A 72,089-nucleotide genomic window follows, 5' to 3' on the forward strand; every position below is an offset into this window, starting at 1 on the left:
TCAAACAACGGCTTCTCCTTTCAGAAAAACACTTGTGCGTTTCTAAAAAAATGCATTTCATGAAATCCATCCACTTTCAAAGAAGATGATTCTCGTGCAAAGTAAAGCGTCTGCAGTGAATAGCAAAACTTCTCATTTTAGAAACACGTGTGTATATCACAAAAGCATTTCATGAAATTCATACACTTTCAAAAGAACGTGATTATCTTTCACAATAAACCTTCTACAGTGAAACGGAACACTGTACTCACTTCAAACACTACTTTGACATATTGCAAACAACGTCTTCTCTTTTCAGAGGGCGTGTTCTGCGTGAGTGGGCGTGGTCTGCGTGAGGGGGCGTGGTCTGCTTGAGGGCGCATGGTGTGCATGAGGGGGCCTGGTCTGCGTGAAGGGAGGGGCCTGCGTGAGTGGACAGGGCCTGCGTGAATGGGTGGGGCCTGCGTGTGTGGGCATGGTTTCCTTGTGGGGCAGGGTCTGCGTGTGGGGCCGGGCCTGCTAGAGGGGGCGGGGCCTGCGTGTGGGGGCGTGGTCTGCGTGAGGGGGCGTGGTCTGCGTGAGGTGGCGTGGTCTGCATGAGGGGCGGGACCTGCGTGAGTGGGCGTGGTCTGCATGAGGGGCGGGAACTGCGTGAGGGGGCGTGGTCTGCATGAGGGGAGGGGCCTGCTGAGGGGGCGGGGCCTGCCTGAGTGGGCAGTGTCTTTGCGAGGGGGCGTGGTCTGCGTGTGGAGTCGTGGCCTGCGTGAAGGTGCGTGGTCTGCGTGAGGGGGAGTGGCCTGCGTGAGGGGGCGGGGACATATATCCCTGAAGTTTCGGCCTATCGGCCGGCTGCTCCACACAAATACTACATCTCCCATGATTCCCCGGGGCGGGGCCAGCGTGAGAGGGCGTTTTCTGCGTCAGGGGCGGGGCCTGCGTGAGGGGGCGTGGTCTGCGTGAGGGGCGGGGCCTGCGTGAGGTGGCGTGGTCTGCGTGAGGGGAGGTGCCTGCGTGAGGAATCGGGGCCTGCGTGAGTGGGCGTGGTCTGCGTGAGGGCACGTGGTCTGCTTGAGGGCGCATGGTCTGTCTGAGGGGGAGTGGTGTCCGTGAAGGGAGGGGCCTGCGTGACGGGGCGTGGACTGCATGAGTGGGCAGGGCCTGCACGAGGGGGCGTGGTCTGCATGAGGGTGAGTAGTCTGCGTGAGGGGGCGTGGTCTGTATGAGGGGCTTGGTCTGCGTGTGGGGGCGTGGTCTGCGTGAGGGGCGGGGCCTGCGTGAGGGGGCGTGGTCTGCGTGAGGGGAGGGGCCTGCGTGAGTAGAGTGGCCTGCGTTAGGGGGCAGGGCCTGCAGGAGGGGGCATGGTCTGCGTGTGGGGGCATGGCCTGCGTGATGGGGCGTGTTCTCCGTGAGGGGGAGTGGTGTGCGTGAGGGGGCGAGGTCTGCGTGGTATGCGTGAGGGGGCGTGGTCTACGTGAGGGGACGTGGTCTGCGTGAGGGCAGGGGCCTGCGTGAGGGGGCAGGGTCTGCGCGAGGGGGCGTGGTCTGCGTGAGGGGGCGTGGTCTGCGTGAAGGGAGGGGCCTGCGTGAGGGGGCGGGGCCTGCGTGAGGGGCGGGGCCTGTGTGAGTGGGCATGGTCTGCGTGTGGGGGCGTGGCCTGCGTGAGGGGGCGTGGTCTGCATGTGGGGGCGGGGCCTGGGTTAGTGGCCAGGGCCTGCGCGAGGGGTTGTGGTCTGCCTGTGGGGGCGTGGCCTGCGTGAGGGGGCATGGTCTGCGTGAGGGGTGGGGCCAGCATGAGGGGGCATGGTCTGCGTGAGGGGGAGGGGCCTGCGTGAGGGGGCAGGGCCAAATATTCCAGAAGTTTCGGCCTGCCGGCCGGCCGCTCCATACAAGTACTACATCTCCCAAGTTTCCCCCGCGGCGGGGCCTGCGTGAGTGGTCAGGGCCTGCACGAGATCCCGTGGTCTGTGTGTAGGGGCGTGGCCTGCCGTGAGGGGGCGTGGTCTGCGTGAGGGGGAGTGGCCTGCGTGAGGGGGCGGGGCCGTATATTCCCGAAGTTTCGGCCTGCTGCTCCACACAAGTACTACATCTCCCATGATTCCCCCGGGGCGGGGCATGCGCGAGGGGCGTGGTCTGCGTGTGGGGGCGTGGCCTGCGTGGGGGGCGTGGTCTGCGTGAGGGGGAGTGGCCTGCGTGACTGGGCGGGGCCATATATCCCCGAAGTTTCGGCCTGCTGGCTGGCTGCTCCACAAATCTACTACATCTCCCATGATTCCCTGGGGCGGGGACTGCGTGAGGGGGCATGGTCTGCGTGAGGGGCGGGGCCTGCGTGAGGGTGTGTGGTCTGCGTGAGGGGGAGGGGCCTGCGTGAGGGGGCGGGACCATATATTCCCGATGTTTCGGCCTGTCGGCCGGCGGCTCCACACAAATACTACATCTCCCATGATTCCCCCGGGGCGGTGCCTGCGTGAGGGGGCGTGGTCTGCGTGAGCGGGTGTGGTCTGCGTGAGGGGGCGTGGTTTGCGTGAGTGGCGGGGCCCGTGTGAGTGGGCGTGGTCTGCGTGAGGGGCGGGTCCTGCGCGAGGTGGCGTGGTCTGCGTGTGGGGGCGTGGCCTGCGTGAGGGGGCGTGGTCTGCGTGAGGTGGAGTGGCCTGCGTGACGGGGCGGCGCCATATATCCCCGAAGTTTCGGCCTGCCGGCCAGCCGCTCCACACAAGTACTACATCTCCTATGATTCCCCCGGGGCGGGGCCTGCGTGAGTGGGCAGGGCCTGCACGAGATCCCGTGGTCTGTGTGTGGGGGCGTGGCCTGCCGTGAGGGGGCGTGGTCTGCGTGAGGGGAGGGGCCTGCGTGAGGGGGCATGGTCTGCGTGAGGGGCGGGGCCATATATCCCCGAAGTTTCTGCCTGCTGGCCGGCTGCTCCACACATCTACTACATCTCCCATGATTCCCCGGGGCGGGGCCTGCGTGAGGGGGCGTGGTCCGCGTGAGGGGGCGTGGTCTGCTGAGGGTAGGGGCCTGCGTGAGGGTGCTGGGCCTGCGTGAGTCTGCAGGGCCTGTGCGAGTGGGCGTGGTCTGCGTGTGGAATATAAAGGATAATAATATTAGTCCTCACATCAGTGCACTTACTTGTACTAGGAGAAATTCATTGGCCTGCTAAGTATGATGTCAGGAATTCTGTGGCAGTGTTGATAAAGAATGGGAGCACGAGGAAAGCAAGTCAGTATTACGAGAAAATAAAGAAGGATTCATGCCAAAAATGCATTTTAATAGTTGGCTGTAGGCTTAGTCAGGTCTTTATGGAGGGTAGTAAATTAAGTATGTTTGGGGAGAGTCCTGTCACCACTGTGAGGGACTGACTGAAAAGGAGGGAGAAGAGCAAGTGATTTGCTACAGACAGCACAGTCCTTCAGAGAGGAAATGACTGTGACAGTGAATCCAGTGCAGCAGAAAACTCAAGAGCTCATGGCCTGGAATTATACAAGTCAGAGGACTCAGATTTGAGAGACTTTTGAAAGAGACAAACCTTCATATTTATATGTGGGGATAAGTAATAGAGAAGCCAAGAGGGTGTTGTGCTTAATCTAGAGGGACGGTTCTATGGTTGATCTAAATTAGTAAATGTGGGAAAGGTGGGTTTAGAAGGAAAAGTAATTAATTGAGTTTTACACATGTTGTATTTAAGGAGTTAAAAAATAAGGGGTAGCAAGGTAGCACCAAGCCTAATAGCATGAGTTTGAGCCCCAGGACCTACGCAGTAGGAGTGAACCAACTCACACATGTTATTCTCTCACTTCCACATGTGCACTGTGGCACACAACTCCACCTCCCCAATACAAAATAAGTAAATAAAGTTTAAAAATTCTGTGAGTGTGTGTGTGTGTGTGTGTGCGTGTGTGTGTATAGTTTCTGAGATTTCTGTTAAGAAAGAAGGAAAGGAAGGAGAGGAGGAAAAAGAAAGAAGTCTTAAGATGGAAATTCAGGCTTTTGCTCAGGATCTCTCAAGAAGTCTAGAAATGGAGGTCTCTGTGTGTGTGTGTGTGTGTGTGTGTGTGTGTGTGTGTGTGTGCAGATATGAAGAAAAATACAGTGCACTGGTTTCTTTCCCTTTGAATTAGACATAATTTTCTGCTTACATTCAACCATGGCTCCTGGAAGACTGCTAGATCCTTTGCTCAGCTACAGAACATCATCAAAGAAGTATTAAATCCCCAAGAAAGTGTCACCACTAACATCCCAGAGTGGCCTGTTAATCTCTATGCACTTGACATGGTTTTTAACTTTCTCTATATGTGGCTATGTATATGAGTAGCAGGTAATACAAATACAAGAATAATATACAGTCTGATTTATACATATTAAATGTTAACATCTAAATGGTCTTAATTTTTTCTTTAGCTGTTACATGCATATATTAACAGAGCATCTAAAGAACAAAGGGACAAGTTCCTGAAGAACCGCGGCTTTTCCTTACTAGCCAACCAGTTATATCTTCATCGGGGAACTCAAGAATTGTTGGAGTGCTTCACTGAAATGTTCTTTGGTCGACACATTGGCCTGGATGAAGAGTGAGTTCTCTGCCATAACTAAGAGATCTTTTGTCTTATATATAAAATTAGGTGATCCTTTGGGATCATCAGAAAAAATTCTATAAATCATTTTCCAGGGAATTAATTTATTATTTTATATATGACAATCTTTTTACGTCTGTCTTAGTGTTTTATTCACTAGTTAGAAACTGGAAACAACTGCAGTAGAAAGTGAAAGTGACAGAAGATTTGACATATCATGAGAAAGCTACCCTGAAAGGTGGCCCCTTTAATCTCAATTAGATGATATTTGTGACCCATACAGGACATTCTCAGTCCCCTCAGAATCCTTCCTTGGGATTTCTGGATGTGCTGATTGTTCAGATTTGACTTTGGTGTAATGTTTGAGGATTAACAATACAAGCAAAGATAAAGAAAAAAATTCGCTGAAACTAAAAGTTTGGCACAATTTTTTTTCTGTTTGATAGAGAAAAAATATGTATTTCTTTAGTGTGGTAGACAAATTCAGACCTTGGGGAACTTAGATTATTTACTGTGATCATTTTATTCATATGTGTGTATTGCTGGAGATCAAATCAAGGACCTTATGCATGCCAGGCAAGTGCTGTACTGCTGAGCTAAATCCCAGCCATGGTAATTTTAGTAGTATTTTCATTTGAGTGAATTTTTTGTTTTGTTTTGTTTTGTTTTAGAGCAATTCTGCATTATCTTATTTTAGTCTCACAACACTCTTGTAACGAAATTTGGGCAGACACTATCATACTGATTTGTCGATAAGGAAAATATACAAAATATTTAGAATTCTGCTGCACCACAGAAGCAAGTGATATTAAGTCATGGATGAAAGATTTGTTCATGTGTACTGAGCTATTCTTAGTAGTTCACTGTCACTAAAATAGTTTGTAAATTTTTTCCTTTACACTGTATAGTTCCACATGGCAGATGTTCTTTGAATACAAGATTGTCAGTGGATGAATTCAGATGAATCAATTGAAGTTATGAAATTGTGTGTGTATTTCACCTTAGTATTTATGCATTTTTCTTAGGTTTTGCCTTACTAGATACTATCATCTTTTTTTAAAAAAAATTACAAATCCTTATTCCCAACACTTTTTTGATAACTTTAAAATCAGGTTAAAAACAGCTTTGTGGTGTCAAACATATTTTTCCAGTTTGTGTCTGACTGCTCCTAACATGCTCTCCCCTGTATCTTATTTATTACAGATTTGATCTGGAGGAGGTGAAACACATGGAACTTTTCCAAAAATGGTCTATCATTCCAGTACTGGGACTAATAGAGACCTCTCTCTATGACAATATACTCTTGCATAATGCTCTCTTACTTCTTCTTCAAGTCTTAAACTCTTGTTCTAAGGTAGCAGACATGTTGTTGGATAATGGTCTACTCTATGTGTTGTGTAATACAGTAGCAGCCCTGAATGGATTAGAAAAGAAGTAAGTTTATTAAATTGCATCTGATAATTTAAATTACATATAATTAAAATTACATCTGATAAGATCATTAGACTGTTACCTTAAAGAATTGATTTGTTTTAGCCAGGTAATGGTGGTGCACGCCTTTAATTCCGGCACTTGGGAAGCAAAGACAGGAAGATCTCAGTGAGTTCGAGGCTAGTCTTGTCTACAAGAGTTAGTTCCAGGAGAGGTACCAAAGCTACACAGAGAAAGCCTGTCTCAAAAAAACAAAAGAAAAAAAAAGAGTTGATTTGTTTTGTAAAACTTTCAAAGAATTTCTTTCCCACAAAATTAAGTTAACTTGGAGATGGCATGTTTTCATCTCAAAGATGAAATGTTTGATTAAGAATAGTTTGCTTATATGACTTGGTTTTGAGCATTTAGAATTGAAGATGGTAAGTTTACTCTCAGGTATGTTTATCAAGCTTCCACTATAGTCTCTGTAGTTCAACTCCCTCTCCCCTCAGTTAGGAATAGATCAGATAGAGCTACAGAACTCACTGATCCACTTGCAGCTCAGGAACAGCAGAGAACGTGTCTCATCTCTTTTAACTCACTTGCTGCTGTATCACTGATACTATGGTCAGTTTATGATAGTATGTTCTCACTGCTAGTACAAGCTAACTTCTAATAGTCAAAAGGACACTTACAAAGGGCTGCCTGCCAGTTGAGTAAGAGCTTTGAAAAGTAAATTCTTAATTAGATTCTGTGCTTTTGATGTCTCCACATCTGATATAGTTACCATTTTATTAGCATAATTTTAAAATAGGAATCTGTAGATGCACCATCTTATTGTACACCAAAGCACTAAATGTTGTCCATATTTTCACAGAGTATAGAACATATCTGTATCCAGTGATTGTCTGGGGCAAAGATAGACTCCTTATACTCACTAAGTTCAGCTTTCACTGGGCACTTATTATATATAGGGTTCATGTGCTTGTGCATATGAAAAGTAAAAACACAAAGTATTGTATTTCCTCAGCACATTTAGTATTGATTGCAGTGCAAAAAATTGGTAAAGATTGGAAGATGCCTATAGGTTTGTTCTGAAAATAGTTTTTCCTAAAAATAAATCATACTGATAGTCCCTGTGTGATACTGTATTAATTGACCCTAAGAAACTTATATTTCTAACCCTTACTTAATTTGAAAAAAACTAAATATAGAAAGTATTTGAGCCTGTGTCATATACCTGAGTAGATCATCAAGGTTAAACTTGTGGGCATAGTAGCTGATTCATATTTATTGTGTGTTTATAAGTAATTAATACACGTTCAAGCTTATTATCCTTCATTCAAGTTCAGGATAACTTTAAACTTATAATCCCTAAAATGAATTTATACAGCTGAAATGCAGAGAGATTAATTAATCAGTTCAAATTGACTAACCCTTAGTTTTGTTACTACACCTTATTCTTCACCCTTCATGTAGGCTAGGAACCTGTGTGAGTATTCCCTTAGTATCTTGTGTTAATCTCTATCTGCTGTATCTGATGCACTCCTAACTTATCTAATTCTCTGCAAGACTGTAGTTTTGACAGGACTCAAAATGTCTTTTTCCATTCCTAGTGTACAGGGTGTATTTCTCACCATAGGGTAAGCAAAAATAAGTATTGCATGAATGCATACTGATAGCATAGAATTTAACCAGCTCTTTGTCTTAAATTGTTGGCTATTTTACTTATAAATGTCTTGGGGTTTTTGTTTGTTTGTTTTGTTTTTGGCTCATTTTAGCATTCCTACAAATACAAATACAAATTGCTTGCCTGTGATATACAGCAACTTCTCATAGCAGTTACAATTCATGCTTGCAGTTCCTCGGGCTCACAGTATTTTAGAGTTATTGAAGACCTTATTGTACTTCTTGGCTATCTTCAGAATAGCAAAAACAAGAGGACACAAAGTAAGAATCAATTTTTAAGAAATTTTTCTCATAATTCTTTTACTGAAAGTTTAAACTTAATTTTGTGTTGGTATTGTTATTAAAAAGCAGCCTTTGGATGGTTGAAAATAGAGTGATTGATGACGTGATATAATTAGTTTCTGGCAATATATTACTGGCAGAAACTAATAACATTTTTTTAACCGAGTAGAATGCAAAGGCTTATGTGGAAGAGGAATGATCTTTAATTTTCTTTAATTGGAGCTAATAAAGTCACTGAAACCTGAAAGCATGCGGATTATTGAAGCTTTTACTTTATACAAAATTACTGATTTTGAAAGTTATTTAAATGAAATACATTTATGTTTGTTATTTTTTAATTCAAATTTCTATAGTAAGGCTGAGTATGATGATACATATTCAAAGTGTAGAGACAGGAGGATCAGGAGTTCAAGTTCATCTTCAGCTACATAGCAAGTTAACAATCAGCCTGGGATACAGGAGACATTGTTTGTCTCAAATAAAATAACAAAAAATTTATAGTGCCCGTAGAGGAATTTTCTTTAACATTATTTTTAACTTATGTCTAAGTTCTTTTCGTTTTGATATTGAATATTGTGGTTTGTTTAGATATTGAATATTACATACCTTATATAGTAGATGATATATTAATTTAGTCAAAATATTCAAACAATGATAGCTTGAAAACATTCTCGTCTCTTCTGGGTTTAGATATGGCTTTGGCCCTGCAGCTTAGAGTTCTCCAGGCTGCTTTGGAATTTATAAGGAGCACAGCCAATCATGACTCTGAAAATCCAATAGATACAGTCCAGTTGCCTTCTGCTCACCACCATGTAGTGTCTCAGAAGCGGAGAAGCATTGCTGGTGAGTATTAAAATGGCATTTTAATAATTACACATTGAAGGCAGCTATACTCTCCTGTATTCTGATGTCATTTGCATTAAAAGTATTTTTCTTGCTTGGCATGGAGGCACATGCCTTTAATCCCAGCAATATGGAAACAGAGGCAGGTATGTGTCTGGGAGTTTGAGGCTAGCCCTATCTAACATACCAAGTCTCATCTCCAAGGAATTAAACTGTATTTCTTGGTTTAAAAAAAATTAAAATTATAGCTGGGCAGTGGTGGTACACGCCTTTAATCCCAGCACACGGGAGGCAGAGGCAGAGGCAGGTAGATCTCTGAGTTTGAGACCAGCATGGTCTACAAGAGCTAGTTCCAGGACAGGCTCCAAAGCTACAGAGAAACCATGTCTTAACCCCCCCCCCCCAAAGAATCTAATTATAAAATCTGAGAGAGTTTTCCTTTCAGCAGAACCATTGTACCAGAAGACGCTGTACAAATCTTGTCCAGGTTTTATCCTAATGGAAGTCATCAGGTTTTTAGGAGGTGCATGATATAATCAGATAGATGTTCATTGTATAGAGAGAACTTTGACTTCTGTGAGGAGTATGGACTAGAAGAAGCAAAGTGCAGAATCCAGGCAGGTAGGAGTATCTTGCAAATGAATAGAAAGCACATGGTGTCAGAGCTTTCTGTGAATTTGTGTGAATCATCAAATGATAAATGCTGGTACATTTTCCACAAAAACTGCTGCTTCTTTTATAGAAACATAAACTAGAAAGATAACCTAGGATCTATGTTCATATACACATAAACATACATATGTGTCTATTATCTATATACAGTGGATATACATAATTATGTGATAGAATGTAATAGTAGTTTAGCTGCTGCTTAGAACATAGTATCTGCAGTAGCTGTTTTATACACACACTTGGATACATATGAACAAAGTGCTTGGTATATTTCTTGGAGTTACTCTCACAGTTTTAAAGGCTTTTAAGTTCAGACCTTTCTCCCCTTGTACTAATTTTCATCTTTGGGTTCAATGCTATGCAAAATTTTAAAGCCATGTGATGAAAAGCCCACACATAGAAAATACGTCTAAATATGTTTGTAGTAATATGTTTAAATTATAAGTCAAACTTACAAAATATTCATGTAACTAAACTTGCTGCCCCTATGTAGTCTTCCTTGTTGAATGTCTGGACAGAGTCTCTCTTCTTGAACCACTCCCCCCATTTTATATGTCTTCTGTCCCAGGTAAAAATTGTGTCCTTTTCCATTTCTAACTGTAGTGGTCACTTCCTATATTCCATGGCATGGAATCTTGTTTCTCTAGCAGTATCACATGTAGGTTTTATATTCTTAAATTCACAGAGGAGGTAGACATTGTTATGTTCCAGATCAGTCTTCGTTCAGCCTCACATGTGGATCATTCTGTAGGGCAGTCCTGAGTTCCTGTCAGCCCAGTGAATGGGGCCAGATTCAGACTTTTCACACATGCGCACACACACAGAGAGAGAGAGAAGGTGGCGGTGGTGGGGAAGAGATGGGAGGATATTTTTGCCTAAATGGTATCATTCTCTACCAACTGTTTATAAAATAACTTCTATTTCTGATCAGTATAGACATCCTTTCACATTAAAGAGCACAAATGTCCTTTAATGGATGTTTGGTAGTTCCTGTATTGTGTGTTGTGATCTTCCCTAGCTTTTTTACTTTGAGCTTTTGCCATTATAAACAAGATCATAATATACAGTTTTTTCAACTAAAAAACTTTAAATATTATCTTCAATACTTAAAAATAGAGGAAGTAGTAGAGTATTATTCGAGATGATATATATCCATGTAAAGTATCATTCATACAGATAGATAATAGATTAGTATAATTAGCACACAAATGAATTTCCTTTGTATTTTAACCAATAAAAATAATATCAACATGAAATATGCTTTATTCTTTTGAGGGATGAGATAAATATTGCATTTATATCCATTATTTAATTAATGTTCTTGATAAAAATGCTCTTCATTCATTCAACCATTAAATAATTAATGTGCACCAGCCACGTACATAGAACTGGAGGGAATGATGGATGAGCATATAAGCAAATGTATGACTATAGTGTCAGATAGTGATAAATATCTTCCTGTGACATAGCTCTGCTTTATTTTTTTTTAATATATATCTTCTAACAAGGAAACTGGGGCTTAGAGAAAGGAGTGCTAAAGACTTCCCCTGGCCATGTGGCTCTAAAGCATGAGTGCTGAAGTACACGTCTGCACTCACAAATAAAGACCGTGTGAGACTCTTACTCAGTGTCTTACTGCCTTGTCTTGCCCGGGGTATGTTTGTCATTGGATTCTACATAAAGAATCTGTGGATAATGTGAGGATGAATTGACCTTGAAGATTAGAAATATTGTCCAACAATAATATTTTTAATATCTCCAAGGATAATTTTCTTTTTTCTTTTTTTTTTGCCTGAAAGGTGACTCTACCCACCAAAATTATTAACTGATTAAAAATACTTACTAGCAGACAATCTAAAAAAACTATTAAAAATTTAAATATCATGTAGGGTGAGTCATTAAAACCTGTAATAGTTTAGTTAGATGCAAGTAATTTGTAAAAACAAGTTGTTGATGGAAATTGATATTTGTTTTCATAATTTAAAACAAAGGTTCAATTCCAGTGAAGGGTTCTGTTACTCCTCATATACCAAGACGTCATTTTGGTTCCTATGGCCAGCTTCCGATGCCCTTCTTCAGTCCATTAAATCAAGAATCCTCCCCGCTCTCTCCTGGATGCACCATGTGTGCAGCGCTTCCCAGAGCAAGTGCAGTAAGCGCAGGAACAAACAGCACTTTGCCTTGTTCAGTCTGGGGAGGTGTTTCTTCTCAGGAAATGCTTCCCAAATGATGCGTTTACCCCAATCATTGTACTGACAAATTGCTGGGCTTGTATCTACTTTGTGATTTCTTCACTCATGCTGACTGATTTCTTATTTGTCATTATGTGTAATTTTCCAAACTATAAGATTCAACAGGGATTACCAGGGCATAGTAACATTATTACTAAATTATTATGGTCATGATCATCTCCTCATCCTCTTTCTCCTCCTTTTCTTCTTCTCTCTTCTCCTTCTTCTTCTTCTTTTTTAACCTAAATGTCTTATTCTTTAAAACTGTTGATGATTTTGGAATACAAGGAAGTGAAACAGTGCAAATAGTCGATCAGGTGTCAAAGCCACACAAGCCCATCTGATACTCTGAGTTTTTCAGAAGACTCAGACTTGGACAAATGATTAGCATCCTCCTGTGTCACTGGCTTCAATGCTGTTATTTTGGACTTTAAATCAGTAGTACTGTTGCACTTCTTTGGAGAAGGAAAAGTGCTAACTTCTCTTACTCTTTTTCCTTAATATAAATTAATTTTGTAATAAAAAGTTTTTCGTTTCATGACAAGTAATCAAAAAATTATAGTTAAAAATAAGTTCATTGGCCATCATTTACTGTGGCATTGGATAATTTATGTACTTGAAGGTCCTCGAAAATTCCCCCTGGCTCAGACAGAGTCTCTCCTAATGAAGATGCGCTCGGTGGCCAGTGATGAGCTACACACTATGATGCAGAGGAGGATGAGCCAGGAGCACCCCAGCCAGGCCTCGGAGGCAGAGCTCGCCCAGAGACTGCAGAGACTCATCATCTTGGCTGTGAACAGGATCATTTACCAAGGTCAGAACTCAGTTTTCTCCCTTTCAATGCAGATTTACAGGTTTAAATATGTCAGATGGAGGTGATTAGGTTTGCTTTTTTTAAGACGTTATTTTTTCTCTTCTGGAGCCTTATGTCAGAGACTAATACCCTACTTCTTAATGTGTTAAGTACTAGTCTGTGTTAGCCATTGATTTCAAAACAATATTTTTTTCAGCTTTTCTTTTGACAAAGTAATATATTCATGGGCTATTATTAGAAATAATAAAGAGATCCTACAGTTTTTCCCCATGGAATCTTGCAAAATTAAAATACAGTGGCACTCTCAGTAAGGAGACATGGATATAGTCAAGGAGGACATTTTCATCCCCAGAAAGAATTGCCATGTTGCCTTTTTATGGTCAAACTCACTTTCTTCCTCCTCAGCCCCTATCTACCTCCAATTTACCTTGCATTTCTGTATTTTTACAATGTTTTTAGGAGACAGCCAGACACAGTGATTTGTGCCTGTGGCGATCCCAGCACTGAGGTGGGAGAACTGTTTGAACCTAAGATGTAGTAGCAACAAAAGTATTATAGCTGTGTTCAATGGTGCATACTTGTGAAGACTGAGGCTGTAAGATCACAAGTTTGAGGCCACACACACACAATTATATCAGGACTGATGAGTATTCCCTAACATTATCATTCGATAAGTTACCATTTGGCATATATACCAAACCATCAAGTTGCATACTTTATATATAAAATATAATTTCTTTCAGTAAAATTGAAAAATTAAAGCACCATCAGTGAGTCAGAATAGAACTCTAAAAACCATTCAAGGAGTCTGGAGAGATGGCTCAGAGTTAAGAGCACTTGTTGCTCTTGCAGAGGACCCAGGTTCTGTTCTAGCACCCATATGGTGGCTCACAACCATTTGTAACTTTAGTTCCAGGGAATCTGATGCCTTCTTCTGACCTCTGAGAGCACCAGGCATGTATGTGGTGCACAGATATACATGTAGGCCTAACATTCATGAAGATAAAAATAAAATTTTCTTAAATTTTATTGAAGAGAAATAACCTGAAGAGAAAGCCAGACTCTGCCTAGAAAACAGGGATAAGAGGGGATGAGCACAGGGCACATCTAGAAGGGCACAGGCCTACACTGGAATGCATAATGAAGGTACATGTTCCTGTAAGGCAGGAAATTAGGCTGAAAGGCTGCGCATGTAAGACTTTCAGGGAAAATACATTTTATCTTTATAGGAAGCAGAAGGATACTGGACACAATTTCTAAATTTTAAATGTGAAAATCTCTAAAAGTCTACTAGCAAGATCATAAATGTATGTAAATATAAATTAAGTCTTTTTTAGGATCCAATTATATTTACCATCTGGATAAAACAAGAAAAACCAAGGACACACACATTTTGAAATTATAATGTAAAAAGAGATCACAAAATATTGATTAGGAGTTAAATGAAAGTTTTACTTTTGAAATATTAATGGAAAATCTATTCAACTAGATAGGAGAAAAGCAGTGTGAGCATGGCAAGTCAAGGATACACACTAAGGTAGGTAAGACTAGCAAGATTTAAAAAACCAAACAAACTCTAACAACAACAAATGCTGATATATGGTACTGCAAAATTTAGATCAAGTGGCTCTATTAAAGGAATCAAGCTAGATATGCACATGCTGAGAAAATCTGATGATGTTTTAGAAGTTACACTTAGGGATAAAATGACATTCTAAAGATAAAGGAAGATCAAAGTTGCTTTAATTAAACAGGAACGCAAATGTGAGGAAGTAGAAATTATGTTATAAAAATGAGGTTATTTGTGCCCACATTGTGCTTTCCAGCAATTCTAAAGATAGAAAGAGTGAAATTATGAACTGTTCATTATCAGGAAAAATATTCTTCCTGCCTATAAGGAGCTAAAGAGAAAAGATAAATAAATGGTTTATTCTAAAATGGAATCAAAGTTTTTCTCTTTCTCTCTTTCATCTTGAAAAAGAAGAAAGCATGTTTTGGGGCTGCAAAGATGCCTCAACAGTTCAAAGACCTTCCTGCTTTTCCAGAGGACCTGAGTTTGGTTCCTAGCACCCATATCAGGTGACTCACGACTGCATGTACCTACAGCTCCTGGGACTCCAATGCTCTTCTCTGGCCTCTATCAGCATCTACACATATGTGTGAATACACATAGTGAAAAATCATTTTTACAAAAAAAACCTTTCACATTATTAGAATAGCATATATGTTTTTTTCAAAGACAATTTTAAATCACATATATTTAACATTTACTTGTTCCAACTATAATTGTAGATAATAAAAAACTTCTAAAATATTTATGAATTAATTAATCATTACTCATTCTTGGCAGAAAGCATGCTATCATCAGTAACGTGATTAATTTTTTGTCTTAAAGTTTTACATAGTAGAGTACAGCTGTTTTGATATTTTACAAGAAGCCCTTCAATTTATCAATAAAAGAGAGGGGCTTCTTTCTGAGAAAGCTATAATTAAGATTCTTACCCTAGCAAAGAGAAAAACAAATACACCAGCCCCACCAATCTCATGCAGAATGCCCTGGATGGTTTTACATTCCGTAGGCTGCAGGCTTTTGAGTTGAGAAGGTTCTAGCAAGATGCTCTGGGCTTCCTTTGAGCTGAAGGGTCTCTGGGAGAGCTGAGTTTTCACTTGACCCTTGAGTCGGATCACGGGCTCATAGATGGTGTACTGAGCAGGACAGTAAGCTGTATAAACAACTGAAAGACTTTCCTAAAACACAAACATTTTCCTTTAGTGACAAAACAAATTTTAAAATGTAAGCTATCAACTAGTAAATAAGTATTTCAACATAAAAAGATGCTTAACTAATTTTAATTGTTAAAAAGAGAGTCACCATTCTAAACAAAGATGGGCAGGGAAGCTTAGCTTCTTCCTACAACAGAAATGACAAGCTAATCAAGCTGTGACCAATAACATGAAGTATAGTTAAGGATTTTAGCTTTGATACATTCAGAATAAATATGAGATTAAAATATAAAAAAAGAATTACAACCAAATCTTCTCATTATTCAGAGAATGTTTTATTAGTTCTATAATCAAACTCACATAGATAAGACCTTATCTATTTAATACAGGAGAGCTAAGTCTTCTGTTACATTCAGCTTACTTTTAGCTCCTAGAAATGTGAGAACTCTGGGTTAACTTACCCCAAGTTTTTGTTTGTAAATTTTGGAAATGTTTGTAGGCTTTGGGTTCGAGCTGGTTATTCTTCCCAATGCCATCTTATCACTTAAATCTTGAACTACCTGAGTATGTATGATGAGCTATTTGTTACTATGATGTGACTTTATGTTAAACTAAGCTAAGAAGTACTAAAATACACAGTGCATGTCCAAAGGCTCAGATTTTAAAGAAAGGGAACATTAGATTATATAAATATCAGCCATCATTTTCAACAGATTAAAAAAAAAACACAACTCATTTTTAAGACTATTCTCTCTACCTGCCGTATACCCTAAGAAACTGTTGCATGCCTAAGAAAGAAGAGAACAAAAACAAGATGTAGTTTCAAAACAGTCGAATAGTAATTTTTCAATTATTGATGAATTCTGTTCTAAATCTGGAGAAGAACTATTGCATATAAATGTTCAGGAATAGGAACTAGGAAGGGGCCACTGAGGTAAGACACAGAATGAGAAGAACTTGAAATAAAAGTGGCTATAGGGCTTTATTTATTCCTTTTCTAGAATCTCAGGGTCCACACTATTATAATAATGGGACTGATAGCTTCAGCAGCAGTTGTAGAGACAGGGTATCCCTATATCTAATGACTATTTGAAGAGTTTTAGTGTACAGATCAGACCCCTGCCATCATACCTGATCCTTCAAAACTGCTGTCTTGTAGAACTGATGGTTTGTTTCTTTTCTTTACCTTCTTTCCTCTTTCTGCAGCACTCTCCGGTTCATGGACATACTCTACATTAAACCACAGAGAAACACTAAATCCTTCTGAAAGGTGTGGCCAGCAGTTCTGCCCCAGCAATGGTAGGTGGATTGGGGCTACGTGCCAAGAGGACAACAGCCGAGAGGGAAAACTCTCTCTGTCAGACTCTTTCTTGCCTCGGGAAAGCCGTGCTCTTCTCAATAAGCCTAAGGCTTTACTGTTAAGAATCCCAGGAGACTTTTGTGGTGAGACACCATTGCTTAAACTAGGTGTATGTAGCAAAGGGAAGGTTAGATACTGTGAAGGGCTCATAGTAAAATCACTTTCAACAATTTTCCGAATACCAAGGAGAAGAATTTCCTAGAGAGAAAAAAAAAGCAAGTAAAAGTTTACAATCTTGTAACCAGATCTCTAATAATATCAAAATTCAGGTTATAAGTAAAAAAATACAAACATAACTGTATTGGTAATCTTTTAATTTAAATAGCATATTTATCATATCTTCAAAATTCTAAAGTTTATTTAAGATAAGAATATAGAGATTTAATTATTATATAATCTCTTGATAAATTTGGTTTAAATTTTGGTATTTTATAGAACAAATCTAATATTTATGAGTAGCTTTTAAGTATTATAAATGAAATACAATATCAGGAATTATTTCTATAAAACAGGGTTATTACTTTCTTATGGTATTTCAAAATTATTTTTAAGATTTATTAATGTGTGTGCACGCATGCGCATGTGAACATGCCTGCCTGTCTGAGCAGGTGCCTGAAGAATCCAGAAAATGGGATCAGATCCGTTGGAGCTGCCTGAAGTGGATACCAGTGTCTGAACTCTGGCCTCATGACTGAGCAGCAAGCACTCCAGTTGCTGAGACATCTTTCTAGTCCCATAGCTCTAATATTTTTAAGTGAGGGATACAACCTCACACACTCTCAGATTCCTAAAAGACCAACTACATAAAGCTGAATGCTCAGTTGCTATCCAAGTTATTTCACTTTTTTTTCCCCAGCCAAGGAAAATTTCTATCATTTGTTTTTGGGGAACTAAAGTAAAGTTTTAAGGTTTTTTGGTTTAAATGGAATACAAAAAAGGTAAGAGGTAGAATGTTGAAATGTATATTTAATTAAAAGAGCAAAAATGAAACAGCTAAATTAAAAAGTATAAAAGATTAGCCTAGTGCAATGCCTTACTTGTGCATAAAGTAATATCTAATGTTGACCATGACGAGGGGAAGTGTGCTCAAGGCAAGCTCTAGGAATAATCCATCAACATACAGCCAGCCCTCAATGGCCCACACTGGTGGCCAACAGAGCTTCCATGTGGCCTTGAGACTACAGTGGATGAGGAGGCAGGCAGTGAAGTGGACAGGGCTCTGTTCACCCTGCTTCACAGAGGGCAGTCTCCACATTCTAGATTCATCTGCAGATTCTTCCAGTCAAGGCTGCATTAAAAAATGAGTTTCCTAGCTAAGAGCCACTGAACTATACAGTAATGGGAAGGAAAATATTCAACTAAAAAGAAGATAATGATTCTTTAGAAAAAGAATAAATTCAGGATGATTGTTGTTATTCATGTTTAAATTCTCTTTAGTAATTAAAATCACAGCATTTCCCAAGCACAGAGGTTGGAGCTGACAGAGGACTAAAGGTTACTTGTTAGTCCAAATCAAAGTGAAATGGTTAAGATATATATATATAGATAATAAAACTGAATCTATCAAACATAAAACATGGAACTGGCTAAAACGTAGTTACAATATTAAGAGTTTAGTGATTTACAAATAGTAAAAATACATTCTATTAAAGAATTAGTGAAAATGTAAAAATTATAGCATATTTACTGTACAAGGAGATTTTTCCAGAAATATTCTCAAAAGAAGGGTTAGCTCTTCTGAACATGTTCTTGAACTCATCAGAGATACCAAGAGATCCACCAATACTCTCTGGCATGCTAAATTTTAAAAAGAGGAAAAAAATTAAAGACAGTAACATTTAATTAAAGAAAGAGATAAACAATTTTCATTGAAAGAAATAAACTATTCTCTCATGTGAAATGATTATAAATAATCTAGTTATTAATCATAAATACTGCTAAGAAAATAGCAAGACAATTAGTGGCAAAGGAACCAACACTAATAAAACAACAGATTGTTTAGATTATAACTATCACATATTATTTGAAAAATTAAATGACAGAAATAAAAAATAACAAAATTATATAAATACCACAAGCTATTTATTTTAATTATATTCTTTATTCTACTAAAGAGTTTAGCATAAACAAAAGCAATGGTATACTAATTCATTAAAATTCTTTAAAGTAATAAGTATTTTTATCGATCATTTTATAGTGTTTCAAGTATATCTTTACATGTATGCCTCAGCCGCTCCTCACTCCAAAACAAAAAATATGAATTATTCTCCCTGCTTTAGACATGACAAAAACAATACGATGCAAAACCTAAGATGTATCTTAAAAGACTGGAGCTTAAGACTAGAAATCCTGTTTAAGTAACCTGTTTCATAAAGGCAATGAGCAGACAGAAGAGTTAGCTTTCCCTCTTCCTGCCTCCTGCTTGTAGATCAGATGTAGAAGAGTACCTAGCTACTCTTCTAGAGCCATGCCTGCTTGCCTACTGCCATGTCCCCTGCCATGAGGATCATGGATTCACCCTCTGAAACTGCAAGCCCCCATTAAATGCTTTCTTCTATAAGTTGCTTTGGTCATGGTGTCATGGTGTTTTGCCACAGGAACAGAAAAGGAACTAAGATAAAGGGCAACTGACAAAATTGAAAACTGGATAAAATGTTGAAATAGAATTTTTTAAAACTCGCAGAATATAATACAAATGAAGAGAAGTACATGAGATAAGAGTCATGGTAGGATCCAACTTTAAAGCCCAAGATTACAATTCATATGCAAAAAATAAAAAATAAAAGAGCAAAGAATATGGAGAGGAGAAAATAATTTTTAGAGATAATAAATCTTTGTGATCATGGACCAGTCTTTCCTAGGCTTCAAAGAAAGAACACAGCAACAAAAGCAAGGAAATATGACAACTGATTATAAAGTACACTGGAAGAGCTCAAAATCTCCTAATGCTGTCTTCTAGATGAGTATTGTTGATTTTTATGTTGAGTAATTTAAAATTAAAGTCAGAAGAGCATTCTGGAAATATTAGTTGTACTACACAGGACCAGGTAAAAGAGTTAAATATCACTATTCCTGAATCATCATCATTTAATAGATTATCCGCTGCTGCAAACCAGGCTTTTCTTTAAAACATTTCAAGAAAGAAAAAGCCATGGGCGGGAGACAGTGAGAAAACATGCTGATGCTGAGGCGTCAGTGTGGAAGTGGCTGGCACAGGGGAAGGGTGCTTCTGTACTGCTACTGCCTAGATTTGAAATTTCCCAAAGTAAAATCTCTGAGGGGAAAAATGATTATCAATTATATGTAAGATTATCTAACCTTATTGCATTTTTGCCTTATTGGGAACAATTACCAAAAAATTTCCAGATCAGATTAACTGAAGCATACTGTATTGATGTCCTACTTTTCTTTGAGGCAAGACAATAATGAAATACTATCTATTCCAAATGATGGAGAAGGAACCAAGGAACTCACCTGATCAAATCCATGTGGCTGTGATCTAAATCATATCTGGCCCCACCCCACATGCTCCAGTTTCCTGGGCATATTAAAAACATAACACATGGATTCATACCTTGTCAGTCACAGTATCACCGGGATCCAAATCTGCTGCATGATTCCCTAGGGCCACTCGAAGCAGGGTATCAAATAAAGGTTTTGCTAATTCTGTTTCCGTCACCTTTGACTGGGAAAGGTGTTCCCTCATTTCACACAATATATTTTCCACAGACAAGCTCTAAGATAAAATGAGAGACTAAGAGTATCAATAACATGCTTAAAAAAAAAACAGTGACAAAATAGATTACAATAAGCAGAAGAAAAATTTATTTGTAATTGATATGAAGGTAAATTGACTATAAAATTTGAGTGCTTATCCAAATATCCTACTTAATATTTAAAAACTTAAATTTTTATCTATAAATATATTGGGTTTTAAATTTCAATGTACTTTAAATTATTTGAATCATAAAAAAATTTGTTCTTTGGAAGCTAGAGAGATAGCTCAATGGTTAGGAGTCCTTACAGAGGACCTAGGATCCATATGGTGGATCCCAGCACCCATATGGTGACTCACAACAGCCTGTAACTCCAGTTCAAGGGAATTCAATGTCCTCTCTTCTGGCATCCTTAGGCAAGAAGCACCTATCTATAGTGCGCAGACATACATACAGGCAAAATACTCATACACATAAGAAAAAAAATAAGTCTTAAAATTTTTACAAAACCATTCTTGGAAACTTCAGAGTTGGGAGGAAGGGGGAAACTGTAGTTGGCATGTAAAATGAACAAAAAAAATGAAATTTCAGACTTAATTATCACTAGAGTTTACTAATTCCTTATTCTTAGAGATCCTCTAAGAGTCTAAGAAGTAGTTCTAATTAAGTTTTTCTTATGCTTTCAGTTCTGCCCTTTGAATGAAGCTGTTACTGTTTGCCTAGATCTCTGTAACAGTGGAAAAAAAACAAAAACAAAAAAAGCTTGCTTTTCTTTTATGGAATTCTAAGTCTAACACGTAAAACAAGTAGGTACAGACCAGATGATGACCATTCCAGAGCCATAAACAAAGGTCAGGGAATATAAGCAGAGTACCTAACAGTATCACAAAGATTGTGAACTTTGAAACTCTAAAACACAACATCCATAAATATTCATTTAAGAATTAATTCACAAACTATCCCAAGGGGCTTTTTGCAGAAAACTAAACAGTAAGGTTCTTTAGAGCTGGATTATGTGAGCCATTGTATCCCTCCATACTTTGTATCCTGGTACACACAAAAGAACTTTGTAAAAACAAAGTAAGTGGCAAATGGGAGGGGGAGGGCCATGAGGCCCCTTCCTTCCCTGTGGATTTAATAGGGAGAAGAGTTTCTGAGGTCCCAGCCCGCTCAGTATTTAGAACGAATTAATGGTTACTGGGGAAGGGGAAGATACTTTTCGCTGTGGTATAACCCACTGGCAAGGAACTCTTGCTTTGGTAAATAACTCTTCATCCAGATTCTTAGAAAAAACCCTAATAAAATGTAATGGGTTACTTATACACACACACTCACTGACACACACACACACACAGAAAGAGAGAGAGAGAGAGAGAGAGAGAGAGAGAGAGAGAGAGAGAGAGACCCAGCTGGGTAGAGGAAGAGGGTGAGTGAAAGTGGGAGGAGAAAAAAGAGAACAGGAAGGGTAAATTGATATAAATACACTGTATACATAAAACTGTTATAATGAGTTTCAGATTTATGTATAATTAATACAAGAAAATAAAATTTAAATATGTAGCAAAATAAGTTGTCAATATTGTTATGACATGTATATAATAATACACTACACATATATGTTACATAAGCTGGACTGAGGATAAAGCATCACCTGAGGAGGTAGCTCCAAATCCATCTTCTGTTGACTGGCTCTGGAGCTATGAAGACAAATGGCCAGGAGGGACTCCAAAAGTCGTATGCTCTGGAGAGAGGTCTCATTGTCTTGATTCATAAATGCCTTTGCTTCCCCAGGAACAGCTTCAGTAACCAAAGTCTGCTCTACATTTGTGGGAAACATGTGCTGTGACTCTAAGTCATTCAAGCTGTCAGCACTCTTTTTCAGATGTCCCAGTTCTGGTGCTGCTGAAGATGACACATCTCCTTCCTTCGATGTCATTTCAGGTTGAGACATTCTGATTAACTCTTGGTTTTCATTTACACTCATTTCTCCCTGCCTTTTTCCTTGTTCCTCATCACGAATTGTGAATAGTTTTTGGATTATCATAAATATTAATTGATGGCACACTCGGAAACCACCAAGTCTGTGAAATTGTTTCTGGAAGACTGAACTCAACATGTAGATCCAACGGCACATAGACCAAATGTCTGCTGCTTGGTGCAAACATTCAGGGGAAGGTAAGATGACGTTCTCAAGAGACAGACACGGTAGCATGTGACTTAATGGTTCACTGGCAGTACTGTCATAGCCAGAAGTATCTTCCGACTCACTGACAGAGTCCCTATCAGAATCTGCTTCTTTACTGACACATAAAAAAGCCACACAGAGAAAGAGGTTTATGGTGTTTATGTGAACATCCTGCTGAACAGTCTTCTGTTTCTTTGGATAAGCTTCTCTGAGACTGGCATAAAACTTACTGAGACTCCGAGGAGAATCTGAAGAAGCTTGCTGCTTACAGAGAGAAGGACTCACACTTAAGGAGGGTAACTCCTGCTCAATGTCTAACCCATTGGCACCTGGAACTGAAGCATCTTTCTGTTGTTCCCCTAGGCTGATAATCAGAGTTTCAAATGCTTTGAGGGAATGACTTCGAATCCCATCTAAGTAATTTAATTCAATTATTTGGTTTACTCCATTACAACTTAAAAACAAATCTCTTATTACCCTGTAAGAGATAGGAAAAATAAAATATTTTATATAACATGGTGAAACATTTGCAAATAGGCACATATGCTATGTAAACATGACACTGCTATGTGTGCTCTATACTGACCACTGCCTACTCTGACTCACTGTCTGAACAGTTCTCTATGTGTGCTCTATACTGACCACTGCCTACTCTGACTCACTGAACAGTTCTAAGATACTGATTAAGATCTCAAGTTATTTTCTAATTGCACTTACATGTTTATATATAGCTCTAGCTATATTTAAAAAGAAATGTTTATATATATATATATAACACATTAAAATAAGTAACTCAAGAAAGAATTTTTTTCTTCAATTTCAATAGTAAATTTCATAGAAATTCTAAATATCATACCACCCCTGATGTGTGTACAGGAGAGCAGGCATACATTTGTTCACTTGCTCACTTGGTTGTCTGTCTAACACTCTGCTCAGACTTTCCATCTGTTTTATACTACACTCTAGGAAAGGAAAGAACCAAACTACAGAGCTGAAAATCTTGGGAAGAAATTCTCTCAACTTGAAGGTTTAGTACCATGTGAGTTTCCTTATAGTTCTCTTCTAATTTGTTGAGTTGATCAAAGTCAGCAGCACAGATATAAAAGATGAATATAGCTTGGCTTGGTAGAATCCATGTCAGGTTTTTTTTTTGTTTTGTTTTGTTTTTTTGAGACAGGGTTTCTCTGTAGCTTTAGAGCCTGTCCTAGAACTAGTTCTTGTAGACCAGGTTGTCCTCGAACTCACAAAGATCTGCCTGCCTCTGCCTCCCGAGTGCTGGGATTAAAGGCGTACACCACCGCCCAGCTCCATGTCAGTTTTAAGGTAGCCATATTACATATGCATTAATTTAAATGGCCAATCTGTCCATTAAGCTTTACTTACACAGTCATTGTAAAGTATCCCATACTTAACAATCTCATGAATTTGAAAGTTTCACTGATAGAAGACAACTTAAACTTTCTTTTTGCCTATCTGTGTTTTCAACTTTGAGTAATAAACGCAACTATGATATTTAAGAAATGATCTCCTCAATGCCACTGACTCGAGAACTAAATATTTCACGTATGTATAAATTATACACTGTTGTAAATACATTAAAATTATTATTATATATTTTACTCATAAAATAAGCATTGTCTTGTTCTAACATGATCTTTATAAACATCTTAATGGTTTATAATATTCTATCTACATAGTAAAACAAAAAAATTAATCTTAACTGACTTTGTTCTGACATCTTCATTCCACACACTTCTTTCCTCAGAAATATATTAAAAACTTTTACCTTTTTTTTCCATTGAGAAGCCAAATATCAACATCTCTAGTCTCTCTTCCTTAACTATCCCCAGAAAAGTAAATTTTAAAATGTTTAAAACATGACATGGGAAGAGTACTTTCTTTGTGGACAAACTAAATCCTTGAAAGCAAAATAGTAACTATGATTATACTGTGGTTGAGGTCCTGGAGACATCAAGGTTAGAAATTTAAACACACACAGACTTTATCTCATATTCAAAGCATTCATCCAACTGTAAAAATGCACAAACCTGCATTTAAGTAGAATAGGCAGAGTTTTTAGATAGATCTGAAGCACTTCCTGAGACAAACACTGTTTCAGTTGGCTACACATATGAGTCTGAACAGAAGTAATGCTTAGTTGTTGGTAATGGTGTACTAATTCAACTCCTCTTTGGAGCACAGGATTAAAAATATAATTATACAATTTCCACTGAACAACTACATTGCCTTTCTGGATCAAATTGCAAATGTGATTTGCAATCTGTATGTTATGCAATCTGTCTTCTTGAAAGACAAAGTTCTGATAAGCTTCCAATGCATTCCATTTCCACAAGAAGTCTTCAGACCCACTGCTGGGCAGGATCCCTTGAAATCTGTACGAAGGACTGGGCAAGCCAGAGAAAGGGCCAGCACCACACAAGGTGCCTTGCAGTGTCTCTTCTAACTTAGCCAGTTGGTCAGAATCCATAGTACAGATGTTACAAGCTGCTTTTTTAATTTTCTGTGAAATCTCTGCTCCTCCTAACTGATCCAGAAGAAGTTTGTTAAGGACATTCAGTATGTGTTGCTGAAAATTCTTCAGTGCTGGCAACTTAAAAGCATGGAGTAAAGGGATAATCACAGACTTAGGATCCATACAACAACAGATTCCGACACTGTGTACACCTGATAGGATCTGGACACAGGTGGTGCTCAGGGAAACCTGCTGCAGCAAGCGTAAGCACTGGTGAGCGCACACTGCAATGCAGCAGCACTGAAGGCGTAAGTCACAAACAATGCCACACCAATTCGGGGTTATGATTATTAGGGTGGTATTTATTTAAAGGGGAAAAAACTTACAGATCACTGTCCCAGGCAACAGCCCTCTTCGCAACCAGGAAAGGAGTCTAGTCGCAGGCGGAGCAGGAAGTGAAGAGAGAGAGAAGAGGGAAGTGGCCGCTTTTTTAAAGGGAGAGAAACCACGCCCCAGTGGGCTGGTACCTCAGCGGTGATAGGCTGGAGGAGTGGGAGGACCTCCCGCAACACCTCCCCCTTTTGTTTAAATAAGAGAGTTCTAAACCTACTATGAAATTATATACAATAAGTACAAATATCCTATTCTAACTAGCTTAGGTCTTGTATAATAAATAACTTGGCCAAGTCATGAGAGAAAGTAACTACATTTATATAGTCTTCAACCCCATCGAAGATCTGAGAAGGGAAATAATGTTACCTGGGTAATTAGGAAGTTCAGTAAAACAACTTCCAAAACATGCAACAAATTACAGAGACAACTAGCTACCTGGGCAATCACCCAAAGTCACATTAGCAGCTTGAAGCAACCAACTTTGGCTAAGGCCTAACATAACTGACATACCATTTTCTAAGGCAAGCAACTTTTCAAAACTATCTTACCCTGTCTTGGCAGGATATGACAGTCCTGTTTTATCCATTGATGCATGCTCTGTATCTTTGTCAGTTGTTGAGGTATGGGCATTTCTTTGCCCAAACGCCAGTTCTGCCAAAAAGAAAGGCTCCAGGTGGAGTGTCTTTGGTGCTCAACATTCTCTCGGGAATAGAGTGGTGTTGCCAGGAGCAATTGTGTCTCACTACCACAAAACTCTGAGTTAGATTAAAGGCCATTTTCTACAGCTCTTTGAAGAAGTTGAAGATTATCTATCTATACTGAGTATAATCTCTATATATCGAAAGAACCTGATTAGTCTATTATAAATGACAAACTTAGATGACTATTAGTCTATATAATTCTCAATATCTATCTAACTTAAAGACTAAGACAATAAACGACTGTGAAACAAATGAGGACAATGACCTCCAAATATAAACAATGTACAAATAAACATTGCAGTAGGTAAATATATATCAATACACAATTATTATATAAGTATCTTAATCAGAGGTAGAAATGTACACTGCAATATGGTAAATATATACAATATATATATATCAATACAATATATGTCAATACATAAAAAAATGTTTTAAACAGAGGTAGAAACATGCATGCGTACAATAGTCAATATAATTTAACTTTGTATCAATATACAAGAATCTATAGCAATGTATTTGTCTAAAAACAGTAACTCACAATTACAAATCTATTATCCCATCATCCCTCTTTTTTTTCTTTCAAAATGATCCCTGAGCGTATAAAATTCCTCCCCCAACCCTCAATCGTATACTAATTATAATCGACCCCTAAATGATGTCCCTAAACCCAAGGGCAAGTTTTATTGGGAAAGGGGACGTCGTCCTCTAGAATTACTTCCAGCTGTCATGGGGGCGACGTTCTTTCTGGGGGATCCTGTGAAAGTGAAATGATGGTTAAATTTCAAGATCAATGTCTTTTAAAATTGCCAATAGTCTCTGAGTATTTTGTGCAGGTCTGGCCAAAATGTTGTATAAGATGTGCACCATTTCAGCTAACCAAGTTGGAACTGTCTTGTGCAGCTGGTACCAAAAGCAGGTCTTGTAGTAGTGCTATCAGTATCATGACGTCATATCAACCAGGTGGAGTTGTTGTTATGGGGCCCCATCTTCTTCCTGGAAACTTCAAATGTCACTTCAGGAAAAACTCATTGTTCATTATGAAAAACTTAAACATTAATCATATAGACATATATAGACATATATATATATATATTCAATGAAAGACATGATAGATATATTCAATGAAAAGTATGATAGATATGAAGAAAAGCAAAGATGTTTTCTAAACTCATATTTCTTTCTGTCCCATATCATGGCTCTTGACATGAGACAGAAACTCCAGAAACTCTGGGTTTTTCTCTTACTAACAGGCTTGGAATTGGAGAGGGACTGAGCCAGAGTCCAACTTCAAAACCAGCTTTATAAATTTAGAAATATGGTTTAATATTACTTACACAATCCATTCAGTTGTCTTGATATTTCCTATTGGGCAGGTATTTTTCCATCTGTCAGTATCCAAACATCCAGGGTCCCTTGAATTTCTCAAAGATGAGTGTTTTCCTGTGGAGATAAGAACAGAACCCTGCCCCCATTCTATGTTTTTCTTACCACCTGTATGAATATCATCATTGTGGATGAGTTGTCATTTCTCCTTTCCAAGAGGTTTCTCCTCTTCAAATCGAAACTTTATTAATTTTGATGGTATCCACAATTTTTCTTCTCCTGTGGAAACAAGAGCAAAACCCCTTCCCCAACGTAGCACATCTCCTGGCTTCCACTGAGAGGTCAGCACATCTTTGAAATAAATCGGTTGATTTAGTTCAGCAGACTTTTCCATTATCCAATGTCTTTCTGCTGCTGTCGTTCCTTTCTCATTAGCGTTAAGAAAATTCAAGGTTAATAAAGCATTATGTAATCTATTTCTGGGGGTATTTTCAGTCCCTTTCTGTTTGTTCAGCATATCCTTTATAGTACGATTTGATCTTTCTATAACTGCCTGACCTGTAGGATTATTTGGTATACCTGTAATGTGTTTTATATTATAATAATCAAAAAAGCGTTTCATTTTCTTAGATACATATGCTGGACCATTATCTGTCTTTATTTGCGCAGGTATACCCATGATGGCCATAACTTCCAATAAATGTGTGATTACTGAATCAGCCTTTTCTGAGCTCAGGGCAGTAGCCCATTGAAAACCTGAATACGTGTCTATGGTGTGGTGTACATATTTTAATTTACCAAATTCCATAAAGTGGAACACATCCATCTGCCAGATTTCATTTCTCTTAGTACCCTTTGGGTTACTCCCTGCAGGCAACGGTGTTTGATTATAGAAAGAACAAGTAGGGCATCTCTTTATAATGTCCTTAGCTTGTTGCCAAGTAATGGAAAATTCTTTCTTTAGGCCTTTACTATTGACATGATGCTTCTTATGAAATTCCGAGGCCTGCAACACACTTCCAATCAATAATTGATCAATCTCAGAATTGCCTTGGGCTAGAGGACCAGGCAGACCTGTATGGGACCGGATGTGTGTTATGTACATCGGACAAAGCCTGTTCCTGATTATGTCTTGTACCTGGATAAACAATGAAGTCAACTCTGTGTCATCTGGTATAAATTCAGCGGTTTCAATATGCAAGATAACTCTTTCTGCATATTGTGAATCTGTAACTATATTAAGAGGTTCTTTAAAATCCCTTAGCACCATAAGAATGGCATATAATTCTGCCTTCTGGACAGAATTATAAGGGCTTTGTTCCACCTTACTCAATTCATCTGACTTGTAACCTGCTTTCCCTGATTTATTTGCATCAGTATAGAACGTACGGGCTCCAGTTATTGGAGCATCACGTACAATTCTAGGAAGAATCCAAGAAGTTCTTTTTATGAGATTAAGTCTATCACTTTTGGGATAGTTGCTATTAATTTCTCCCAAAAAGTTAGCACAAGCTCTTTGCCACGGTTCATTGTCTTCCCATAACTTTTTTATTTCTTCAGTAGTAAAAGGCACTATAATTTCTGCTGGGTCTATACCTGCTAGTTGACGAAGTCTCAGCTTACCTTTTATAATTAATTCAGAGACCTTTTCCACATAAGTTTTTAATTTTTTACTTGGTTTATTAGGTATAAATATCCACTCTAAAATAATATCTTCCCTCTGCATTAGAATCCCTGTAGGAGAAATTCTGGAAGGCAATATGACTAGGATGCAGCTAAGATTTGGGTTCACCCTATCCACATGTGCCTCCTGTAATTTTTCCTCAATCATTGTCAGTTCCTTTTCTGCTTCAGCTGTCAGTTCTCTTGGACTATTCAAATCTTTATCACCATCTAAGGTTTTGTTTAAATGAACTATTAGATCAGGTGTTATCCCAACAGCTGGTCATAGACTGGAAATGTCTCCTAACAATCTTTGGAAGTCATTAAGAGTCTTTAACCGGTCTCTCCTAATTTGTGCCTTTTGCGTTTTAATTTTCTCTAACCCTATTCTGTAACCTAGGTAATTAATAGAATTTCCTCTTTGAATCTTTTCAGGGGCAATTTGTAATCCCCACCTAGGCAAGACTTTCTTTACTTCTTCAAACATCCTTTCTAAAGTATCTTTATTTGAATCAGATAATAAGATGTCATCCATGTAATGATAAATGATGGACTTGGGGAATTGTTTACGAATTATTTCCAATGGCTTACTTACAAAATATTGGCACAGTGTAGGACTATTGAGCATACCCTGTGGGAGGACAGTCCACTGATATCTCCTATTAGGCTGAGAATTATTATAAGTAGGCACTGTGAAGGCAAATTTTTCTCTATCCTTTTCTTGTAACGGTATAGTGAAAAAACAATCTTTCAAATCAATAACTATAAGAGGCCATCCTTTTGGTAACAGAGAAGGCAAAGGAATTCCAGATTGTAGTGGGCCCATAGGTTGAATTAGTTTGTTGACAGCTCTTAGATCTGTCACCATTCTCCATTTACCAGATTTCTTTTTTACAACAAACACAGGAGAATTCCAAGGGCTGGTTGATTCTTCAATATGGTGAGCATCTAGTTGCTCTTGCACCAGCTGTTCCAATGCCTGTAGTTTATCTTCAGCTAGAGGCCATTGTTTGGTCCATATTGGCTTCTCAGTTAGCCATTTTAAAGGTAGGGCCGTTGGTACCTCTAAAGGTTTGGTATTTGCTGTATGTTCTTGTACAGCCTGAATGGCTGGTGACCTTTTTCCATAATACCTCATCATATCCTTCCCAGAATTATGAGTTCCTGGAAATACAGGAATGTTAATCTGGGTATTCCATTGCTGTAGCAGGTCACGGCCCCATAAATTTATGGCAATATTGGCTATATATGGCCTTAGTCTTCCTATTTGCCCTTCGGGCCCTATGCATTCAACCCATCTTGTGCTTTGTTTTACACGAGATAGGGTTCCAATTCCCAGGAACTGAACATCTACCTCTTGAAGAGGCCAATTCGGATGCCAAGATTCTGGGGTAATGATACTTACATCCGCACCTGTGTCTAATAAGCCTTCAATAAAAGTGCCATTTATACAGACTCTTAGCTTTGGTCTTTGATCATTAATAGAAGTCTGCCAAAATATACGTTTACTCTGTCCTATTGGGTTTTTTGACTCATCCTCCACACGTAATTCTTCATTTAGACCAGTATTACTTTTTACAGCAGAAATTGGAGCTTTTAATTTTCTTGGTGAGGCACGTTCTCCACTGTGACTGGGAATGACTGGGCCACTGTTGGCTTGGGGGCCTGCGAGAGGCCCCCCAAGGAGTTTCCCGATGATATCGGATTGCCCGTCTGTCTGTTGTTGACCTACATTCGTTGGACCAATGCCTGCCTTTACCGCATCTCCTACATATACCTGAAGGCCGAGGTCTCCTATTTTTGTCATTCCCAGAAGAGATATTATTCCTAGAAATTCTTTGCCTGCAATTCCTTTGCAAATGTCCTAATTTACCACAATTAAAACACCTGGCAGTTTGATGTCTCCTCATTGCTTTGGAAATCGCTTCTCCTACCCAAGATTCATAATTATAGCTAAACGTCTCAACATTCATCGTATGCTGAATCCATTCATCCATAGGTGCTGATCTAGACTTTAAAGGCCCAATTATCTTTTTGCATTCTATGTTTGCATTCTCAAAAGCTAGAGATTCAAGAAGTATTCGTCTAGCTTCTGGCTCTGTTACCCCTATGTCCAGAGCCTTAATTAATCTTTGCAAAAAGTCAATAAAGGGTTCTCTCTGTCCCTGCCTAATTCTGGTATATGATTCAACCCTTTTTGCTGGATCTTGTATCCTATTCCAAGCATTTAAAGCTGCTTGGTGACATAGACACAGTACTTCATCGTCATAAAGAGCTTGGACCTGTGGATCAGCATATTCTCCTGCACCAAGAATTTGATCTTGGGAAACCTCAATACCTTTTGCTCTTCCTTGCTGTTCCATATGTTTGGATTCTTCTCTGAAATAAATTCCAAACATCAAGGAAGGTCCATTATCTAAAACTGCAGACACTAACTGATGGAAATCATGGGGAGTAGCTCTAGCATTAGAAGCCCAAGTCCTTATCATTTCCTTTACATATGCATTGTGCAAGCCAAAATTAACAACAGCTTGCTTAATTTCTTTCAGATCATTCATTGCTATTGGCATCCATCTAGCTTCTCTGACTCCCTTTGAGCCTTTAGAAGTTGATGCTTTTTCAGAATTAAGTATAGGGTATGTCGCTAGAACCCTGGGTAAGCCAGTTCTAATAGCTGGTGGAGGCCTTGTATCCTGTCCTTGTGCCTCCTTCCTCTGTTCACCAGCTGCAATAATTTCCCCAATCTTTTCAAATCTTTTTATCATTGTCTCTCTTAAATCCTGAATCTCCTGACCTGTATATATTTCCAGTGATTTCACTGAGGTATCAATTTTTTGGTCCCCATTCTGCACCTGTGATTCCAAAGCTTTAATTTTTTCCTTCAAAGATAACATGTCCTCCTTAAACTTTTCTTGTATATCATGTAGATTCCCATCTTGGAGGTACATTCTGTCTGTTACCTTATCAAAACTTTGTGATAAAGTCTGAACGTCAAATTCAACAGCCTGAACCCTTTCAGGTAACTTTCTAATACCCTTGGATATGGAATCAATTTTGTCTGTCATAGTATCCACTTGTTCAGATAACCTCTGATTTTCAATAATTTTAATCCTGTCAATTAGTTGTTCATTATTAGTTCATAAAGATTCTATCATTCTTAGGAGTGCCATATTCTTCTGTTCATTATTAGTACGTAAAGATTCAATCGTTCTTAGTAGTGCCATATTCTTCCTTAATGATAGAATATGGAAAAGAAAACTGAAGGCTAGTAACAAGCAAATTAAGGTATCCCCATAATCATATAAACCTTGTATGATGTAATTCATTGTATTAGTAAATATAAATTTACTAATCCATTGTATTAGTGAAAACAAAGCAGTAAAATTTGCGTTAGAAACAAAAACTGCCATATTACCTATTATCCAGCAGGTAGCGCTGTTGCAGAGTCACGGTGAAAACATGGTCCTGTTTCAGTGCCTTAGTAGATGTTAAAAACTGGAAAATGCAAGTTTCTCAACAAAGTAACTGTAATTAAATCAATTCCTGAGACGGAACCAGAAACCCAGAATCCAGGGGTAGAGAAGAGCAATCTGGAAGCCGCTTATGCCTCCATGAGTCACCCTGAGGGGTTGCAGCTTTCAGCAACCACGTGCTCTGGTTCGTGCCACTTAAGAGCTGTACTTGCAAGGGAGATTTAAAAATGACTCAGAAAAGAGCAAACCACACGGCTAGAGACTACGCGGGCCTGTGGAGTTTAAATCCACGTGGGGAGTCCAAGGCCGCTGGCGGCTGAGGAAGGGGAGGGCTCCCGCCAAGCCGAACTAGAGCCCGCCAAGCCCGCGGCCGCCAAGCTGAACTTGCACCCGCCAAGCCCGCAGCCGCCAAGCCGAACTCGCGGCTGCGAGTGGGGAAAGGAGAGGTTCTAAAACCAAACGTTGGGTGCCAAAATGAAGGCGTAAGTCACAAACAATGCCACACCAATTCGGGGTTATGATTATTAGGGTGGTATTTATTTAAAGGGGAAAATACTTACAGATCACTGTCCCAGGCAACAGCCCTCTTCGCAACCAGGAAAGGAGTCTAGTCGCAGGCGGAGCAGGAAGTGAAGAGAGAGAGAAGAGGGAAGTGGCCGCTTTTTTAAAGGGAGAGAAACCACGCCCCAGTGGGCTGGTACCTCAGCGGTGATAGGCTGGAGGAGTGGGAGGACCTCCCGCAACACAGCACCTCTCGGGATACTGCACATCTCCCTCTGCAGTCTCTTCGAAGGGGCTTTTAGAAAGCTGGTTTTTAAAAGCTGAAACGAGGAGACCTGAGAGATCACGGTGGTGCTGCATGAAATGGGAATACTCACAGCGCCGGTGCCGTTTCCTCGTGCACATGGAATGATGAAGTTGCTCTGATTTTACCTTTTTGACAGTACTTATTATTTTCACTACACTGTTGATCAAGGTTTTCAAATGTTCGGCAGCCCCTGAGGGAACACCGTCCCTTGAAAGCAGCCATTCCATCTGAAGAACTGCTGTTTCAAACAGATTAAATCCTTGGTGCTGAATAAATTCTTGAACTAAATCCATGGCTTGACTGAAGTAAAAGGGATTTGAAGCTGCACTCTGAAGACAAGAGATAAGGAGCTGTAGAACTCCTTCCAGAAGCTCGGGGAGAAGAAGGGCTCTATGACGATACTTGGAAAATATAAAGCCCTCCTGGACCTCCTGTAGTGTTTTCTTTTGTCTTGGTGAGAAAGGGTCAGGCTGCTTTTCCAAGCAAGCTCTAATTTTTAAAGCTGCCCTAAGCAATTCAGTCAAGTTTTTTTCTAAGACTTTCTGGCATTGCCTCTGCTGTGCTAACATCTACTGACATAAGATGCACCACAGTTCGAAAGAGCATCCGTTGAACCAAAGCCACTGGCTCTTCAGTCCAACCTGTAGAAACCACTTGTCTCTCCAAAGTGTCACTCTAGTTACAGCAGTCCCCAAAGCCTGCTAGAAACTCAGTCAGCGTGGGTACTACACTGGCTGCTAGAGAAGAATTATGATTCAAAGCAATGTCAAACTTACAGACTTTCTCCAATAGCGATAACAGAACATGACATAAGTCAAAGGGAGAGTTATTCATGTTACTGAGAATAGACAAGGCAGCTGGCTCACTTAATATGTCGCCATTTGAATCCTGTCTTGGGATGATTTCTCTGGAGTTTTCCAAAGTCATGGTGTCAGAAAGGATCTGTTCTTTGGTTGCAGAGGGGACAAGTTTGGCGAGGAGGTGGTCTTCCTTAGGAGACTGCGTCAGGATCCGGGGTAGCACATGGGACCTCCTGTGCTTACTCACAACTGTACTTTTCTCATCTGAGTTGACTTCAGAGTCAGAGGTGGAGAGCTGTGTCTTTCTTGCATCTCTTACAGAGTAGCGGTGGGTACTTTTACGCTGTCGTCTGCTTTTTTGAAAAAGGTTTACTTTTGCAGAGATTGAACCAGGAGGAGCACTTCCTTCTAAATATAATTTTCCCTGAGTTGATTTTTGCAAACTTGAGTTCTTTTCTTTGGTCAGGATTATATCAGATGACAACGGCAAGTTAAAATCTAATAAAATCAAGAAATACACTTAGAATATGTCAGTACCCAACAGGTGTGACTACAAAGCCTGACCAAGGGAGTAGTTACTTTTGTTTTGGACATTAAGATGGCCCATAGAAGTGATTCACTCCACCCTGACCAAAGATCAGAGAATTTAAGCATACTCCTGCTTATTCATTTAAAATAAGAAGTTTGGCATAGGGAGTGACTGCCTACAGGATACTTGGTCTAGGGAATGTTCACTGTATATCCTGCCCAAGACATCAAATGTTTTACTCAGGAAATAATGGCTTGATGTCTCAAGTATTGAAGTAACTGTTCTGATTGTCTTTTGTGTCATGTTAAAGCAGTCTTTTGCCTTCTTTCCCCCCTTTTGTATTGGGGAATAAAAGTGTATGAAAAAAAAGAATATGTCAGTACCCGTTAAGCTCAACATGTATGGGCAATGACTCTTACAACCCACATTATGAGTCTGGCCTGGTATAATTTTCCTGCAAGTCTGCTTTCCCTAGTTACATCTCTGGGTCACTTCCGCCCACACTTATCCTTCCTACTCTCTATACCAGGTGGTAATAGCTCAAGAGATACAACTTGATTTTGAGGATGGCAAAGAGAAAAATTAGGAAATTGGACATGAGTTGAACCTACTGCATTCTAATTTCTAAATATGAGCTTGAACTATCCAGCTGCTGTGCTCACCACTTACAAACCTTTAGTGATGCTGTAATTAAGACATAGTGTTAGTCTGTGGCTTCTCAGAACTTCAATATTCACCCAAATGAACTCAAAAATCATATAGTATATATCAAGTATTCATCATGACTATGGTTAAAAGAGTTGTTCAAGCAAAGTATTTCTCTAGGGCCTTGTTCTCTGAACTAGCCAAATGTAGAGAGATCAGCAGTCCATCCTAAGTCCCCAGAGCTTGGGGCAGCATTCAATGGCCATTTCTTAGGGAAAGGATCTAATTAAATGAATCTTTCTCTTTGTAGCAATATGTGCTAAAATGCACAGAAAACAGAGTTGTAATTTAGGAGGACTAAATAAAAACCCATTAGTAGAATTTTGCACTTTACCTAGGAGAAGGAAAATAAAGCAAATGAGAACAAATGTTAAAAGAGACCAATTGCACAGAAATATAAAATGCCATCAATGAAGGCAACTTCCCTAAAATGGCAGTAATCAACTCTTAAGTGGTTAACAAACTTCTAATTCTGCAAACTCAAAAAAAGAGTAGTTAATGAATCAATAAATAATCAGGAAAATAACATTAGAAGTCTTTAAATATTTTCCTTAAAAGAGTTCTATGTCAAATATGTATTAAAATATAAACACAGCATTAAAATATAATACGGAAGACTATTTTTAACCCAGGAGATTCATAAAGTATTCCAGAAATGATCCAGGGGAAAACCAGTTTATCCTTCCAATGAAATTTAATGTACTTATAAATGCATATTTTTCAAAATAAGAAATTAAAATGTATTGATCTCATGTCATAATTCTACTTAGCCTAGAAACAAACTATGACTTCCAATTTATCCCTCAAAAGCAAAATTAGAAAAACTGAACTAAAGCAAATATTGCAGAAGTCACTTTTAGAGTACTGGTGATAGCCGTCCTTAAGCAATGGGCTTTAATTCCTTTCTTCAAACTCTTCACCACCCATTTTCCTAACGCTATGGCATATCTAGCAACTCCATTAGGTAAGTATTCTGCTTCTTCGGGTATTTGTAATTGTCATTTATGGACGTCTCTCAGAAGCACCATGGACTTTTATATTACTGGAAGAAGAAAAATTGTGCTTTCCTAATGAATTTTTCATACTAGGTATATAATAAATCACCACAATATCTACTACTCTGAAACTGCATTAACCAATCAGGAAGAGGTAGCTTTGCAAATAAACTTCTTTTCCCAAAGGGATATGACAATGCAAGCAATCTGTGAAGAGGGACATACCTGTTGCTTGCTGTTCCTGGACAGGTATCTTCCACACCAAGGGAAGGAGTGACAGAAGAAGTGTCAGGAGTTCTTCTCTACATGTCAGGGCCTGGGTCAGAAGCAAAAGAGTCTTTCATGTTCTAAGGGCCCAAGACACATTCACTCCTATTTATCTTGTATTCAACCGAACCAAAAACAATTTTTATCCTTAAAAACAATTACATTTGAAAAACTGAAGATCAAATCATCCTATTTTAAGTCCAAGTCAAACTGTGGATACTTTTGAATTTATAAGATTTCCAACCACAGAAGAATGTAAGATTGTGTGATGGTATTTAGCACATCCTTGCTAACATTCCCACGAAGAGCTATTACTGCTATCATGCACATTGCAAGAATTCATCACCTATGAAAAAACAGACTTGTTAAGTAAAAATAAAAAACTAAAGCCTTTAAGTTAGTAAACTAACAAGGTTACTAGGAAAAAAGTAAGTCTCCGTGTAGCTAAATGTAAAACTTAGAAGACAATTTTAAAAAGAGAAAGCAACAATAATAACACATATAAAAAATTTATCAGTGAAGATAATTAAGTATACTGACTGAACACTCTATTCAAGTATTCTATTATATTAGTCTTTCTGAAGTAGACAGTCCATGTTGTTCCCTTTATTGGTCCATAAAATACATACACACAAACAGAACAACAGAAGGCATGTAGTATCAGTAAGTTTCCCAGTAAGAAACAGAACCCTAGTATGGAAATAGTATTCAGAAAAAAAAAATAATCATCTGAAATGTTGAAGTAGGATTGCAACGAGACAGCTACTCCTGGGATACCTGGGACATGTGGTTGAGTATTTAATGAACAGTTAATCCAGGAGTTATTCCTTCTCACAACAATCTTTGAGGAGGGGATCAGGATGACATGAATAGATTTGCTGGGCAGAACTGTGGTAAATGGGAACAGCCAATGTTAGCAGCAAGATCACATGGCCCATATATGAGATGATGACTAAGTAACTTGACAACAAATAAACACAGAGACATATGAGAAACTATATGGTAGAACTGAACTGACTCACAGTTCATTTTCAATGATGCACAAAGAAGAAAAAGACTCCTCACAGGTCTCTCGTTTAAGTAACGAGGTGGCTAATAATATTTCCACAAAGAGAGAAAAGTCTAAGAGGGGTAATAGGTTAGAGTAAAGACAGACTGCCTTAATTTTTTAAAATTATATTTAGTGTGCATGTGCTATTAGGCTGAGCAGTGAATTACCTGATGAGACATTTCATTGACCCAGATTCATTTTTTTAGACATATGCAATTTGAGATGCTGGGAAGATGTCTAAATGGAGACCACTTTTAATAGACAGATAATATACAGACTGGGAACTTAAGATATAAAAGTCATCTGGGTGGATACCTAGGACATATATAAGGTTTTCCGGAGAGCAAGCAGAATAATGAGAAAGAACTGATAACACTGGTATTCAGAGCTCCAAAAGTCTTTAAGGTGGGCAGTGCTGAAGTAAGTCTGTTGAGCAGATTGACAGACAATTGCAGCGAGAGGCAGAACCAGAGAAACCACAGATGAGAACAGTGAAAGAAAAGGCATTAAACAGGATGAAAGCCGTCATTTCTGAACTATATAAAATGATGGCTGAAAAGCCTTTAGCAACTGAAGGGTGCTGGTAACATTCACAATCACAGCTTTAGTGGAGTGATAATGGAATGAACAGAAAGTCCCTGTTACAGCAGGCTGAAGAGTCAAGGGAATTAAAGATTCCCAGTCTCAAATAAAGTAAAAACTTGTTAGCTCATTAACCTTTTGAGTCCTCCTAATGTGAGTCTTTAGTGAATTCTAATGGAACAGGCACACTGTCCTGGTGAGTCCTTGCTCTATAGCAGTATACTGACAAATCTCACCATTATGTGAACAGACATTCCTGCCTTCACATGATCTGGAACATCCCTAATACCATCCTACCATGTAAGGCCTAGCTCCAGCAATATCTGCTCTGTGAGGCTCACTACCTACTTCTTCCTGAAAAACTTCTCTAACCCCTCAGGATTTTAATGCCTGTTGTCCCCAGTTCACTATGCAGACTTATAGACAAGCTCTTGAAAGGATGAGATGAGAGCAAGTACAGATCTTTGGGGTTTGACCCTGCTATGCTAAAACAGCAGTCCTAGGTGGGGAGGAGGAATACATTGGCAGCTTAATGCAACAACTCTTCACTTAATACTCAATTGCTCTAACACAACTCGTTATCGAGGAAGCGCTCCCTAACAATATCAACAACAATTTTGTTGTTGTATGTGTTTGCGTGTGTGCACGCCATAATGTTTGTGTGCATGTTTCTCTCCTTCCACCCCAGAACATGAGTTCTAGGGGTCAAATCCAGCACACTAGGCTTCTATAGCAATCACCTTTACCCACTGAGCCATCTCAGTGGCCCTGATTCTATTACTATTTATTTATTTATTTATAGTTTTTCAAGGCAGGGTTTATCTGTGTAACAACCCTAGCTGTCCTAGAACTAGCTCTGAAGACCAGGCTAGCCTCAAATTCACAGAGGTATGCCTGTCTCTGCCACCTGAGTGCTGGATTGAAGGTTGTGCCACCACCACCCAGCTCTATTACTTTTAAAGTACCATATATTCCTATTTTTTTTAATCCTTTCTGGTTTTCAGAGAAACTTCACATGTAATTCTGTCTTTGAGACCCATAAATAATTTTTTTATTTGTAGGCACTCTGGAAAAGCAGGGCTTAGTTATTTCAAATAAATCCCTCTAGTTTTATCTCCCCAAATCTAAAGTATGCATAATAGTTACAGTACCTAGAAATGAGGTTGTTCCCTCATGTCAGATCCACACACACTACATCAAGCAATACAGGCCATGTACAGAACCATTCTCTGGTTTTCTAGTGACCTGACATTTAGAAATATCGTACCTTCCCTTGATACTTACTGTTTTGTCTTCATTTCTAAAAGAGAAAAAGGCTAGATCATGCCTTTTAATTTTCCCCTACAAGCCGGGCGATGGTGGCGCACACCTTTAAGCCCAGCACTCGGGAGGCAGAGGCAGGCGGATTTCTGGGAGTTCGAGACCAGCCTGGTCTACAGAGCTAGTTCCAGGACAGGCTCCAAAGCCACAGAGAAACCCTGTCTCGAAAAACAAAAAAAAAATCCCCTACAATAATAAATAATGAAATCATTCTCACTGAAGTGTCACTTTCTCAGCTCAGTTCAAGAAACACGTTACAAGTGCTTGGCAAATACCAGGCACAGTTCTTTTTATGCTAGGCATCCAGGAGTGGTAGTGACTGGAGGAAAAGGAAAAACTAGTGAGTCAGGGAAAGGCTGAGATCCCAGCCCAGACACATTTCTAGGAGGCTCAAAGGTAGGCATCAGTGGGGACCTGGTCATGGACTGTTTGACATATCAAGGAACATGGACTATAGCTAGAAAGTAATTCAGAGTTACTGAAGTTACCAATGGTATTACAAATGAATGTCTTTGCATACTAACTAAATTTAATTTTACAAATGTAAAAAAAACATATGATACCAGCATGTGAACACACTGCTAGTCTTCATTTCTTCTCTAAGAATTTATTCTATTGTATGGTATGATACATCTAAAAAAGTTTCTTCATTGGGACTATCTAATCTTTTTTCCATCCCAACTGAATAGATACAGAGCTAAAGAAAACATGTAAGTCTGTACTGTTTTTTTAAGCTTTGCTAAAAAGATTTCCTATTGATTGTTTTTATTTCTGTACACATCGCTTTGAGTATAGTATTTTTTTTTTTTTGAGACAGTGTTTCACTGCAGCTATTGAGCCTGTCCTGGAACTAGCTCTTATAGATCAGGCTGGCCTCAAACTCACGGATATCTGCCTGCCTCTGCCTCCCAAGTGCTGGGATTAAAGGCATGCACCACCACTGCCTGGCTTTCACATCACTTTGAAAAACAGTACTTTTACTTCTCCATTTATATATCATTATGTTTTGTTTGCTATTTGCTTTATACAGGGCTTTACTATGGCAGCCCAGACTGATTTCAAACTTGAACTCACAATGATCCTTCTATATTTGTATTCCATGTGCTAGAATTATAGGTATGTGCTATCACCCTCAAAACTGTCATTACACTTTAAAATTCCACTTAACTAATGCATTTCTTTAAAAGCAAGGTATTGCCAGGCATAAATTGCCAAGACTTGGAAGGTAGAGGCAGGAGAATCTCTGAATTCAAGGCCAGCCTAGACTATATAGCAAGTTCCAGGACAGCTAGGACTAACTACATAGAGACACCTGTCTCAAAAGAAAAAAAAAAAACCTCAGTAAGAGTACAGAAAAGTCTGTCTCAAAATCAGATTTATATATAATGGCTTTAGTAATATAGAGGTAATTCCACTAAGATTCATATGAAACCCACATTCCAAAGAAAGTTATACTTTTAAGAAAACTATGAGAGGAGAGAGAAAAGAGTAAAGGAATATGGGGGAATATATTCAACATACAATATATACTTGTATGAAAAAAATTTTAGAGGATGGAAATACTACCAGCTTCACCTAAAAGTGTGAAGGAAGGCAAAAAATGAAGAAGTCTCTGTTCCCCAACCCTAGTTAAAAAAAAAATCAATCTGTTCTTAGTGCATGAAGCCAAGAGTCCTGGAGACCAAGAATTAATGAACTATTCATGTAGAATAAAAATATTTCACGCACTCAGAATGGGTGGAAACCTACAAACCCAATCAGGCCCTACCGTGTGTGTGTGTGTGTGTGTGTGTGTGTGTGTGTGTGTGTGTGTGAGAGAGAGAGAGAGAGAGAAAGAGAGAGACAGAGAGAGAGAGAGAGAGAGAGAGAGAGAGAGAGAGAGAGAGAAACAAAGAATGGGCAAAAAGAATGGACAACACTCTTCAAGCCTCAGTAATAAACACAGCCACAAAACCCTGCCCACCTCCCGTTGGGGAGGAGCAGGAAGAAGGGGGACTCCTGTCAAAAGGGCTCTTCAGCTGTGTGACTTGGGGTGTGATTAGACCCTTACCAGACCTTCCTGATCACCCCTACCCTGGCTCATCCGGCCTCATTCCGGAACCCGGCGGCACCCACACGCCCCGAAGAATGGAAGGCGCACCTTGGTGAGCGCGAGCGGTCGCAGGGCCTAGGCCAGGCCCAGGGCATTCGCCTCCCGGGAGTAGCGCTGCGCGGCCCCCACGCATGCATTATTCTACCAGCCATGCGGCGCAACAGGACTAGCTACATTTTTAGAAAGATTATTTCCTTGAGCAAACTCATATGACACCCCTCAACTGCCCCCTTCCCAACAGGAGAAAAAAAAACTATTTCCTGCAACCACTCCAAGAGTTTCCAACTTGGGGGAATGCCATTTCAGTACAGGGAAGGGGGTTGAAGCTGGTCACTAGAGTCGAGGACATTTGGGGTTGTTTAAACCTAAAAAAATTAAGTAAATAAATCAGACCTCCTCCCGAAATTGCTCGCAGGGAAAGAAGCCCAAAAATACATGCCAAGTGCATGCAAAGCCACCAAAAAAAAAAAAAAAAAAAAAAAGCTCCCAGAGATCAGGGCAAAAACTTCTGCGCACGGGAGCCAGTGCCAACTCCCCTCGCCCTCTGCCCGGCCCCAGCAGCTACCTTGGTGACCAGGGAGCCACGCCGGTTTGGGGGAGCAGGACCAGCAGAGGGGTTAGCAGCCGCTGGGCAATCCCATATCCGCGAAGAGGGAGCTCGTTCCGTTAGGATGGGAGAGAAACACCCACACCTCCTCTGGCGTGCGCTTTCTTTCTCTCCACCCCCTGCCTCCTCCTCGTCCTCCTCCACCACCACCTCCTCCTCTCCTCCCACCCCAGCAGGCTTGAGGAAAAGCTTCAGCAGAACATCCACATGGTTACTGCACTTTGAAGCGGCGCCCGGCTGCTTATATAGGCCGGGAAGCTCCCTGGGCAATGTAGTCCGAGTCCCAGGTCGTGCCGGCGCCTGGGGCTGTGGAAAAGGACTAGAGTCCCAGAAGCCCCTAAACTCTGGGGCTGGGTTCTAAATAGACGCCCGCGCGCGCCCGCGCGCGGAGACGGGGGAGGGGCGTCCAGCGGGACCGCCCGGCTGGCGAAACTGAGTCTGAACAGCCGACTTGCCAGGTTTGGAAAACGCGACCCACAGTCACCCCAAAGGTATCTCCTAGCCCTGTGAACCATTCTCTTTGCCTGTCATATCTTCCCTTTCCTAAAATCCAGGTGTCACTAGGGGCCGGAGAGAGGGGAAGAGCTCGGATTACTCTTTTGGGAAGTTTTTACAAGCTTCCGCGCGCGCGCCCTGTGTCCTGGAGCCAAGAATTTCAGAAATCCGAGGCACAAAAACAGTGTTTGCGGTCAAGGATTAACGAAGCGAGTTTGTCTTTGTCTACAACGTATTCATTCCACAAACGTTACCCAAGTGTCATCTGGTGCCAGGCCAGGAACTGTGCCAGGGTAGGAGGGCGCGCCAAAATATAACATCCTAAGCAGGGTCTGGCTGCTCCCGCTAAAGACCTGCTACTAACAGTAATCCTTGTAATGTTAACAAATGCTTCTACTGAGCTCAGCCTGCATGCATTTCCTACGAGTCATGTTATTGAGTTTTACCAACTCTGGGTTTGTTCTATCTGCATGGCAGGTGCATGGCTCCGGACCAGGAGAAACCAGGTTAACTTCGGTCTCCATTGCAGCCCAAGCCTGTACCTATACTAAGCACTTGCTTTTAGGGACCTCCATTACCATTTCCTTAAAAAAAAAAAAACAAAAAAAAAAAAACAACTTAAGAACATAGCAATAGCATTGCTCAAATATTCTAACGCAATTGTAAGAGGCATTTGTTTTTCAGTTCACAATTATTTTCACTTCCCAACCACAGAAAGTATAAGACATAATAAAGTTGTTGACACATGGCTGGCACTCAGTATTTGCTCATTATATGAATAAACAAGTCAAATTTAATTAGTTCATCCACATAGAAAGAGATGTATGTGGGTATTTAAGAAAGTTAATACTAGTCCCACCCTACACTGATTCTACTCTGGAAAACTGTGGAAGACCAATTTTCATTCTGTTATGTGACAGCTAAGTGTCTTACTCTAGTATTGCTTGAAGCTCTGAGAGGAAAGTGTGTGTGTGTGTGTGTGTGTGTGTGTGTGTGTATACATATATATGATAGATCATATTCAACTACAACAGAAAGTTGTCAATTGAAGAATTCTGTTCTTAAAATACAAAATAGTTGTGTTTTGAAAGCTGATCTATATACCTATCCCTTTTTAAATTATGTTTCATTTTTCCGTTTTGATTAGAACTCAGTTTCATAGCATCCTTTGGTGCCAGCATGAGGAGTTAGGGTCAAATAAATTTCCGATTTGTGGGCTAATGAAAGTCTTGGCACATCCACTGTGACCTTTCTCTTTGCTCTGGAGTTCTCATTAACAGGGCTGGAGGTTGTGGCAGGATTCAACATCCTATATTATTTTTTCTACCCAGGAGATATCAACATTTATAGTCACTCAGCAGGTGACTATAAAAACACAAATCAGATGCAAACAGAGTCATCTTTGATCTTTTCAACTTGATCTATTCCTTCTTTATCAACAGAAAAGGGACACAATATCACCATACACTCACCCATCACTAGCTTCTGAAGTCTGGGGTTCCTGCTCTGGTAAGTGCAATAAGCTGATCAATTCAACAAGAAAGCTTTGTGGGAGCCTAGGCAGTTTGGATGCTCAACTTACTAGACCTGGATGGAGGTGGGGGTTCCTTGGACTTCCCACAGGACAGGGAACCCTGATTGCTTTTCGGGCTGAGGGGGGGGGGGACTTAATTGGGGGAGGGGGAGGGAAATGGGAGGCGGTGGCGGGGAAGAGACAGAAATCTTTAATAAATAAATAAATTTAAAAAAAAGAAAGATTTGGGCCTTTATACTCTTCTGCTGACGAAATTGCTTTAAAAACATGAAAAGAAATTTGGGTCATGCAGATATGTGCTCGATGCTGTAGACAGAGATTTTCTGTCAGCATTCACTCCGAAATAACCACATGGAAACTTGTTAATTACAAATGCTCAGTCAATACCTCAGACTTATTAACTTATTACTAACTAGCTCTTGTACCTTAAATTAACCCATTTCTTTTTCTTTTTTTTTTTTTCATTTATTGAGACAAGGTTTCTCTGTAGCTTTGGAGTCTGTCCTGGAACTCACTCTGTAGACCACACTGGCCTCAAACTCACAGAGATCCACCTGCCTCTGCCTCCCAAGTGTTGGGATTAAAGACTTGCACCACCACCACCTGGCTAAATTAACCCATTTCTATTAACCTCTGTATTGCCATATGGCTCCTGCCTTTACCTGCCCTGAGCATGTCTTGTTTCCTGGTTACTCCTCTGACTCCACCCTTCTTCTTCCCAGTGTCCTTAGTCTGGTTCTCCCACCTTGCCTCATCCGGTCCAGCTATTGGCCAGTCTGCTTCGTTATTCAACCACTCACAGAGACAAATCTTTACAATGTACAAAGGGATCATTCCACAGCACAGTGAAGACTCCTTTTCTTTAAAAGGCATTCTAAGTCAAGTCTACAGGCTATTTTAACTCAGCCTTTGGACCAGAAGAAACTCATAATTGAGATGGTTCGTAAGTAAAGGTGCTTTCACAAGCCTGGCACCCTGAACTCAATCCACAGATCCACAGAAAGCTGGAAAGAGAAAGAACTCCTTTACAGGTCTGTTCTCTTACCTCCACACATACACCCACACACTCATATCATCACACGTGTGTGTGCGCAGGCACATACATGCACACACGTATACATGCAATTTTTAAAAAAAGACTCTCAAATGTTTGCCTCAAAGCACCATGTAAAAATCAATAAGCAGTCATTTAAAAACAATGGACCCTGTAATATACTCTATTAAATTATGAGGTAAAAGAGCGCAAAATTTAAAATCAGAAGTATATAGATATCAGTTGCAGTTGATTAACTGAGCAACTGTTGCCAATACATTTAACCTCTTTATCCGTCGAGTTGGTGTTTCTCCTCTAGAGAACCTGACTAAAATCTGAGATTGAAGATGAAACCCAGCCCCCATCGATGCATGTGTTTGAGCACTTGGTCCCCAGCTGATGTCACTATTTGGGGAGATTGTAGAACCTTTAAGAAGGAAATCCTGACTGAAGGAAGTGGGTTATTCGGGGCAGGCCTTGAGGTTTTACCCATACTAGAAAGCCGTGTATGCCACTCCCAAAGTTTCTGTTGCAGGTTTGTGTTGCCATGGTAAAGGAATGTGTCCCTTTAATAAGAAGTTCCTGCTTCTAAGCAGTCACAACACAATTAGTCTAGAATGGTATGTATATGTATAAAACCATAATTAGGTAACTTGGCACCGACTTATGGCTACAGGCGATATTTTGCTGAATTCTTTTAGGATTACTCCTAGTTCATTGCAAATTTTAAAATAGAGAACAAAGATAATATGTGCCACACACAAATTGTAGGAAATACAAGTCAACTTTGAGGTACATGTGCCGCTGAGTCTCTCCAGTTGGCCCTCCAGGACAGGAAGGTAGGCATGCTGCCCAAACCTCACCTACAGAAGTGAGCTCTAAGGTTGCCTGTTGGGGTTGTAGTGTCTAGTCCCTGGAAGGCTTCAAACAGAAGCCAAACAACCATCCCCAGGAATTATTGCAGCAGAGAGTTTTTATTTTGTTATATCAACTTACATCATCTTTGATGTTCAAAGCTAGTCTTCATATCTAGGTGGCAAGTTTGTGTGACCACTACTCTAACTACTAAAGTGATAACACTTGGTAAACCTAACTGAATATTTCAAGATTCAAGTGAGTAATTCCAGACTATATAAATTCTCTGAGAATACAGATAATAACATTTCCATGGTCTGAATACAGTTTTTGCCTTAAAGGTTTTGTTTTTACCCAAAACAGTCATTTTAAACTTTGATAACCAATTTAAAAGATGTAGGATACAATTATTCTCATCCACTGCTAATTTAAAGATTGTGATGGGAAATTAGGAGCCTTCAAAAATAATCTCTTTTGGCTCGGTAACTTCAGAGTTCATTCCGCCTGACCTTTTCCTAGTACTAAGCAAAAGCATATGCAAAGAATGTGCATATACAAAAATTCAATTGGAAGCTATTTGTGCTTGTTAGAATTTCAAAACAACCTTAAGGTTTAAAATTAAAACATTAGATCATGATTACCCATAGAATCTGGTACTCTGCAACCCATTAAAAAACATGTCTGTGAAACTTCATTCACAGAGAGAAATTCTCATGGTATATTCAATTGTTAGAAAAGGCTTAAAATCCATTACATTGGATTATCACAACTTTTGCTTTAGATTGTACAGATACATATTAATAGAGAAATCAATATAGATATTTCTTCCACCTTTTCCTTTTTACACACACGTGGACCAGAAAAAATAATGCTCCTTGAACTATGATGATGAAATTCCTTCTCAAATATGCTGAAAACTAAAAATATTGTGAAAAATATATGTGATCAACCTAACCTATCAAACCTCACACCTTGACAAGACAGTGCCCTGTAGTGTGAGTTGCTGATCTTCATGATCTTAGGCTGACTAGAAGGGGCGGTTCCTCACCATGACTTTGTGAGAGGCTATGATACTAAATATCACTAGCCTGAAAAGACACTGAAATTCAACATACTGATTCAACAGACTAATACTAATAGTAGATGGCATATCTTTTTTTTTTACCATGCTCAAAAAGTAGTGTAAGTAGAATCGCTATGAGCTGTAGACTGCCTGGGAGGAAAAATGTAACAAGGGTAATGTGATTGTCCTTTCTGTATTTTACAACATTCTTTTATTCTTCCATGATGTATAAGTATTTATATCATAAGGAAATTCTTGAGTGACATTCCCTTTTAAAGACTCTCCAAATAAATTCTTCTCGATTCCATGGCTATCCCTCTAAATCAATAAACACATTTTGAGGATTAAGTTGGACCAACCCTTAAAAGTATCCATTACTATTTCTTACTAGGTTTTTTATTTTTTATTTATTTTACATCCTGACCACAGTTTTACCTGCCCCCCCCCCATCCACTCCTCCTCTGTTTCTGTTCAGAAAGGGGCAGGCATCCCATGGTATCAGCAAACCTTGGCATAGAAAGTTGAGGTAAGACTAAGCACCTCCCCCTGTTTTTACGCTGGTCAAGGCAATCCAGTATAAGGAATAGGTTCTCAAGAGCCAGCCAAAGCATTAGGGAGAGCCCCTGCTCCCATGGTTAGGGAAGACCACACTACACAACTGTCACATAAATGTAGAGGGCTTTTTTAAAGGCTGTGTCTTGCTATATTACTATATAGTCTAAGCCTCATAGTTATCCTTCCCCAGTCTCCCAAACACACGACGATAGCCATATACCATCACATCTGGTTCTTTTACTACCTAACTTATTACTATTAAAAATGTAAGGTTGGTTGAAATGGAAACCTTATATTGTACATTTGGTGCACTGTTTAATTAAATATGGCTAACAGATGAATTCCTCTGATTAATTAATGCACTCACCACTTAAAGGTTCATATTACACAATGTGTAAAATGACAGCTGAGGGTTGTGAGAGGTGGTCAGGGATGAAAAGCACTTCTTGCTCTTGCAGAAGACCTAAGTTGAGTTCCATTACCCACACACGGCAGCTCACAGCTCTCTGTGGTTTCAGTTCCAGAGACTCCAATGTCTTCTTCTGGAGTCCCTTGATACCCACATTCATTTAACATGCCACACAAACACTTAAAAATAAATCTTGTTTAAAAGACAGTTGCTGTCTTGTTTCCTCTGTACCCGATGCCTCCCAGGCAGTCAATCAACTGACAGTGTTTTAAGGAAAGGATGAAGGACCATTGAATGTGATGTCATAAAGTTGGACTGGCTCAAACTACTTCTATAAAACTTACTTGACTTCTACCATGTCAGCACGTGTGAACTTTCCAGAACAGGACAGACACAGACACTGAAGTGGTTCCCAAAGTCCCAAACCAGAATAGTAACAGGAAGCTGTGCAGACTATCCGAAACAACACCATGAGAAATCCTATTTGGAAAGGACGTTGCCTTTGGCATCCCCAATTGCTCAGAACCACTTTGGGAGTAGGCGAGCCCATGCTGGAGCTGCCAGTTCTGAGGTCTCTGGTCCATGTGACCCATTCCAGTCTGTTGCCTGGCTTCCTGCCTTCCTTGTGGCCTTGCTTGCCTCTGCATCCCAGCTAGGGCTTCAGTAGCTGCTTACTGCTCACCCAGGACTAGCAGCGGGCTCACAGGGACAAACTACCAAATTACACAGATTTAGCAAACACATGTGGAAAAGAAAACATGCAGGGCAATTCGGTTTAGGCTGTAGCCCTTTGCTAAACAAAGTCAGTAAAAATAAGTTTCACAGGATCATTTACAGGGTTGGAGGGTTTGGGGAGTGTGAAGCTGCTTCCAGGAAAAAAAAAAACTCCACTAGTTTATAAGCTTACTGGGGGGAAAAAGGAATCAAAATCTATTCATAAACATCACTGAAAAAGTTAACAAAGTAGGTGTTGGGTTTATTTGTTTTAACAAAAGAAGATCCATAAAGTTCTATGATAAGGCTAAAGAAATCCTTGGGCTGAGTCACATCATTGGAACGCAAAGTTAGCATCATAAACTAACCTCAGAAAGAATCAAATCCTGGCTTGAGTAATAGGATCATCAGGCATCCTATTTTGACTCTGCAGGGTTTACCTTCATGATGCGAGCACGTTCTTTAAGCAGGAAGAAGTGACTTAGGACATTGTTTCTTTTTTTTTAAGCAGGAATGGTTTCCATCAGGGCTAGTAATTGTTGATAGGATAAAGATCACACACACACACAAAAAAAAAAAAAAAAGAGAGAGAGAGAGAGAGAGAGAGAGAAAGCCGACCTTCTCCAGGATGCATTAAAAAGTGCAAAGCCGCCGGGCGGTGGTGGCGCACAGCCTTTAATCCCAGCACTCAGGAGGCAGAGGCAGGCGGATCTCTGTGAGTTCGAGACCAGCCTGGTCTACAAGAGCTAGTTCCAGGACAGGCTCCAAAACCACAGAGAAACCCTGTCTCGAAAAAACCAAAAAAAAAAAAAAAAAGTGCAAAGCCTGGCTGCTAAGCCTGGCTGCTGTATGCAATTGATTTTGAAATCCTCATGACCAGAAGTCAGAAATACTGCGAGTTAATACACCATTCAGGGATAAAAAGCGCACTGGGTATCCAGAGATGCTCTCAAGGTGAAACTAACCCACATGAACAAACAAAGGAGCTACATCAGCTGTATCCGACACTGTCTTCCTATAAATTCTCCAGGACTTAACGTGACAGACTGGAAGCAAAGACACATGTTGCCTGCTCCAGTGCCTGCTGTGGCGGCTTTTAAATCCCTGCCTCCCTAGGAAGTGACCTCATAAGAAAATCTTATAACGTTGTCATGCAGGGAAATCCTCATAGCACTCGGGTTAATGTGCTTACACTGTACAGGAATATTTAATAAACGCCAAATCCTAAGGGGGCTTGATGCTAGCAGGGTCATGGAAGGAGTTCTCCTGGCGCACATCTGGGATGCTTCGTGGCATGTCTTGTAGTGAGTCACATGGCTTAATGGTTAAAATATAGAGCTAAAAGTTACAAAGGTTGGGGATCATATAGCAACTAGCTATTGACTGACGAACTGACCCTAGGTAAGTCATGACCCTGTAATACTTCAGCTAGCTGCTGAGTTGTAAAATTGAACACAAAGGCCAAGTTTTACCAAATCCAGATGCAGACCAGCTCTGTTCTTGTAGTACTAAGGGCAGTGGGGCTGCGTCCCCAACACCCCAGCCACCTGCTCGGCTATCTTATGCCCCGAAATAACAACACACAAACTGTATTCATTTAATCACTGCTTGGCCCATTCTCTTCTAGGCTAATTCTCACATATTAATTTAGCCCATTTCCAATCATCTGTGTGTAGCACCCCAAGGTGCGCTTACCGGGGAGATTCTAGCCTAGTCCATCCTGGGTCGGAGCTTCATCCCGGGAGCGGAGCATGGCGTCTCTCTCAGGCATCTGCTCCCGAGAGCGCTGTGGAGTCTCTGAGCTCACTTCCTCTTCCTCCCAGCGTTCTGTTCTGTTTACTCCTCCCTCCTATTCTCTAACCAATAAAATGGGCCAGGGCAGTTCCTTTATTAGCCAATGATTTTCCTCCATCATGTTCTGCAACTACAATCTCTCTTTTTTTTAATATGGCTCTCATGTGTCCTGTTTTGTTTTGGTCTTTTTCACTTATAGAAAGGCAATGGTATTCTGTATGTACTCTAAGATGCGGAAGGATAAAGTCTGAAAATATTAGCCCTGACTCAGCCACATCCTAATGTTCTTAGAACTGGCCACCTATGCTAGTCAGAGGAAGAACAACAGGTTGTGTGCTCAGGGTTTAAGCACAGAGTAAATTATCATTAGAATCATTCCCAGGGCTGCCTAAGACAGGAGTCACAGCAGAATCAGATATCACAGCACATAGGTTCCTGTGCCCCCTGCTTTGGCTCAACACTTTCTCCATTGTGGGTCCATAGCAAAGAGACAGACAGGTAATAGAAACCAGTGTCCGCCACTTAATACAACACAAGCTCTCGGAGCTAGCATTTGTTTAGTTCAGTGCCCTGGATCTACCACTGTTTTCCATTTCTCCCATCAGACGTGATGAAAATTATCCACTTCTGGGAGCAGAACGCTAGTATGCCTGCCCTCTTCTCCTCCCATCCCAGGTGCTGTTAGGGGACCAAAAGTTCCTCACACCCAAGCCTATTTATGTAAGCTAAGATTGTGATTACCTAAATTAAAGAACTATTATTGAAATCAGTGGAGAATGCAAAAAAAGAGAATTATTGTTCCTATTTCTAAAAACCCAAATGGTTGTTTTCAAACAATTCAATGGGGTTGTGTTAAATTCCATGAGGACTCTGCCTTCAAAATGCTCTGTGAGGATTTTTGAGCTCTCGCTCCATTTGAAAGGAAGGAATGGTTCGCCATAGTGGTTCTTTCTGGAAGAAAGACCATTAAGATTATAATCAGCCAACTAACTAATTTTTAAAAGGCCTCGGTGCCTAGGATGTAACTCAGTGGTATGTCACTTCTCTGGTGTGCGCAAGACCGTGGATTGGATGGCATCACTACAAAAACAGAAAGACTTTGGACTGATATCAAAAAACTACTGTCAAACAAAAAGATATGAGCATTTTAGGTTCAAATAATACCTGTGTGTGTAGCATACATATATATATATACATATACATACATATATGTATATGTATACATATATATACGTATACGTATATGTATATATATATACATATACGCTCACAGAAACCCATATGCATTTTAAATTTCAAATGATTATGTCCTGATTAACTTCTTAAATGTTTCATTATTTTCTAATTAGTAATGCCACTTTGTTAATTTCCTAATTAGTATTCAAATTACCAGTGGAAGACTAGGTGTATAGTTTGCTTCCATTCAAGTGTCACAGATGGTCAGTGGCCCTCGGAGATCTTACCCCAGCTCTGGGATGAGGTTCTTTCCCAGTACACTCATTCTTTAGCCATCATTGGAGCCAGGCGGCAGGGAGTGTGGCTCCTTGGGCGCCTAGGGCAATCAGAAAGCAGCTCTGCTACCAGCACGACCATATGAATGCAACAGCTTCCCATGCTCGGCATTCACTCCGGGCTAGTATTCGAGAACCAAGGCCAAACACTCCCGGATCCTGACTGCAAGGAAAGGTGCCCCAGCCCGTTCCAGTCCAGTCGGACCAAATGCCTCTAACTTCCCCTTTGCTGACTCCAAGCTATTGAAAGACCCCCGCAGTATAGACAAACAGCTAAGCAGCAGCAATGCCAGGCTTAAACTTTGGAGCAACGCAAGTAACATTAGAGCAGGGAAGTTCAACTTGAGAACAAGGGCGAAGCCAGGCAAGATATCTGCGGTCAGCCGGTCAGCCATCTGGCCCCAAGCGATAAGGAACCCGCAGCTGGCCTGCTCTAATGAGAACCTCCCGTTTGCTTAAGGAAACAGGATGCCTATAGTCAGCACATGTGCCCAACTTAGAATATCAGTAATTCACAGAAGAGACAACTCCCCCTATGAAAGATCCCAGCTTGGCTGCTGTAACGTCATTTCACAAAGCTTTTGATGAACGACTGTAAGTGCAGAGTAAGGTCAGGGTCCCTGGCTGCAAAACAGGATATTTATATCCATAGATTCGGGCAGGACATCAATTAACAGGATATCTGTTCCCATACATCTGTGCTGGGAGAGGAAAAACCACCTGTGCCCCTTGCCCCATTCCAACTGACCACTAACGATGCATTTGCTTCTGTAATCTGCTTCTGCTGCCCTCTTTCCTATAAAAAGACCTTCCCCCAGTCTACAGGCGCGCTTTGTCTTTCGAGAGACTAAGTCGCCCCAGGTACCTGTGTACTGAATAAAGCCTCTTGCTATTTGCATCCGAAGAGTGATCTCGCTGTTCCTTGGGAGGGTCTCCTCAGCCTGAAAGACTGCCCACCACTGGGGTCTTTCAGACACAAAGGCTTTTAGTGTAGCAGTTTTCCTAAAGGAGGGGCCAGGGATCAGGAGGAGGGACTGGAAGCGTGGTTAAGCTTCTGAGAAGTTATGTAACCTATTTTCCAGCAATCCATTAGAGAAGCCCGGTTTGGTGGTGTTGTGTGTCTGTGATCCTAGATCTGGGGAGCCCAAGACAGGAGGAGTGTGAGTTTGAAGCTAGCCACGGCTACACAAAGAGTTCCCAGGCCAACCTGGGAACACAATAAAACAAAACTCATTGGGCGACAGAAGGGTAAGAAGTAGGTATTAACTTTAATTTTCTAAGATTCTAGAATTGCCACACAGACATAGGTGTGACTCCCCAGGCTGCAATTTGATGGTTGGAGCCCACAAGGAATTGTCCAGCGCAGCAGCAGACTTACCCTGGAAGGTTGGGGTGGGGGTGTGCGTGACTAGAAAACACACCTGGCACATATTTAGCAATCACTCAATAAAAAAGTCACTGTCACTATTAGCAATAAATATTTGTTTCTTAAATCTTCCTCTCCCCTTCCTTTTTTCCCCCCTCTTTACTTTTTCCTTTCCTCTCTTTCTTCTTTTTTTCCCCTCTTACCGAGGTGATTTTGAAATGTGCAAAAAAAAAAAAATCAGTGGAGAAATAACAGAAACAACACAGGAGAAAAAAAAAAGCCACAAAATTGATATGAAGTTTGAATTGGAGGATAATGTATTGGCGTTTGAACAGACAGAACCAGAACCTAAGAGATGTGGTTGTTGGGGTGTGGGCAACCAAGTGTTGAAAAGGCATGTAGGTTAGACCACATTTTTTTTCAATGGAGGAGTCCTGAAGTTTAGGCCACACCTCAAGGTGAAGGTGATTAGGTATTACATTTAAAAAAAAATTGTGGCCAGGTGGTGGTGGTGTTCCCCTTTAATCCCAGCACTTGGCAGGCAGAGGCAAGAGAAACCATGTTTTGAAAAACAAAAAAGAAGCAAACAACAAAAACGAACAGCAAAAAATTGTTATTGTTTCTCAGGTGCTGCTCTCCTTTACTGTGTGTGTATGTGTACCTTACGTGTGTTGCCCTTGCCTGTGCACTCACTTGCGGAGGCTGGAGGTTGACCTCAGGTGTCCTCCTCTATAGCTTCACAAGCTTCCAGGCTCTGCCTGTCTCAGCTCCCCAGGGCTGGTATTACAGGATACACTGCTGGGCTTATCTGAAGCTTGATCCTCAAGCTAGTACCCAAAGCAGTTTACTCAATGAGCCATCCATTCCAACCTCACATAGTTTCTGGGACAAGGTTTTGCCTTGCCTAGGGGCTTGCCTAGACTCACGGCAAGAAAGCCTCCAGGATTCTGTCTCTGCTGCCCCAGAGCCAGTTTCTAAGTTGTCTTCAAGTTCTCTGCCTGCTGGTCACCTCCCCAGCGAGGCTTCCCATTTTACATTTTAAAACGGACACAAGGAGAGGAGCCACTTAGCTGAGCAGGCACAGCCTGTACACAGCTTTGTACCTTTCAGATTTAACCTATTGAGTTAAACAATCAGTTAATTTACAAAGAAGCATTTAAAGTCACCTGGCGAAGATTTAGCAGAGTTGAAGGAACAAAAAGATGATGATGTGAATGGGAGAAACTGGCCGAGGACAGACAAACTGTTTCTGCAGGAAAAAGAGAAGGTAGCTTGGGGCTGTGGGTGGGGGGGACCTACTGGGACTTACTGTCCTTTTAGGAGCTGAAACAATGTATTTATGGAGAGGAAGAATTTGTCTAATAAACCTCGCTTACTCACTGCCAGTGATTATTGTTTATTTTAAATAACACTGGACGGCTCTACGATCCGGTTTCTGGGTAATGTTTTCTCACAAGTTCCACCCTTCTGCTCCTCCAAAGCCCTCTCGGGTTTGGCAGCTTTCCTTTTCACTTGATTTGCACAAACTGCCAAGCACGCCAAGAAGATTTAACCTAGTAATTACATCGAAAGAGATTTAGGACTACAAAGACGTGGCATGAAACTCAAGAGGTTTAGTGTCGCCATAAAAGGATCCTAACTGTACAGTGCTTCCTGCGCCCTGGCTACTTTACAGCCCCAGCTGGACGCAGGAAATAAAGTTTTACAAACACAACTCGTTGATTTGTTTAACCTCTCTCTCTACAATGGAACACAGTACATGAACACTTTTAGACGCCTGAGTGTAGATGGCTTCCTTTAAGCCAAGGAGTCCCACAGGCAGCGAGCCAAGTTCTTCTTAATACGTCGTGGGGACCCGGGCCACCTGGGCTTAGGAGCTGCCTCCGAGGACTGATAGGGATGCTAAGGGCTCGGCGGGGTCCGCCCTCCCGTGGCCTCTGCTTCCGGGATCCAGGAGAGGCCTGGCTGGTCGCTGGCGCCAGGTCGGACCGTGAAGGAAAAGGCAGAGGAAGATGACAGCGGAGTCCGACACCGCTCCGGACCTCCAGTCCCTGACCCGAGTGACACCACGACGGCTGGAAGCCCCGCAGTCCGCCGGGGTTGGAGGCGGCCAGCCACGCCCCTCGCTCGCTCCGCTTCCGGCACCCCGGCCCGCCCCGCGGCGGCACTGCCACATCCTCCGGTGACGTCAGCGCGCGCCGCCATATTGGGAAGCGCCGCCGCCGCCGCCGCCGCCGCCGCCGCCGCCGCCGCCGCCTCCGCTCGGGATCCTGGGCTGTGTGGGGCCACGACCGCGGGCGGAAGGCACCCTTGTGTACCCCGCCGACTCCCGGCCCGCCGGCTTCGCCCAGCCCCGGCTCCTCATGACCGCCTTCGGCCCCGCAGCCCACGGACATCGCCCCAGCGCCGAGGATTAACACGGAAGCACCTGGGGCCGGGGCGGTGAGGGAGAGCCGGCCGGTCCCGCGACCCTGTCGGTCCGGCGCGGCGCTTCGGCCGGAGTCATGACCTCGCTGACCCAGCGGAGCTCGGGCCTGGTGCAGCGGCGCACCGAGGCCTCCCGGAACGCTGCCGACAAGGAGCGGGCGGCGGGAGGCGGCGGCGGCAGCGGCGAGGACGAGGCGCAGAGCCGCCGCGACGAGCAGGACGACGACGACAAGGGCGACTCCAAGGAAACGCGGCTGACCCTGATGGAGGAGGTGCTCCTGCTGGGCCTCAAGGACCGAGAGGTGCGGGCGGACGGGCGAGCCGGGCGGGGTGGCGGCGGGGGCGCGGGCTCCAGGTGGGCCCCGGTGGGCGCCGGCCGAGGCCGCACCTGCCCCTGGCTCGGGAACCCAGTGGCCCGGAGCGCCCAACTTGTCCCGAGGAGTGTGGGGGTCAGCCCCGTCCGGCGGGGCCCTGTGCGTTCCGGATCCTCCCGGTACCGACCCCGAGTGCTTGGATGTCCTCTTCCTCCGCTCACAAGCACTCTTCCTTTTGAAATCTTGGCCGTCTTTGCCTTGCTTTCTTTCGCAAACGATTGCAGTTCCGACCTGAGACAGCTCGGTACACCCAAAGTCTCGGAGCCCCCCAGCGCTCCCAACTATTGAGTCTTGCTGTTGGAGCTACTTGCTGCCGGCCCCTTTTTATGTAAAACTTCAGTTACTCTGTGCCGTTGAGAATTAGCAAAGTTATTTTACTGGGTCTTGTTTAAAAAGTCAACGAAAATTGCTTTAAAACCGAGGAAGTAACTTTTTGGGTGAACTCGGTGTGAGAGAGAGATGAGTTAGGATTGCGGTTCGTTTATCCGTCGTTGCCCTTAGTTTTGCCATTTTAAGGGAGGGCTTTGTCGTGAAGTGCTGGGAATACCGGGTTTGTAATTTGATGAAAGGCCGCAAAGATTTAGATAGGCTTAAATTGTATTCTGACTTTTGGAAGGGTCGTTCGCGCTCCACCCGCCACCCCCCCCCCCCCCCAACCCAGAAATTTTACAGAGAAGTTGAAAACATGCTAGTGACCGTCTCTTTCCAACATCTGGACTCTGTAGTTAACGTTTCACCTTATTACATACCCATGCTTTAAAGGAAGCGGTTATTTTTAAAGACAGACTTGCAGGTTTGGATATTTCATAAATCATGTATGATGAGGTGGCCCGGAAGCTTGTTTCGTTTCAGTATGGAAACTCTAGACAACACATTTTGCGAGTCAGACAGGTGTAAGTTTTTAGAATTCAGAAAGGACAGCAGAAAAACTCCAGTTCATACCTATAAAAAAAAAGTTTTTAGTTCCCCAAACTTATCAGCGGTAGAAAGATGAGTTGTTTTTTTTTTCCCCCTCCTGGACTGTTTGTGTTCCCCGGATATTAAACTGTCCAGGGAAGTGAGTCTTGATGGAAATGGTCACGTGCCTCACTAGTAGTCATCTTGAAGACAATTGATGGCACTTGAAGACACTTGACTGTAAAGGGGCACACTACCTGTTTAATTACAGTTACTGTGAGGAAAGCAGGTGACCTGTGTTTTCTTTTTGTTGTGCGATTTAGAAGCTAGGTGCTAGTGCCGTAGTAACGCGATTTTAGAAGTATTCATTTAGAAAATATTAAGATTGAGAAAGTAGGCTTCTCAGTACTGCACATTGTTCTTTACTCCCCTTCCTCCTCTGGAACAAAACAGATTATAAGACATTTTTAGAAAATATAAGAAAAGCAAAAAAGAAAAAAAGACTGTATTTCAGGGTTAACATTTTGATTCCATATGGATAGAACTCCGTAAAGCTAAAACTTAACAAAACCTCCTTTTTGATGTTGTCACACTGAGCCATAATGGTGAGAAAGCACCTTTTATTTTAGAGGCATTACTCTGAATGTTTAAGCTAAAGCTGTCAACACTTTTCTGTGATTGGTTCCCATGAAGATAATTGGAAGAATTTGTTGAAATTTAATGATATTGCAACATATACATAGTTTGTTTTTTTTTTTTGAAGTTCTTTGATGCCAGGTAGTTGAAACCATCTGTTGTGATTATTTCGCATAAATAGTCTACTTCATAAGTTATGACCAAGATTCAGCCAGACTCTTAGCTAATCTTTAGCTTTTTTTTTTTTTTTTTTTTTTTTTGAGACGGTTTCTCTGTGTTGTTTTGGAGCCTGTCCTTGAACTAGCTCTTGTAGGCCAGGCTGACCTCAAACTCAGAGATCCGTGTGCTTCTGCCTTCGTGTGCTGGGATTAAAGATGTGCACCACTACTGCCTGACTTTTTTTGCTTGTTTAAAAAAATATAGGCAAGTCCAAGAAGTGATAGTGTGCAGGAGGCTAGGATTTTGCATTGTCTTCTTGGTTTTAGAGATTCTCTTGTATATATTTCTTCTTCTCATTGAATATACACATACCAGAACTATAAACTATCCATTCTTTTGGGGAGGTTCTCCCTTGCCCTTTTTGTTTTTAAAAGACAAAGGTCTTGGTGTGTACTGTAGGTTGACTTCCAACTCCTGGTTTCCTGCCTCTGTTTCCCTGGTGCTAGAGTCATAGACATACTTTATATTCCTTTTCAAGGACCAGGAGTTTTCTTACCTTGTCCCTAGGCACTTAAGCCTGTATTAGATTTCAGTTTGTTAAATTTGTTATTTACTAAAGTTTTAGGGGCTGGGAATATGACTTAGAAGGTAGAGAGTTCTGAATTTGATTCCCAGCTCTGCACAAACAGCTCGGTGGTTTATGCCTATAATCCCAGCAAGAATATCAGAAGTTCAGGGACATCTTCACCTACATAGTAAGTTGGAGTGTAGTAAGAGGATGGGCTACACAAATACAGAAGGACCTCCTACACCATTGGAGGTCAGTCTGAGCTATATGAGAAACCAGTTGGCTTTAGACTGCTTAAACAGAACTTGTTTAAAGACCTTATTAGGTCTTAAACTCAGGACAAATGGCTAACTGGGGTACCTATCAAAGCGGGTTTTGGCTGCCTGACTCTGTCAACATCACCAGTAACTGCCTGTTACAGAGTCCTAACTCCTCAGCACTTCCTACCCAGTCCCCAACCCTCAACCTTTCCAGCCCTTGAGCTTCATGTACTACTGCTCTTTCTATATAACCCAGCCATTTGGGCTATTTGGTCTCTTGGCCGCTTGCTCCTTTTGACTTCTGGTTCTTCTCCCAGGGGATCTCCTCACTCCTCTTACATGGCCAGGTTCAGTCTGGACCCTTCCACATGCCCCTGCCTGTTTTTATCTACAATAAACCTTTCCTCAACCTATACCTAGCAACAGCATTCAGTCCTGACAATTGATTTTTTTTTTTTAATTCAAGTTGGCATTTCAGTTTTTTTCTTTCCTTGAAACACCTGTACCTGGGACTCTTTAAGGGGTTCTGGCACTACGTCTGGGTGAAGCGTATGGTATTTAGAAGCCACTCACTACTAGAGTGTCAGATAGGTTCACCCATGAGGTCAAATTAAGTAATTAGCAGGATTTCTTTGAATGGTGTGGGGCAGAACAAGTGGTAGGTATTTTTCTTTCCGTTATTTATTTGTGCTTTTCCATAGATGCATCTACTAGAGTAATTTCAGCGTACTTCAATAAGAATTACCTTAAATAACCAAAATTATAATTTTTCTTTTGTTTTAGAAGATTAAATTCAAGGGCCTCACACATACTGTACCACCACTAACTTTTGAGTTACTTTATTGTGACAGATCTAAATACTTGAGGTTGGATTTGATCATTTCATTTCCTTAGCTATTTAAAGATTTACTTATTTTTCTTTTACGTGTATGACTGAGTGTTTTGCCCACGCTTGTGTGTATGCACATCTAGAGTGTGTTCTTGATGCCTGAAGAGTCCAGAAGAGGGCATCAGATCTCCTAGTTACAGATGATTGTAGGCTGCTCTCTGGGTCCTTAAAATTGAACCTGGGTCTTCTGGAAGAGTGGCCACCAGTGCTCTTAACTACTGAGCTATCTCTCCAGCCCAAATTTGACTATTTAAAATGTCCAGTTTAATTTGGGAAGATAGCAGGGTTGGTAAAGTGCTCGCCACAAAATACAAGGTTCTGAGTTTACTACCCAGCACTCAAGTAAAAAGCTGGGAGTGGTGTTGCAAGGTTAGGCAGAGACAGTGCCTCATTGCAGCCCCTGAACCAGCCATCCTCCAAGCTCCAGACCAGTGTGAGACACTGTCTGAGAAAACAAGGTGGTTGGCATCTGACGGTAACACTGAAGTGACCTCTGGCCTCTACATGCACACATACCTGCACATACAGTAAAAGAAGAAAAAGGTATGCCTGTTGAATATAAGTGAGGCTTTGTAGTCTTGTAGTCTTCCTTTGCTTTACATACTTGTAAAGTTTCACAATTTTCATAAAAAGTGGGAAAATGGTCACTTCTAATGCTTTAGATTGTGCTTTTGTGATTCTTACTGTTTACTAGAATAAACTTCTCTTACACTTTTCGTTTTGTCTTGCTGGGGGAGGGGTGGGATTCTCCGTTGTGTTTAGCCCCAGAGTTGCTCCTTCTTTCCTTTCTTCCTTCCTGTCCTCCCCTCCCCTCCCCTCCCCTCCCCTCCCCTCCCCTCCCCTCCCCTCCCCTCCCTTCCTTTCATTTTGAGACAGGGTCTCTCTACATAGTCCTGGCTATCCTGGAACTCTGTAGATCAGTCTGGCCTTGAACTCACAGAGATCCTTCAGCTTCTGCCTCCCGAGTACTGGGACTAAATAAATTTGGGTGCTGCAAGGATTGCTTCACTTTGTTTTCTTGAACCCTCTCTGGATCCTCCTGCCTCTGCCTCTCAAATGTTAGGGTTATTGACAGCTTTAGGAGAGCTTCTTATTGAAGTGTCTTCTGTTCTTTTGCGCTGTAGCTAGACTTGTCCAGGCAGTGGTTCTCCCCAGAGACTTTGGAGGAAAAAGTCTTGGGGAGGGGGTGGTATTCTGTAGACCCTTCAGAACAGTGTATTCTTGTGTGTATCGTGTTCTCAAACATGGTTCTTTGAGTTTTCTTCCTGATCTTCTGGTGCTGTCTTTTTCTGCGGTCATTTTATTTTTGTTTTTTAGTCACCTGATTTTCTAAGTTTTAATAGCCTTTAGTAACATCCCCTTTAAAGACAGCATGTCTAATGCTTAGAAGAACTCTATTGTAGTAACTCTTGAAATAAGTAGTGATTAGCTGTATTTGGAGAAAAGATGGTAATTGGCAGACCTCAAATTTATTGTATAGCCTGGGCAGTTCTTGAATCTGAGGACTGTTCTTGAATTTGTGATCCGCCCCCTCCCTACCTTCCTAGGATTGTGATGACAAGGTGTGCGGCCAGGCTTAGTTTGGAAGTTTATAAGATGGAACTGACTTTGTGTGGTTTTCACAGTGTCCAAAAATGAGTTCTTTTTGAAATGAATCCTTGGGATACAGTACTCACTTACCAAGATCTATAACTGTTTTGTAAAAATAAAAATTACCTCTATATATACAATTAATGTATAACAGCTCTACTCTCAAATCTATAAGCCAGTAGTTATTCATCATATTTTCAGAACTTCAAGATGTGCTAAAAGTTGGTAGTAATTAAAAATTTAGTAAAATAATTTTGCATTTTATGATTCCTTTTTTTCTCTTCTCTCTCCCTCCCCTTCTTCTCCCCTTCTTCCAAGGCAAGTGGATCTCCCACCTCCTCTCCAGTGCTCCCTTTCTCCCTCCCTCCCTTTTGGTCTTTTGAGACAGGGTTTCTCTGTATCTCTGGCTGTCCTGGAACTCATTCTGTAAATCAGGCTGGCATCGAACTCGCAGAGATCTGCCTGCCTCTGCCTTCCTGAGTGCTAGTGTTAAAGGTGTATGCCACCACTGCCTGGCTATGATTTCTTTTCTAATACTAATTATATTCCCTTGATATTTTTGAAGGGTTTGCATTTTCATCTCTTTAAGTCAAGTATGAAGTTTATAGCCTATATGAAAAATAAGCAGGAAAGAGTGCAGCCTGTTAGCACACTGTGCTGTTGCAGGGTAACCTTGTATATACACTACAGTATTATAATGTAGCGTGCTCTAACATACACAGACTTAAAGAAAACAGGATATTTCTCTTCTTTCATAAGCTGCAGAGTTGCAGTACAGCTAATGGGGCCTGGGAGATGGCTCAGGGTAAAGTGCTGGCAGTGCCAGTGGAGGATCTCAGTTTGGATAGCCCCAGCATGCGCTCATAGAGTTGGGTCTGGGCAAGGCCCTTCTGTAATTCTAGTGCTCCTGAATCAAGATGGGTGCTAGACACAGGAGTATCCCTGGAAGCTTACAGGCTAAGTAGCCTGGTGTGTTCAGCAATGAACAACAAAAACCTTGTCTCAAGAAAGGTGGGAAGGGGTCCAGTGAAGATGGATCAGTTGATAAAGGCCTTTGCCACCAAGCCTGATTTTGACCAAATGATAGAACAGAACTAACTCCACCAAGTTGTGCTCTGACCTACAATAAAGTGGTGTGTGTTAATGTGTGTCCCCTGAAAATAATAAATAAATATGATGAGATCTGAGTGATAGACAGCAAGGACTGACATTTGAGGTTGGTCCTGGAACTACACAAACGGTGGACAGTCACATTCACTTGTGTATGCATGCATGAGGTAGGAGTAGAAAACAGTAAAGTGGCACTGTCTTTCCTCTTCCTATTTTGATGGTGCTGGGGATTTAACCCAGGGCCTTGCACCTGCTAAGCAAGCAGCACTCTGCAGCCAAACTACATATTCATGCCTAAAGTTAATTTATTTTTAAACTTAAGTTATATTTGGTTTACTTGGTTTATTAGAGAAAGTGTTTAGTTGGCATCAACAGATGTAGTTTAGAAATTTTGCTTGTACAGTTGACTTATCTCACCTTGACCTATACCCGTGACTCAGTAAATATTCTTTTTTTTTTTACCCATTGACCAGATTTATTATCCATTGAGTTTGATTTTTTAGGTTTAATCCTTAATAAAATAATTTATATTAGTATCTGAGATTCTTTAAGCTTTCTCATGGAGAAAAAGAAATCCAGGCAGCAGCTAGAGCTGCAACATAGTTTTCTTCTGCTGATCCTTGGGCATTCTGTTATGTGACTGAGTGATATCAATAAGGGTAGCTATACAGTGGCCAGGCTGGTTCCCCCACACCCCTTTTGAGACAGAGTCTTAACTACATAGCCCTGCTTGGCCTAGAACTCACTAAGTGGAACAGCTCTGCCTCCCAGGATCTGGGATCAACGGTGTGCACCACCGCGCCTGGCTAACCTCCTCTAGGTCAAGAGTTATGATCTTTGACCCACTGCTCAATCCACTTTGAGATCTGGTTGATGTTATTATCCTCTAGCTGCTCTGGTTCATTACTGGGCAGCTGGTGCACAATTTCTTCTCTGTAAGATGCTCTGGCTTCTTCATAAAGAATTTGGAAAATCTCACACTGAATGTTGTCTTGTAGTTTCTTCGCATTATAACCCCGTGTTTCAAGTCTTTTGTACAGTATACTATTATCTGTTCTCAACACAAAAACTATATGAAACAAGTGTTCAGGAAAGAAATCACAACCATGGTAATCAACGATAACGCCGCCTTCGCTCATCTGACTCTCTAACTCATCAACGACTCGATCTTCATCTAAAATGGGACAACCGTACTCTTCATCGTAGCCGTCATACAACTGCCCTTCTTGAGCTAAATCACCCACATTAACGTACTTCAGTCCTGATCTTGACGCAAGTTCTTTGCCTAGTGTGGTTTTTCCAACCCTGGGTGTACCGGTGAGCAGGATGTTCGGAAGCTTCATAGTCCTCCTTCCCAGGCCGCCAGCGCCTCGGCTCCCTCAGTAAATATTCTAAGTAAATCATACACTTAACACAAAATTATTCCCAAGAGAATGAATACTGATCTTGAAGGTGGTGCTGGAAAAACTTCATGTTTAAAGCTTAGCCATCCAGCATGTAAATTTAGTGTGTAGCTCACCTTATGGTTCATGAGGGAAGAGATAGTGGGGACAATGGAAACTGGCCAGGGGACAGTAAAATAAGTCTTACGCGAGTTTGCACTTAAGTCACTTGAGAAACTTTTTGTTTTGTTTTGTTTTTTGGTGTATGTGGTGAGATTGGCTCCCAGAGCCTTGGCATCCTACCTGAATCATCTGAGTGAGCTACATCCCTAGTCCTAGAAAGGGGCAATGGGGACATGTCTGGCCACTTAGGAGGCTGATGCAGGGGGACTACTGATTTCACCAGTTGGAGGCTAGTCTGTGCAATACAATGAGCTTCTTTCTCAAAGAACAACAAACTTTATTGAGAGGAATTTTATTTATAACAGAATTTGGCTGAGATTAGTAGGTTGAGGAACACTTTAGCATATACACTACAGAAAATTATGAGTTAAAATTTTAAGGAAAAAAGTTATTTTAGGTGACCATGTGAAGAGAACATGTATCTGTCCACCCTTGGCTTTTTGAGAAAGACTAGAGATTCAAGGGCTTACGTGTCGGCTGCTGGTGGTTACTGTCACCATTTCTTGGTTGGGACTGAAAGAACGTAGGGCCTTGTGCCTGCTATACATATTCTTAAGGGTTTTACCTTCAAGTGACAGCCCTTACCCTAAATCCATTTTCTTTTTCACTTAAAGATTTATGTGTAAGTGTTTTGCTTCCGTGTGTGTAAGTGCACCCTTCCCACCTCCCTACTTCCCAGCCATAATTGACCCTCAGGATCTACCGAGTCTTCCTCCTGTCTTCTGTGTCCTCCCCCTTCTCATCCTCTCGGGTATCTCCAGGCTGGGCCCTGCGTGTACCTGGACTGCTCTGCAAACCTTCTCCATGCCTCTTTTTCATCTGTTTCTCTCCAATCTGGTCACCTTTCTGTAGGTGGGGTCTTTCTAAAATGCCACTTACCACGTTTTGTTTTTAGCAAGAAAAATGAGAAAATTTATTCAGGAAGGCTATACTTCTAAGCCAGGGTCGTTTATTAGAAGCTATACTTGCAAGCAGGAAAGCAAGTTGGAGAAGAGAGGAAGAGTGCATTCTGCAGCCTGCAGCCCCTCTGCAGGAAGTGTTGGGCCTCTGCTGCTTTCCTAGGGCAGGGCTTTTTGACTTCTTGCAGAGCACAGCTCTCTGGCTCATTTCATAGCTTGGGTGTTTTTTGGTTCCGTATATGACTTTGTGGACGCAGAACATCACTCATTAACATCTCATAACTCCACCCAGGGCTATGTGGTTGACTCCTAAACATTCTAGCACGCCCCTGTGCCTATGCCTGTGTTATGAGCCAGTCTCAGTCAAAGGTTTCCAGTCTTCCCCTTTGCCAAGTTGTTTTTTGTCACATGTTAGTTCTGCAGTCTTTGACTAAAGCTTTCTGGACCTTACTGCCCCCACTATTCTGCCCCCACTCTTTCCTGAGAACTGTGGTTACAGAAGTTTTTGGGGTGTTGGTGTTGGTGAGTATGTTTGTTTGTCTGTGTGTATGTACGTGTGCATATGTGAGTGTGTGTGTGTGTACGTGTGTGTATGTGTTTGTCTGTGTGCATATACATGTGAATGTGTGAGTGTTTGTGCATGTGTTTATGGGTGTGTGCACGCATGTGTGGGTGTGTGCTGAAGGACCAGTCTGTCTTCTGTAATGACTTCCGTGTTATTTAGGGCTGTTGTCCTAAATTTATCTTATAGGGTAAGAGTTTAAGAGAAGCAATCTGGATCCCCTGTAGTAGAACCTGGCTGGAATCCCTGTAGCACAAGCAATTTAAGATGGAACTGCTATCATTTGTTTTCTGATCCATGCAGCAAAATACCTGGCAAAATCTACTTAAGGAGGACAGGGTTTATTTTGGCTGTTTGAGGATACAGTCCATCAAGGAGGGGACTTAGAGGGAAGGCGTGACTGCAGGAGCTGGAGGCAGTCCGTCTGCAGCATCCACAGTCCAGACACAGAGAGCAGGGAATGCTGCTGCTCAGCTCCTTTTCATTCAGTTCAGGACTCCAGCCACACTGAGGACGAATCTTCCTGCCTTAACTAGCCTATTCCAGAACTTCGCAGATGTGCCTAGAGACTCATTTCTGTGTGATTCTAAACCATGTTAGGCTGACAAGTCAGATTAAGCACAACACTGCTGTATTGCTTTCATTCTGAAAAGAGGTTTGAGACTGATTACAAATTCACAGCTCTAGAGAGTCCCTTCTGGGTTCCCGGACTGGGTCCCTGGGGCTGGGTTCACTGGTTTTACCCTCCTTTCTGGCTCACTAGCTGATAACAGTGGATTTTGAGGGGCGCCCAGTGGTACCCAGGTTCTTTCATTTCAAGAAGAAAGAATTGGACAGAGACACAGAGATACTGGGCAAGAGAATTTATTCAAATGGGATGGAATTCCAAGCAAGGTTCACTTATTAGAAGACACATTTTCTTTTATTTCTGTACATAATTTACATATGAGTTTAAATTTAATGAAAACCTTGAACAGTTTCAGCTGTACTTCCAGTTATCACTGTGGTGTTCCTTTCTGGTTTGAGTTGTATTTTAGACTGTAGTAGACTCACAACATTTCTCCCTCCCCTTTCTTCCCTCCAAACCCTCCTATCTACCCCTCCTGCCCACCTTCAAATTCAGGGCCTTCTTTCTCACTAATTGATATCACATGCATATATGTACATGTACATACATATACGTTCCTAAATATAGCCCGCTCAGTATGGATAATGATACTTGCATGTATATTTTCAGGGCTGACTGGCCCTGTACTGGCGTGCTCTTCCCTGGAGACAACCACTCCTCCCAGATCTCCTCAGTTACCTACAGCTCTTTGTAGGGCTGAGGCCTCTTGGACTTTTCCTCATCCATTTTGGCATGCCCATTGGTGCGGTTCTTGTTCATCTCATGCTTGGCAGACATGTTGGTGAGTCCTTATGGGTGTAGCTTCTGGCATTACTAGGAGACACAGTCTCACAGTGAACTCTCTGATCCTCCAGCTCTTAACATCTTTCCACCCTCTCTTCCTCAATGTTCCCTGAGCTGTTGCCAGGCTTATCAGGTGTTATCATGACCACCAGCTCCCAAATAATGACACGGAACTTCTTATTAATAATGAAATCTCAGCTTTAGCTTAGGCTCATCCCAAATTAGCTCTTATAACTTAAATTAACCCGTTTATATTAATCTATGTTCTGCCACATGGCTTGTTACCTCTCCTCCATACATCTGACCCCCTCCATGTCTCACTGGCATCTCTGAGTACCTAAGATTCTTCCCCTGTACCGATTTAGAGGATTCTTCATCTGGACCTGGCTTTCCTATGTGTCTGCAGCAGTCTCTGACCACGTGAGCCAAACCTTTAGTGGCCCTGCTTAGCACATGATCCTGGCAGCTGGCTCTGCTCTGCCATGGGTCAGTGAGAGCTGAGCTTCATGCCCCTGGGCCCCTGCTGGGAGCCACATTTAACCACCCCAGCTCTACAGAGTTGCTGGTTTCATGCTATGAAAGGTGTTTCTATCTAAGTTTCCCATTCTTTCTAGTAGAGTGCCATTCAAGTGCTTAGCTGCATAGCAGGGCCTCTTAAAGGAGCCACACCTCTATATGTCCGCAAACAGTGGCCTCTGTGTCCTGGACTTTTCTCAGCTTTCTCAGACCCTATTTTTGCATATACAGGCCGGACCTCCACATGTACCAATCTTCCTCATCGAACTCCCCAAATAATTACAGAGACTAATTACAAATTATGAAAGCTTGGCCTTTAGCTTAGGCTTATCCCCAACTAACTCTTAAAACTGTTTGTTGTTGTTTGTTTGCTTGTCTGTTTTTCAAGACAGGGTTTCTCTGTAGCTTTGGAGCCTTTCCTGGAACTTGCTCTGTAGACCAGTCAGGCCTCAAACTTACAGAGATCCACCTGTCTCTGTCTCCTGAGTGCAGGGATTAAAAGTGTGTGCCACCACCACCTGGTTTTAGCTCTTATAACTTAAATTAGCCTGTTTCTAATAATGTACATTTTACCACATGGCTTTTTACCTTTCCTCCACTCCATATGTCCAACTCCCTCTGTGTGTCAATCACTGGCGTCTCTTGTCACACCCAGATTCTAACCCCTGAGTTCCTTTCTCTGCCTGGAAGACCCACTTATTCTCTCCTGCCTGCCTGGCTATTGGCCAGTCAGCTCTTTATTAAGCTACTCAAGTGCCTTAGACAGGTGAGGCAAAAGACAGACACAGCTTCACATAGCATGAACAAATATCCCGCAACACTGAACCTTAGGTGCAAGAGTGTTTTCTGGATGTATCCACTGGGCTCCACCACTCTATATTTTGATTGGTTGTGGTTTTTTGTAATGATCTCCACCTGTTGCAAAGAGAGGTTTCCTTGATGGGGTGAATACTACACTTATCTGTGGGCATAAGGACAAATGGTTATAGATTATTGTTAGGGATTATGAAAAAAGACATTTTTCCATGGAAGCAACCAGAGCAGAGAGAATTTAGCGCCTTCTGATTGCCCTTAGAGTGATGTGGGATTCCTCTCTCTATGCTATGATTACTATTGATTAATAAAGAATCTACTTTAGGCCTATGGCAGGGCAGAATAGAGCTGGGCAGGGCAGACTAGGCTGAATGCTAAGAGAAAAAAGACAGAGTCAGAAGAAGCCATGGAGCCCTGCCGGAGACAGATAGTGGATGGAAACTTGCCCGTAAGCCACAGCCACATGGTGATACACAGATTAATAGAAATGGGTTAAATTAAGATGTAAGAGGTAGCCAATAAGAAGCTAGAGCTAATAGGCCAAGCAGTGATTTAATTAATATAGTTTCTGTGTGATTATTTTGGGTCTGAGTGGCTGGGAAACAAACAAGCAGCATCCTACAACATTAAAGTTGTGAGCTCCCTTTTGGGGCCATCATTACTAGCCCTGTCTGCCTTCACGTAATGAAAGCAATGCCCAGAGTCTTGAGAAAGGTTCCCAGGTCAGAAACTATCTATGTGCTACTCAGCTGCCAGCCATGAGGTTTATAGAGTGCAGCCTCCAGGGAAGGCAAGTCAGGAAGCCTGGGACCCTCCTGGGTACTTCACCATAACTTTTATATTAACATAATACTAATTTCATAAATACTGATCCACCATGACACTCCGCCCAGGCTTATACTGGTGTCTTTTCTCTTACAGTACCGATAAGGGACTTAGAAATACCCATTTGCTAACTCAATATTACAGATAAATATTTGAATACCTTTTTTTTTTTCAAGACAGAGTTTCTCTGTAGCTTTGGAGCCTGTCCTGGAACTAGCTCTTGTAGACCAGGCTGGCCTTGACCTCACAGAGATCCACCTGCCTCTGCCTCCCGAGTGCCGGGGTTAAAGGCGTGCGCCACCACTGCCTGACAAATATTTGAATATATTTAAAGGACTCTTGTGTAATGTGCACAGCCCAGTACCTGTTACAGCTAAGCAGTCAAGTTTGTTAAGCAGCTAAGGGGGTGCTTAGAAAATGTTGACATTTTCTCTCTAGAGCCACTTCCCTCTGTTTGCGTAAATGGTGAAGAAGAAAAGAAAACACTGGCTTTTTACCAGTGACATATTTCCCAAGGAAGCTGCATTATACAGGGTCTTTTCCTCTCTCCCACTTGACAGAGATAAATGTTGCCTCTCTGTGTTGACCAACTTTCTTCTTTCCTATTAATTACATCACAGATCTTATTCTTAGAAATGGAAAGAGCTAAGTGGAGTTGTTTCTTGCACTCATACCCACGTAGTTGGATCCCGATCAAAGACATTAATTACCATGGGCAATACTTACATTTTGAAGGATGTTGACATAGAAATGCCTACAGTATAATCTGTAAGTGATAAGGGCATGGGCTTTAAAAATCACACCAAACAAAAATCATGATTTCATTTATGCTTATCTGTAGGAAAGTGGAAGAAAAAAAATATTTCAAAATGTCAAGCTGTTATCACAAAGCAAAGGTATTCCTGTCTGGCTTTCAGCAACTTCTTCTCTTTTGTTCTATTACTTTCTGTGTATGGGTGTTTTGCCTGCATGTGTGGTTTGTGCTCCATTTATCAAAAAACCAGAAGAGGGAATTGGGTCTCTTGGAACTGGAGTCACAGAGGGTTGCAAGCCATCACGCGGGTACTGAGCATCACATTTGGGTCCTCTGGGAGATCAGCCAGTGCTCCTATAGGAGCATCACATTTGGGTCCTCTGGGAGATCAGCCAGTGCTCCTAACCATCTCTCCAGTGCCCCGGCAGCCTCTTCAGACAGTTTCAAAACTGTTCTTCCTTTCTACAGTGAAGCCAGGAATTACTTACATTTCCCTCTACCTCTTTGACTTCAAGAGACAAAAACCCAACTCAATTACGCCTTTCCCGAAGCGGGGAGTCATCGATATGATCTTCTCCTAACCAGGAACTCAATGAGAAACAGCAGCGCCCCAGCAGTTACTGGAAACACATGCAAATGCTGCCCCCTCCTTCTTCGTCTTCAGGCTTTCTCGGTTTGTCTTCGTTTCCTCAGTCTTTGCTGGTTCAGGGAGGGAAAGCGTCCACTGAAAGACACCCTGTGCTTTTCAGTTCTGGCACTAGCAAAGACTCACTTTCCCCTGTTTCAAGATCCAAGGCATCACAGGGTAAAGCTTGTGAGTGGCCCAGTCTGGGCCTGTTGCCAGCCAACAGCATTAGGCAGGTCACTGGGGCTATCCCTCCTTCAGCAACTTGTAAAACCAGTTTTGAACCTGCAGGACTTCAATTAGTGGTCAAAAGAATGGATCATCTGAGTCTCTCTCTCTGGTCCTGTGTGGAGACATGACACTCTAAGCTGGCCAAAAAAGCACAAAATCACTATCTAGCTGGAGGCTTCCTGGTAGGGAACAAAGGTGTACAAATTGCCAGATTCCTTAAGAATTAATTGGAATGGATTGGGGTATGCCCGTAATCCCTGCACTTGGGAGGCAGAACCAGGAGAATTGCTGGTTAAAGGCCATCTTGGGCTACAGAGAGGTCTAAGCCAGCCAGGGATACAGAGCAAAGAATGCTGTCTGGGGTTGGGGAGAGAGGCCAGTTAGTGAAAATACTTCTGAGCAAGCAGGAGGATCTGAGTTATGGTTCCTTATTACAGGAAGGAAGAAAGGAAGGAAGGAAGGAAGGAAGGAAGGAGGAAAGAAGGGGGAGGAGGGATGGGGAGGAAGGAAGGATGGAAGGAAGGAAGAAAGGAAGGAGGAAAGAAGGGGAGGGAGGGGAAGGGAGGAAGGGAGGGAGGAAGGAAGAAAAGAAAGAAAGAAAGAAAGAAAGATAGATGCCAACCAGCAAGATGGCTCCCAGGCAAGGTGCTTAGCACAAACCTGCCCATCTGAGTCTGGTTCCTAAGACCCACACAGCATAAGGAGAGAAGTGACTCCTGAGAGCCATCATCTGACTTTCATACTAATGCAGTGACATAAAAGCACACAACATAATCCCTAAATAAATAGATGCACAAATAAATGTAATTAGGACAAACATTTGAAGCCCAGGGCCTAGAGAGAAGGCTCAGTGACGGAGTACCTGTTGCTCTTACAGAGGACCCACATTCGGCTCCCAGAGCCCACATAATGATTAACATTTCACTGGATCTGATAATCTCTTCTGCCCATCTCAGGTACCAGGTATGCACACGGTGCACAGACATACACACAGGCAAAATACACATACACATAAATAAAAATTTTAAAAAGACAGGTATGTTGGACATCTATAATCAATCCCACTACTGGGCGAGCAGAAACAAGAGAATCACTGGGCTGTGTATGTGTATGAACAGACACACTACTGTCTGTTCCAAAGACTTTAGAAAAATAACGTAAAGCTACCATGCATCATTTCCATGTTGGAGGGAAGCTCAGAAAACACAACAGGATGTTTACTGGGAGGTAGAATGGTCCATGCTGCAGGGTATTTCATTAAGCTCAGGAAGTAAACAACTCAGTAGTTTCAGGAAGTCCCTGAAACCGGCCAGATAGACTAGGCTCCTCCCTCTCCAAGCGGATATAAGCAGTAAGGACTGCTGAGAAAGCCCAGAGCTGAGCTGCCTGGAA

At 41.5% G+C, this 72,089-nt stretch overlaps 3 protein-coding genes across 3 annotated transcripts in view; 1 reads left to right on the forward strand and 2 right to left on the reverse strand.

Annotated features, from left to right (window-relative positions):
* Positions 1-15,011: 15,011 nt before the first annotated feature.
* On the reverse strand, positions 15,012-41,802 carry LOC121433606 (lysosomal-trafficking regulator-like). The gene is given in 10 exon segments (XM_041632091.1): positions 15,012-15,236; positions 16,344-16,770; positions 18,260-18,369; positions 20,167-20,308; positions 21,940-22,951; positions 24,522-25,246; positions 33,246-33,839; positions 33,841-34,607; positions 36,564-36,675; positions 41,647-41,802. Coding segments are annotated over 10 exon segments (4,101 nt in total). The 3' UTR covers positions 15,012-15,180.
* A 13,948-nt stretch (positions 41,803-55,750) lies between these two features.
* The window catches only part of LOC121433564 (Golgi phosphoprotein 3-like), a 23,401-nt gene continuing 7,062 nt past the window's right edge, over positions 55,751-72,089 (forward strand). Inside the window, exon 1 of the mRNA XM_041632022.1 lies at positions 55,751-56,315. Coding sequence (XP_041487956.1) covers positions 56,091-56,315 — 225 coding nt within the window. The 5' untranslated portion in view covers positions 55,751-56,090. The remainder of the gene's footprint in view (positions 56,316-72,089) is intronic.
* Positions 63,318-63,864, reverse strand: LOC121433563 (adenylate kinase isoenzyme 6-like). The gene has a single exon (XM_041632021.1). It carries the CDS (start codon positions 63,837-63,839, stop codon positions 63,318-63,320), a length of 522 nt encoding a protein of 173 aa, XP_041487955.1. The 5' UTR covers positions 63,840-63,864.

The sequence above is a fragment of the Microtus oregoni genome, unplaced genomic scaffold (genome assembly GCF_018167655.1).
Source record: "Microtus oregoni isolate MIOR12 unplaced genomic scaffold, Mior012 000040F_ref0000088, whole genome shotgun sequence".
In the NCBI taxonomy this organism is placed as follows: domain Eukaryota; kingdom Metazoa; phylum Chordata; class Mammalia; order Rodentia; family Cricetidae; genus Microtus; species Microtus oregoni.

Coding starts and splice junctions, on each gene's coding strand:
- LOC121433563 (XM_041632021.1), bottom strand. CDS start 63,839: ATGAAGCTTCCGAACATCCTGCTCACCGGTACACCCAGGGTTGGAAAA.